Source organism: Onychomys torridus, chromosome 14 (genome assembly GCF_903995425.1).
Source record: "Onychomys torridus chromosome 14, mOncTor1.1, whole genome shotgun sequence".
NCBI classification, from domain to species: domain Eukaryota; kingdom Metazoa; phylum Chordata; class Mammalia; order Rodentia; family Cricetidae; genus Onychomys; species Onychomys torridus.
The window spans coordinates 2,554,321-2,621,881 of NC_050456.1; the positions used below are offsets into that span (position 1 = coordinate 2,554,321).

Here is a 67,561-nt window from a genome sequence, read left to right on the forward strand (position 1 = left end):
TGGACAGTCACCCCAGGCTCCTCTGTAACATTGGGCCTGGGATACTAAACAAGGATTACTTCCAATGCAGGTAAACAGTCCAGGATTACTTTCTATGGTTGAACAATGTGTCCTGATCTCTTCAATTCATGTACAACATATCCAAAACCGCTTCACTCAAGAGTGCTGGGTATCCAGAACTGCTTCCCACATAGCTACACAGTATCCTAAATTTCTTGTATTTTCTTCCTATGGTTGGTTGATGATCTATCGATGACTACGGGGGTCCAGCCTCTTGATAGTCCCCTTCCAGGGTCCGGGAAGAATCTACAGCCAGCTGATAATTAATCTTTGAAGAAAAGAATCTATGTGCATGAAATTCCTTAGTTCATATACTTTATTATTCTGTGATAGTTTTCTTTCTACACAGCTTCTATTCTGCTCTCATGCCTACCTCCTTTCTTGCCTGATTTCTCTCTCTATTTATCTACTGTCCCCTCTAGGTTCTATCTTAATTCCTTCATCTAGTTCTGTCCCTTCTAGGTTCTCATCCATCTAGTTCTTTCCCCTATCAGCTCCTTTCCCATTTCCTTCTCTCTCATCTTGTTCTTCCTCATCCTGTTCTTCCCATCTGGCTCTTCCTCCTCTCCCATCTCGTTCCTCTAGTACTTTCTTCTAGCCCTTCAATCTAGTTCTTCCCCATCTCAGTTAGTTCCTCTCAAGTTCTTACCCATCTAGTTCTTCCATTCTCTTTTCTCTTCTCTGTCCTGTGCCCTGGAAGTCCCAGTATAAAAAAGGGAGGGTCTGAGCTAAATTGTACAAAGCTCTTACTTAATGTCCACCTGACCTAGGTGGTATCACCTTTTGGAATTTATGTTAAGTCAGGAGACTTGTATGTGGGCTGCTATCATTGTTAGTCCTTGAAAGTTGGGCGCCCACCTGGGCGGTGTTTTCTGTAGTCCTTGAAAAGTGGCTAAGGGAGATATCTGATTCCAGAGAAAACCTTTCCTGAGGCTGTTCTCCAAATTCCTGGAATGCGTATGTCCAGAGAGTGATCTGTCTGCACTGTTAGCCCTTCTAGGGGAAAAGTCAATTGGGAAAACTATGAAGGCACACATGATTTTCATAACAGAATACAGCTGATATGTAACAAGCCAAGTAACACCAAAAACTCCTTGGGATTTGGTTTCCTCTGGAGGAATTCCCTGATTCCTCCAGATAGTGACTTTGCCATAACTAGCTGAGTTCTTATGATATATTCCTGTGGCCTGCAGCAATGATCAAAGGTGATTAATTCCTTGTACCCATTCCTATGCTCAATCTCCTGATAGATATAAAAAACTATTGATTGAAGGGTATGCACCCTAAAGATCTAAAGTACAACTGACTGATTTTTTTTTATTATAAAAGTTTAAGTTTGTGATTCCTTTATGACTGTATGGGGTAGATATTAAAATAAACAGCTTTTTTTTGGGTTTGCTTTAGAAGCACTTTGACCTTGAAGAATCCTTGTGGAAAACAGTGATTGTTTTGCTGAAAGGGACTTGCAGCCTTCCCATGACTTTGGTCACAAGATGCCTCAGGCGAGCCGTGTGTATTTGTGTATTGCACAAATACATAATAAAGGACATAATAAAGTCATGGAGGTGTGTAATGCTTTCCTCCAGTAAGACATGCAAATAAAGATTAGAGACCTTGGTATGAGGAAACACTTTGCATAGCAATCAATAAATATGACTTTGTATGGCTGTTTGGGGTCCAGTGCAGTTCAGTTCATCAGAAGAGGCTGGACCTTCCTGCTGTCACATAGGCCTCAAAATTTAATCTTGAAGTGCCTTTTTTCTTCAACTGACAATGAAAGAACAAAGAAAACACATGAAAAAATAAAGAAGGAACCCATCAAGAGAGAGTGTGAGTCTTTTTCCCTAACCCCCTCAGATAGAAAAGTCTAGTATGTGCAACACTGTGGATTCCTTCCAGCCCTGTGCTGCTGGAGGCTGGTCCCCCAAGCAGTGATAATGGTGGGACATGGCTGCATGCAGGAGATATGGTGGGGCATGGCAGCATGCTGGAGAAGGAGCTGAGAGTTCTACAACTTGATCAGCAGTTAGCAGAAGGAGGTTGTGTGCCACATTGAGCATTGCTTGATCATATGTCATACCTCAAAGCCCACCTCCACAGTGACACACTTCCTCCAACAAAGCCACAACTTCTCCAACAAGGCCACACCTCCTAATAGTGCCATTTCCTATGGGTCAAGAACTCAAACACATGAGTCCATGGGGTCCATTCCTATTCAAACTACTACAGGTACCAATATCCAGGACTGCTTCCTATACAGATATGTGGTATACAGGATTTCTTCCTATTAGAGTACATGATAAGCAGGACTTCTTCCCATGACGGTACATAATAAACAGGATATCCAGCATTTTTCACATGGGGGTAAAATCTGTTATTTCTTTCCACTTATGTATTTATATTTAAGACTGCTTCCCATATTAGTAGTACATGACATCAAGGAAATCTTCCCATGTAGGTAAATTGTATGCAGGACTTATTACCATGCTTCTTGGAATGTTTCTCATGTAGATATATGGTATCAAGGACTGCTTCTCATATGGGCATAAGATATCTAGTATTACTTTTCATATGGGTACCAATATCCAGGCCTGCTTTTGATACATGAATGGCATACAGGACTTCTTCCCATGTTATCCAGGATTTATTTTCATTCTGCTACATGATTTTTGGGACTTCATTCAGGACTACATATCCAGGGCTGCTTCTCACATGGGTTTGTGAACTCCAAAACTTCTTCCCTTGCTGGCACATGACACCCAGGACAGCATCCCAAGCTGGTAGATACTCAAGACTTGTCCCATGTGTGTACCACATCAAGGAGTGCTCCCTATTCAGGTACATGATATCTAAAACTAATTCTCATGCTGATACATAATATTCAGGACATCTTCCCATGAAAGTACATAATATCTGGTACTTATTCTGGAACAAGATATACAGGACATTTGTGCATTCAGGTAAATGCCAAGACCAATACTCAGGATTGCTTCCAATTCAAGTACAACATGTAAAGGGTCATTTCTTATGAGAGCATGATATCCAAAATTGCTTTCCATGCTGGTACATGATATCCTATATATCTTCCCATGCAGATACATGATATGAAGGACTTCTGCCCATATGGAAACATGATGTCAAGAATGGATTCTATTTGGATACATCATATCCAGTGTTGCTTCCCATGTGGATACATAATATTCAGGACATCTTCCATTGCCAATATAGAACATACAGGACTTAGTATATGTATGTTATCATGCTTATAAATGATATCCAGGACAATTTCCCATGTGGGTACAAGATATCCAGTTGTTTGTCTTATGCAGTGACATGATATCCAGAAATTCTACCCATGTGAGTACAAGGTACACTAAAGTACTTCCTCAGCTGGAACAAGCTATGCAGGACATTTTGAGATACATGATATCCAGGACATCTTCTCATGAGGTTTATGGTATGCAAGTATATTCCTTCATTGGCATTAGAGCCTACTTCTTCAGGATTTTGGCATATACTGAAGACCAGATGAGACATCCAGGCTCATGGACTGAACAATTACTGGATTTTTGGGCCTTCTGTTCATAGGCAGCCCTTGCTGGATTAGCTGGACACAGCCTGTAAATCATTCTAATAAATGTGTATATAAATATATATACAAGCACATACACACACACATACACACACACACACACACATATACACACACACACGTGTGTGTGTACATTCCATTACTATGTAAGTTCTATTACTCTAGAGAACCCTGAGTAATATTGATTTTGGTATCAGAAGTTGTTCAAGAACACCAAAACTAGAAGGATAAATCTTTTAAGTATCTGAAATAGGTTTTCCATTTGTCAGCATCTACATTTACCAAAGCCTCTCCAATTACTTAGGCCTCTCTTGGGGGTTCAGATAGCATTAAAAGCCCATGGTATAAACTATTTAACAACTTAAGGAGACAAATGTATTTGATAATCCCTATTCACCAATTGTGAGCAGCAACCATTTTGGTGACACTGAATATAATTATTTTTGACAGTTTGTAGAAAAATAAGGAAAATAATAATGCTGGCTGGCTACTAGAATCTCCAGATAAGTTGATAGAGGAATATTTGAGCTCCGTAATGAAATAAACACCACAAGGGAATATGGTGGAGGACAGCAATGAAAGTGAACAATTGATGAGCTCCAGCAGCACATAAACAGTCTTAATTTTTCTAAGTGTGCCCTGGAAGAGAATCTTACAGAGGTCAAGTAGTGGAAAATCAAACCAAAGCAATCATTATAAGTTTTGTTAAACTACAGCAAAACTTCAAGTCCCAGCCTTGGAGGTAAGGGCATTAATTGGTAATGATTGGGATCCTGTAACTTAGAGTGGGAATGTGTGGGAGGACCTTACTGAAGATGACAGCTTCAGATTCACAGGCTTTAGATCCAGAACCCTCAGATCCACAAACATTTCTATCACCAGAGGACATATTCTTTCCACATCAGAAGAAGATGTACTTACACCCTCACCTCTTGAAACACTGCTTTTTCACCTTTGACTGAGGAAAAATCCTTCATTGTCTGCCAAGCCAGCACTGACTTTCTAGGAATAAGATGGCAGGCAATACTTACGTCCCACAGGACTCACCAATAGTTGCATCTAGACCTATAACCAGATTTATGGCAGAGCAGGCTCTAGAGGAGAGGTAGAAACTATAGTCTATGAGGACGTGCACTACACTACCAAAGAGCTTAGTAAGTTTGCTAATTCATTTAAGTGGAAGTCTGTGGAATATGTGTAGGATGGATTTTAAGAGTCTGAGACAATGGTGAAAGGAACATAAACTTGGATCAGGCTGAGTTTATTGATATGGGACACCTGAGTGGTTTAAAATGGAAGCTTACACAATTAAAAAAAAAAGTATCAAAAGTTTGTTTGAATGGTTGGCTGAAGCATTTGTCAAAAGATGGCCTACTGAAAAGAAATCGGAGATGCCTGATAGTGAAGAACCAAAGCACCTCCATTTTAAGCAATCCCCTAACTCCAGTTTGAAACAGGCTTGAGTTTCAAATTCTCAGAACTGCTGATATCAAGTTAACCATCTGGTAGTGACTGTTTAACCATGGAATGTCCCAACCTGAGGGCAACCAATGAGAAATGCTGACAAACAACCACTTACCTGATTAGATGAAGATAAGGTTTCTGGAAAGTCCCTAGAAGCGAGACAATCAGAATTGGATCTGTACTAGCACCCCTAACTGATGTAACCTTGTGGTTTTTTGCCTTTAAAAACTGAGCTTGCAGAAGGGTGGGCACCTACTCCAGCCTCCACTATATTGGATGGCTTGACGGGGTCTCTGCCTAGGCTTGTATTGCTCCTCAATAAAGCCTTGCTTTTGCATTCTGGTAAGCTTGTCTTCCATGGTCTCTCTGGGGGTCACAAACTGGGCACAACACTAGTCTTTGGCCTAGTGTTGATGAAGGGATTTTTAAGGCTCAGGGGAATTGCAATGCTAGAGAGGGTACACCATTTTAACCTAATCCTCAATGAACAGAAAGGCTCAGAAGACTTGCCTTTCACTAATCCAATATGACATAAAATGGTGAGGGGGCACCAGCACATTTGAAGTATTCTGTGGCCACTGTTTTCTTCTGATAGACTTTAGGATTGGAGACACTGCTGTTCAGTTGGATGATTAAATGCAATGGGCTGAATAGGGGCCCAAGGTAGAAGGGGTCAGGTGGCGTCATCAAATCCCCAAAAGCAAGGTAACTGTATTTGTTGTAATGGGCAGCATAGGCAAAACAGTAACCATAACGGACTAACCTGTAATGGTGAGTATAGGCAAGGTGAATTTTATGGTGGATTGATTTATATGGGCCTTTGGTATTGGCTAATTGATCATGGTGTTTCCAGGCATGAAATAGATAAGAAGCCTACTGAATTTTTGTTTAATCTGTATAAGCAGAAATAAATACTCAAAACAATGTTAGAAAGGCTACATTGGGTTGTAAGAAGAGGGAATCTCAGCCCATGTATCAGTTTCCAGACTTGAGCCAGTTTGCATACTTCAAGCCCATGCATGAAGGGAGGCTAGGTTTCCCTGATGAAAGACTTTGATAAAAATACCTAAGAGTTTTACTGTTAGCCTTTCCTCATTCCTTCCCCAGAGGGACCTAGAGCCTTTCACAATAGTAATTGTACACTGGAGGAAAGGAAACTATCAGATTTTCTGGGGTTTATCAAAGACAGGTTCAGAATTGACATTGATTCCAAGAAATGTTGTCACCCTCCAGTTAAATAGGGGCTTATGGACATCATATGATTAATGAAGTTTTGGGTGAAATCTGACTCACAGTAGTTCCAGTGGATCCCTGAACTCACCCAGTCCCAGAATGCATAATTGGGATAGATATACTTAGAAGTTGGCAAAATTCTTGCATTAGTTCCCTGATGTGTGTGTGGAGTGAGGGCTATTACAGTTCAAAAGGCTAAATGGAGGCCTTTAGTGTTAGTTCTGCCAAGGAAAATAGCTAAAACAGTATTGCATCCTTGGAGGAATTATAGAAATTAGTGTCACCATCAAGGATTTGAAAGAGGTCAGGGGTAATTGTTCCCACCACATTTCCCTTTAACTTTCCTATTTTGCCAGTAGAGAAGATGGATGGATCATGGAGAATGACATTGACTATTAAAAATCCAACCAGGTAGTGATTTGGATTGTAGCTGCTGTTACAGACATGATATCCATAGTAGAACATATTAAAACATCTCCTGGCACATGGTATGAAGCTATTGATCTAGCAATGGCCTTTTTCTTGGTACTTGTCCATAAGGACAACCAAAAGCAATTTGGTTTCAATGGCAAGGCCAGCAGTATACCTTTATAGTTTTAACTGAAGGATATATCTAATATCTGACTCTATGTCATAACTTAGAAGGGATAATGATCATCTGTATCTTCCACAAAATGTCACACTGGTACACTATATTGATGACACTATGCTGATTGGACCAAGTGAACAGGAGGTAACAACCACCTTGAACTCATTAGTAACACATATGCACATTGGAGGATGGAAAATAAACCTAACCAAAATTCAAGAGACTTCTACCTTATCAGTGAAATTCTACAGAGTCCAGTGGTGTGGAGAATACAGAGATATTCCTTCTAATGTGAAGGATTGGTTATTACACATTGCCCCCCCCCCCATCAAGAAAGAAGCACAACATTTAGTAGGCTTATTTGGATTCTGGAGATAGCACATTTTTCACTTAGGTGTGTTACTCCAGCCCATATACCAGGTGACTTAAAAAGCTAATAGCTTTGTGTGAGTCCTGGAACAAGAGAAGGCTCTTCAATAGGTTCAAGCTGCTGTCAAGGCTGTTCTACATCTTGGACATATGATCCAGCAGATCTGATGGTACTCAAGATATCAGTGGCAGATAGAAATGCTGTTTGGAGCCTTAGGCATGACCCTGTATGTGAATCATGGAAGAGACCCTTGAGAATTTGGAGCAAGGCTCTACCATCTTCTGCAGACAACTATTCTCCCTTTGAAAGATAGCTCAGCTTGCTATTGAGCCTTAGTGGAAACTGAATGTTTGACAACGGGCCACCAAGTTACCATGTGAACTGAGCTGCTTATTATGAGCTGTGTGTTATCTGACCTATCAAGTCATAAAGTATGACACACACACAGCAGCAATCTGTCATCAAATGGAAGTGATATATATGTGATTGGGCCCAAGCAGGTCCTGCAGGTCCAAGTTACATGAAGATGTTGCCCAAATGCCTATGGTTTCTACTCCTGTTTCAATGTCATCTGCTGTCAAGCATGCACTTGTAGCCTCATGGGGTGTGCCCTATGATCATTTGACTGTGGAAGAGAGACCAGGCCCTGATTTACTGATGGTTCTGCATATTATGCAGAACTACCTGTATTACGCAGGTACTACCTGAAAGTAGACTGTTGTAGCAACACAAAACCATTCTGGAACAACCATGAAAGACACTGGTGAAAGGAAATCTTCACTGTGGGTAGACCTTTGTTCAGTGTACATGTTCACACATATTTTTGGAGGGAGAAATGACCGGTTGTGTGATTGTTAATTCATTTATAGGCTATAGCCAATGAGTTGGCTGGAAGGCTAGAGACTTGGGAAGAACATGATTAGACAATTGGTGAGAGAGACATCTAGGGAAGAACTATGTGGATAGATCTCTCCAAATGGGCAAAGGATGTGAAGATATTTGTGCTCCATGTACATGCTCAATCAAAATGTAACTTCTGCTGAGGAGGAAATCAATAATCAAGTAGATAGGATGACCTGTGGTAGATAGTCAGCCTCTTTCTCCAGCTATTCTTGTCTTCGTCCATTAGCCCCATGAACAAAGTGGCCATGGTGACCGACATGGGTTTATGCATGGGCTCTCACTAAAGCTGGCCTGGCTCCAGCTGCTTCTGAGTGCTAGACTGGCCAACAGCAGAGACCAAAACAGAGCCCCAGAAATGGTACCATTCCCCAAGGTGACCAGCCAGTGATCTGGTCGCAGGTTGACTATATTAGAACACTTTCTCCATGGAAATGACAACTCATTGTCCTTACTGGAGTAGGTACTTATTCTGGTTATGGATTTGCCTTTCCTGCATGTAATACTTCTGCCACATCACCATTCGTTGACTCACAGAATGACTTATCCACTGTCATAGCATTCCACACAGTACTGAAGTTTCCCACCATCCTGAAGCAACTGGTCTGATAGAAAGATGGAATGGCCTTTTGAAGACACATTGCAGTGTCAAGTAGGTGGCAACAGCATGGAGCACTGGGGCAGAGTTTTCCAGAAGGCAGTATAAGCTTTGAATCAGTGTCTAGTTTATGGTATAGTTTCTCCTGTAACCAGGATGCATGTGTTCAGAAGTCAAGTAGTGAAAAATAAATAGTTCTATTCACTGTCACCCTTAGTGAACCACTAAGAAAATCTGTTCTTTCTGTTCCCATGACCATAAGTTCTACCAGCCTGGAGGTTTTGCTTCCAGAGTGGGAAGTGCTCCTGCCAGGAGCCACAATAAACATTCCATTGAACTGGAATCCCAGACTTCCCACTGACCACTTTGGGCTTCTGATGCCCGTAAGCCAACTGGCTAAAGAAGGATTAACTGTGTCAGGAGTGGCAATTGATCCAGATTGTCACAGAGAAATTGGATTTCTTCTATACAATAGGGGTAAGAAAGATTATATCTGGAGTGCAGTAGATCATTTAAGGCATCTCTTAGTGCTAACACGTCCTGTGTTTAAAGTCAACTGGAAACTACAACAGCTTAATCCATGCAAGATGACAGAGGGCACAGACCCATCAATGAAGATGTGGATCCCTGCTCCAGGAAAAGAGCCAAGACCTGATGAAGTGCTTACCAAGGGTAGAGGGAATACAGAATGGGTGGTAGAAGAAGGGAGTTATATCAGCTAAGGCTATATCATCACTTTCAGAAATAAGGATTATGAATGATATGTTTCTGTCATATTTGGTTATGAATATGTTTGTATAGATATTTTTGCTATTTTTCCTCTGTTTCTTTTTCATGTGGTCTAACATCAGTTAAGAGAATATCTATGGTTACTATATTTAAGTTTGAGATACTAAAAGAATGTCCCTGACGGGACATGGCCATCTGTTCTAAATTTATAATTCATTTGCAATTGTATGAGGGGGTAATTATGTCATAATATGTGTAATCATGACCTAGTTAAATATATAATGCTTTATAATTGTAGGTGGGATAGTTATATCATGTTCAGGCATAATTACGACCTGGTAATTATCATGACCTGGTGAATTGAGGGTTTTTTAAAAAATTAATCATAATATAAGGAGATATGATTCTGTGCCAAGTTGATAATGAGTGGACTTATGATGGCTATTCTTGGTTGTCAACTTAACCACATGTGGAATTAACTAAAACCCCAATATGGAGTGGAACAGGTTTGCTTAGTTTGAAATTAGAAGATCAACTTTTTTTTTTTTAGATTTTTTTTAAACTTTTTAAAAATTTATTCTTTGTGTCTTTCATATCATACATCTCAATCCCATTCACTTCTCCATCCATTTGTATCTGCTCTCTGCCCTTGTAACACCCCCACCACTGAAATTAAATAAAATTTAAGGGAAAAAAATAAAAAGAAAAGAAAAGGAAAGGGGAAAAATCCTATCATGGAAGCTTTAGTGTGACAGTGAGCCACGCAGTAAACCCCTTTATCCATACAGTTTTGCACACCGGTTTTGAGGCCTCTGGTTTCCGTTACACTATTGATGCTGGGCCCTCACTGGGACTCCTCTTTGATATCCTGTTGTTGTCCTGTGTTGTGGAGATTCTGCAGATTTGGGTCTGCAGGACTGGCCACTTCATATGATCCCATAGATCATAGATGGGGTGGATGTTGGGGTGGGCCCCAACTCATAACCCTGGTCCTGGGCCTGCATAGCTGCAGAGTTCGTCAGCCTACCAGCTCTCCCCTGTCCTCACCACCAGGTTGAGCTCTCCAGCATTGCCCCAGCTAGTTCACCCCTTGCTGCAATGAGCAAGGAGTGAGGCCAGTTCTCCTGCTTCCACACCCTCAGGGTCTGCTCTCCCATAACTGGACCATCAGGGCCAGCTCTACTGTGTTGCCCAGGTGAGGTGCACTGGTCACTCTCCAAAGTGCTGCAGCTGGTTATGCTCTTAAGACCTCAGGGCCATCTCTCCCACCCACCAAAGGGTGGCAAGAAGTTGGGGGAGGGCATCTCTTCCCTGCCCATACCACCATATGTCAGATGAGGGGTAAAGTGATTATTTTATATATGAATATAAGAGTAAGAGCTAGAAAATGGCAGGCCTGAGCTAATGGCCAAGCAGTTTAAATAATATAAGCGTCTGTGTGCTCATTTTATAAGTGGGCTACCGGACTGCTTGGGCTTAGTGGGACCTGGAGAAAAGCTCTCCAGCTACAGGGCCAGATCTCTCATGCTCATATTTTCAAACCAAGACATGCACCCAGTGGGAATAAGTCCTGCATTTCATGTACCCATATGAGAAGGAGTCCTGGTACCCATGCATGTTATCTCAATGGGTTGGTGTCCTGGATATCATTTACCCATATGGGAAATAGTCCTTTCTATGGCATACCTACATAGTATAAAGTCCTGAATATATTTGTCTTTCTTGGTAATAATTTCTGGATATTATATACATGCATGGGAAGAAGCCCTGTATATCATGTGCCTGCATGGAAGCAGTACCAAATATCATTTGCCTGTATGAGAAGCAGTCCTTCATATATTGCACCTGGATGGGAAACAGTCTTGAATATCATGTACCTGCATTGGAAGCAATCCTGGATATCATGTGTCTGTATGGCAAGTAGTCCTAGGTATTGGTACCCACTTGGGAAGAAGTACTGAATTCCATCTCCCTGGAAGAAGTCCTATATATTATGTTCCAGTGTGAGCTTGCAGTCACATGTATCAACATGGGAAGACATTTTGGATATAATTTTCCTGCATGGAAAAAGTCTTGGATAGTGTGTACCTGCCTGGGAAGCAGTCTTGGATATCATATGCCTGCATGGAAAGAAGTTCTGGATATGTGGTACCCACAAGGAATGAAGTCCTGGATAACATGGGAAGAAGTCCTGCATAACATATTCCTACATGGGAAGAAGTTAGGAATAACATGAAACAGAAAAGTCAGCCGGGTGGTGGTGGTGCACGCCTTTAATCCCAGCACTTGGGAGGCAAAGTCAGGTGGATCTCTGTGAGTTCGAGGCCAGCCTGGGCTACCAAGTGAGTTCCAGGAAAGGCACAAAGCTACACAGAGAAAACCCTGTCTCGAAAAACAAAACAAAACAACAACAACAACAAAAATAGCAGTCCTGTATTTGGGGTACCTAATGGGAGGAAGTCCTGGATATTATTTTCCCACCTGGAAAGGAGTCATATATATTATCTTCATGCATGGGAAATAATCCTGGATATCTTGTAGCCACATTGGGTGAAGTCCCAGATATCATGGGAAGCAGCCCAGTATACCATGTACACACATGAGAAGCCATCCTGCAAATATTGTATCAAATGGAGAGAAACCCTGTATATCATATGTTCACTGAGAAGAAGTCCTGAATAGCATGCATCTGTATGGGAAAAAGTCCTGTATATTGGTACCTGTATGGGAAGAAGTACCAGATATTATGTACCTGCATATGAAGCATCTTTGTGGTGCCCATATAGGACTTGACCTAAGATATTTTATTCCATTTTGAGAAAGATGTTCTGGATATCATATACCGACATGGGAAGATGTTCTGCATACAATGTGCCTACATGGGAAGCAGTTGTAGATAGCATGGGACAAAATCTGTACGTCATTTATTTGCTTTGGAAATAGTGTTGGCTATCATGTACATCCCTGAGAAATAGTTCTCAAGCTCATGCACCCACATAACAAGCATTCCTAGATATCATGTACTTGCTGGAGAAGTAGCCCTAGATACATTGTACCCAATGGGAAGAAGTCTGGGATAACATGTACCCATGTGTGAAGCAATCCTAGATATCATGTCTCTGCCGGGGAAGTAGTCTTGGATATAATGGGAAACAATTTAGGATATCACAGACCTGCATGGAGAGAAGGGCTGGATACTATGTAACCACATGTGATAAATTTCTGTATTTCATATACCAGCATGGGCAGCATTTCTGGATATTGTGGTCCTACATGGGAAGTAGTCCTATACAGGTGGTATGTGCATGTGACAATGTTCTAGATAACATGCTCTGGCATGTGAAGGAGTCCTGTATATCAGATACCCACCAGGGAAACCATCCTAGATATAAAGTACCTGAAAGGCAATAATTGGGATGCAATGTGTTGGCATTGGACACAGTCCGGAATATCTTGTACTCACAGAAGCAGCAACCATGGATTTTCTGTACCTACACTGAAGCAGTCCTTGGTATCTTACACCTGTGTGTGTAAGAGTTCTATCTGTCTTGTGTCCCTTGAACTTGAATGGGACCAGGTCCTGGATGTCATGTGCCCACAGTAGGCAACAGTCCTGTTTATCATGTACAGCATGTGAAGAAGTCTTAGATATCAAAGACCTGCAGGGCTGTGAGTCCTGCATATCATATATTCTTATGAGAAAAAGACTAGGGTGTCATGCACCTGCATTGGAAGCAGTTGGATATCATGTTACCTCATGGGAAGCAATCCTTGGTATCATGAACCAGCATGGGAAACAGTCCTGGAGGTCATTATTTGCATGAGAAGCAGTCCTGGATATGAAGTAACTACATGGGGTAAAGTCCTAGATAAGATGAACCTGCATGGGAAGAAATCCTGTATATCATGTGCCTGCATGGAAACCTGGATATCATAGACCAGCATGAGTATAAGTCCTGAATATCATGGACCCACATGGGACAAGTACCTGGAGTCATGTATTGGCATTGGAAGCAAGCTTGCATATCATGTTTTTTAAGGAAAATAGCCCTGAATATGCTGTACCTGCATGGGAAGGAGTTCTGGATATCATGTACCTAGATCAGACAAAGTCTTGATTGTCTTGTACCCACTTGGGAATAATTCCTATATGTTGTGTACCAATATGTGAAACATTCCTAGACAGCATGTACCCCCTGGAAAAGCCATCCAGGATATAGTGTAACTGCATGGGAAGCAGTCCTTGATAACTTGAATCTGCACAGAAAGAAGTATATCATGAATCACATGGGAAGTTGTCCTGGATGTCACAGACCTTCTTGGGTAGGAGTCCTGTCTACTACGACCCACTCGGGAGAAGTCCAAGGTGATGTAGCAGCATTGGAAGCAGTCCCGGATATCATGCAACCACATGTGAAGCACTTTTAGATATCATGAGCCTGCATAGGAAAGCAGTCTTGGAAATGTTGTACCTTCATGGTGAGAAGTCATGAATACTATGGTTACTACCCTCCACGCCACCCCCATAAAGCAGTCTTGGATATCATGTACCTACACTTGATGATATCCTGTATGTCATGTACTGTCATTGGAAGCAGTTCTGGATATCATGTACCCACCTGGCGAACAGTCCTTGATATCATGTACCTGTTATATAGGAAGATAAAGCCTATGAGGCCAAGAGATGAGCCAACCTAGCAACAGGTGCTGTCAGAGGTCCTGATTGTGCCCAGTCAATGAGGGGCGGCCACACAATGTCACTGGTGGGGATGCAGCCTGGGTGCTGGGAGGAGGGTATATTAGGCTCTCCCCATTGCTGGCTGAATAAAGAATCTGCTGTTTACCTTTCACCTGACTCCCACTGTCTTTGCTGTGCCTTCTCACCCCCTCCCCCAAGGGAGCCCTTAGGACCCAGCAACACTCATATTTCAAGTAGACCTGCTTAATATGTACTTGGCTTATAAGAATTTCTGGATCTCTTGCTCTGGCATGGGAACAAGTAATGGATATCATGTGCTGAGATGGTACAAAGTACATGATTTCATGTATCAGAATTGGAAGCAGTCTGAAAAACATGTACACACATTGAAAGAAGGGAGTGTACCCACATAGAAAAAAGTTATAGTTGTCATGGCAACTGTGCCTGTCAAGTGCTCCTGAAAATCATGTACACACATGGGGAGCAGTCCAGTATCATGTACCTGCAGGTATGAAGTCCTGCACATCATGTACTAATATGGGAAGAAATCCTGGATATCATGTAGTTGTATCATATAATCAGAACTTGATACCAATACTAATTCCCATGTGGGTATATGATTTACAGGATTTCTTCACATGAAGGTATATGTTATCCAGGACTTCTTTCCACATTGTTACATGTTATCCACAACTGCTTCCAGTGTGGGTACATGACATCTACAACCTGGTCCCATACAAGTACACAATATATAGGACTCCTACTCTCTCAGGTAAATGATATCCTGGACTTTTTTCTCTGTGTGTGATAGTATACAGGACTTCTACCAGTGCAGGCACATGATATCCAGGACTCCCTGTAACCCACGCACATGATACCCAGGACTCCCTGTAACCCACGCACATGATATCCAGGACTCCTGTAACCCACGCACATGATATCCAGGGCTGTTTCTCAGGTGGCCACATGATATCAATGACTGTTTCCCATGAGAGTACATAGTATCCATGACTACTTCTCCTGTGAGAACATATTTCCAGGACTTCATCCCATGCTGGTACCATATAGACAATTCTGTTTCCTATGAACATTCAGGATATTCCAGCCTTCATCCCTTGGGGGTATATTATTTCCAGGGTTTATCCCATGAGAGTATAAAATATCCAAAATTGCTGCCCATGCAGTTACATGATATTCAGGACTTCTTCATATGCTAGTACATAATATCTAGTATTTCTTCCCATATGATATCCTGGACTTCTTCCCATGTGGATACCAGATATATTGTCCCATGCCAGTACCACATATCCAGGACTATTTCCTGTGCCTAATCATTATCAAGGGCTGCTTCCTATGAGGGTACAAATATTCATAACTTCTTCTCATGTGGGACTGTATTACACAGGGCTTCATCACATGCTAATTTACAGAATCTTGCCCCAGATCCAGGTCTTCTTCTCATGAAAGTTCAAAATATTCAGGACTCTGCCTTATAGGAGAACAAAATATACAGGACTTCATCCCATACAGCTACCACATATGGAGCTCCCACCCATTGTTGTTATATGATTTCTTCCCATACAAGTAAATAATATGAAGTACTTCTTTCCATATGGGTATATGATATCCAGGGCTGCTTTCCATGTGTATGGGTTATATTCAAGACTGGTTCCTAGGCGGGTGTATGATATTCAGTAATTCATTCTGTACATGCACATACTAGCCTTGGTCCATGAAATGTACTTCTTCCTCCCATAGGGATACATTGTAGCTAGAACTTCTTCCCATGTGGGTAGAAGTGAAGGAGAATTTCCTCTCATGTGGCTACCATACATCCAGGACTGCTTCTCATGCAGGTACAAGGTATTCTAAATTGCTTCCCATCCTGATACATGAAATCCAGGACTTCTTCACATGTGGGTACATGATGTCCTGTATTTATTTCTGTGTGGAACAGATACCCAGTATTTCATCCCATGTGGGTACCACAGATGCAGGTTTTCTTCCCATTTCTTTTCTTTTTCTTCCCATGTGGGGACCACATATTCAGGCTGCTTTTTCTGTGGGTCCATGACAAACAGCACTGCTTCCAATGCCAATAAATGACCTACAGGAATTCATCACACATGGGTACATAATATCCAACTCTATCCATGTGGGTACATGATATCTAGGACTTCTTCCCATGCAGGTACAATTTATCCAGTGCTGCTTACCATGTGTGTACTTACTCTTCAGGACTGCTTCACATGGGGGCATGTCACCTATAGGACTGTTTCCCATGTGACAACAACATATTCAGGACAGTTACCCATGTGTTAACAACATATCTAGGACTGCTTCTCCAAGGGATCATGCAAACAGGACTGCTTCCTATACAGGCACAGTAAATCCAGGAAAGTTTCCCATGTAGGAACATGATATCCAAGACTTTTCATGTGATCCCATGAAAGCCAGGATATCTTTGATGCAGGTACATGATATCTAGGACTTTGCCAATGCAGGTACCACACATCAAGGACTGGGTCCCTTTCAGGTTCATGATATCCAGGACTGCTTCCAATGCAGGTTAAACAGCCCATGGCTGCTTCTCCTGTGGGTGTATGATTAGAACCACTGCATCCAATGTTAAGAGAGGAATCCAAGATAATAACATGTACATGATATCTAGAACATTTACCCATGTTGTTACATGATATAAAATGCTTCTTATCATATGGATACAAGACATTCACACCTTTGTCCCACTCATGTACATGGTATGAAGGACTACTTACCCTCCCTCCATGCACACCATTTCCAGGACTTCTTCTCACATAGGTACAAAAAATATATAGGACTGAATCTCCCACTGGTTCATGATACTGAGTATTTCTTCCATGCAGCTATCAATATCCAAGAGATCCCAGATTTCTTATCATGTGGGCACATTTTATCTAGGACATCTCTCCATGTGGATATAATATATCTAGGATATGCAGCTACCATATATGGAATACAGATTTGCATTTGGGTACACAATATCTGTAACTGCTTATTATGGTGATATATGATGCCTAGGACATTGCTCCATGCCGGTATATGCTATCCATGACTTCACACCATGCAGTTACATGATATCCAGGACAGCTTTAGGATACATGACATCTAGAACTGCTTGCCAGGTGTATAATGTTAGGATTCTGCCACACCTCCAGCTGCATGGCCGTACATGCGCAGTTCAGTAGCCAAGCAAGGAACCTTACATCTTACATCATCCATGTGCAGTGTGGTCACACCATCTGCACATGCATGGCATAGCTCCATAAATCCACATGTGCATGTGCAGGGAAATCCTTAAAAAGCTGGTCACAGACCCTTCCTTTCTCTTCTGCTCTCTCCTCCTCCCCACTCTCTCTCCCCCTACATGTATCTTTCATAGGCCTGGTCACTCTCCTCTGTCTCCTCCCTCCTCCTAATGAAGCTCTGGATTTTGTTGTGCCTCATGCTATTTCTCACATGGTAACAAGGAGTCTTGGCCCTGGAGCAGATGAGAATGGAGGAGAGGGGTTGGAGGAAGGTGGGGGCGGGGACGGGAGGGGGAAGGACAGGGGAACCCATGGCTGATGTGTAAAATTAAAACACAAATATAATAAATAAAAAGGAGAAAAAAAAAAAGAGGGTAACCACACCCAATAAAACAAAAGGGAAAAAAAACAAACCAACATTTGGTGCCATGCAAAGCAGGCTCTTTTAGTGCTCTGCATCTGGGACCCTGTACCAGCGTTTCTTGGATTTACAACTGCCCACTTTTTCCATTTGCCCAGCTGCCAGGACTGCTACGCACAACACACCAGCTGCTCAGATTGGTGAGTTTTCCCTTCTAATTCCTCACCATTTTTCACGACTGTAGCCTAAGGTGTATTTCTTGCTCCAGTCCCCTCCTTCCAGGCTGAGCAAAGTGTCCTTGTGTAAGCCCAAGGTTCCAAACAGCCAGCTCATGCACTAAGGGCAGGTCCTGGTCCCACAGCCTGGATGCCTCCCAAACAGTTCAAGCTATTCAATTGTCTCACTTATCCAGAGGGCCTGATCCAGCTGGGGGCTCCACAGCCTTTGGTTCATAGTTCATGTGCTTCCATTTGTTTGGCTATTTGTCCCTGTACCTTTCCAGTCTTGGTCTTAACAATTCATGCTCTTACAGTCCCTCCTCTTTCTTGACAATTGGACTCCTGGATCTCCACCTGGGGCCTGGCTGAGGATCTCTGCATCCACTTCCATCAGTTACTGGATGAGAGTTCCAGCACAACCTTAGGGTGTTTGGCCATCTGATCACCAGACTAGGTCAGATCAGCCTTTCTCTCGACCATTGCCAGCAGTCTACAGAGGATGTATCATTGTGGATTTCTGGGGACCTCTCCAGCACTCTGCCTATTCCTGTTCTCATGTGGTCTTCATTTATTATGGTCTGTTATTCCTTGTTCTCCCTTTCTGTTCTTGATCCAGCTGGGATCTCCTGCTCCCCTAAGCTTTCTTTCCCTGAAACCTTGCCCTTCATTACTCCCACTGTCGTCCAGGTTGTTCATGTAGATCTCATCCATTTCTCTATTGCCTGTCAGAATGGCTAAGATAAAAAACACAGAAGACAGCTTATGCTGGAGAGGATGTGGAGCAAGGGGAACTCTCCTCCACTGCTGGTGGGAATGCAAGCTTGTGCAGCCACTTTGGAATCAATATGGCGCTTCCTTAGAAAATTGGGAATCCATCTCCCCCAAGACCCAGCTGTATCACTCTTGGGCATATACCCAAGGAAAGCTCAATCATACCACAAGGACATTTGCTCAGCTATGTTCATATCAGCATTGTTTGTAATACCAGAACCTGGAAACAACCTAGATGCCCTTCAACCGACAAATGGATAAAGAAAATATGGTACATATACACAATGGAGTACTACTCAGCAGAGAAAAATGATGACATCATGAGGTGTGCAGGCAAATGGATGGATCTAGAAAAAAATCATCCTGAGTGAGGTAACCCAGACTCAGAAGGACAAACATGGTATGTACTGGATACTAGATGACTAGACTGCTACACAACTCCAGGGAGGCTACCTAGAAAATGGGACCCTAGGAAAGACACAGGGATTGCCCAATGTCAGTTGTGGTATTTAAAGTGCCATGGAAGGGATGAGAAAGCTCATGAACAGAATTGCCAAATGCTGACACACGCTATTCCAGAGGCTGCATAAAGGCCTCCAGATCCCTGTTTTAAATGTGTGCTAGAGAAGGCAACGCAGGCTAGTCCGTGCCCTGCCCCTCAGGCCACCAATTGAGCCTTGCACAAAGTACAACCAAAAGAGGTACTGGTCAGCTGAATGCCCCTATGCACCCCATGGCATGAGGACATCAAATAAAGATCTCCAGCAGATCTCCTAGGCCTGGCCATGGACCACAGGGAACCCAGGATGCAGCATGGGTGATCCGTTTCCTTACTGTTGGACACTGAGCCACTTACTCAGTCCTGAGAGAGTTTTGGGGTCCCACCTCTCCTTGCTTCCCTATTGTCAAGGGAGGGGGACAGCCTTACCCACCTCACCAGACCCCACCACTTAATTGTCCTTTCAGGGATGCCTAATGGGAAGAAAGTTTCCAGCTGAGGTAGGAGCTTTCGTTTCATTTGCCCCCCCCCATGTGCCTCACTCCAGACCGGTCAGCAGTGATTCTCCTCCTCATGCACAGGGACACAGACAGGGCCCTGCTCTCTCTCAAGTTCCAGAGGACATCAGGGGCCACTGCCTTGTCACCAGTTCCAGAAGAATAAGGTCTTACCCCACAAGCTTTTCCTTCCTGGTTCCCTCTCCTACTTAACTACTCAGCTAATTGTTACAGGATCACCATAGAGCTGGAGTCCAAGAACCATCAAATATACCCAGGAATAAGGAACAGTAACAGTCCAGAGGTATTCACACCTCCAGACCCAAAAGGGTCTGGGCTCTGTAAAAACAGACTTTAATATAACCATCTACTACTGTTAAATGCTCTCAATAATTGATCACCTGTGTCTCCTGGATCCTAAACTAATAAAGGAAACAAGTGCCTTAAAATAATCAGTCTCTGATAAGGCTTATCTCAGGTAAAAATTAAAAGCATTTTCCAAATATCTCTTTCTGTCTGTCTGTCTGTCTGTCTGTCTGTCTCTCTCTCTCTCTGACACCAACCAATACAGCAGAGTACTAAAACATTACAATAATATGGTCACCAGCTCAAGATTTTAAATATCCTGTGGCTGCTTCTTAATATGTTTAAAATTTTTTCCAAGCTCCAGAGAATCTACCTAGACGCGTCAGCTTGAATCCACCTGCACAGCACCTTGTCAGATGATTCCCAAAGCAGCAGGTGACCCCAGGATGGCTGGCTACCCCACATGTCCCCTTTCTTACCCCCCAAGAGTTAACCGAAGCTCACCAAGCCAGCTGGAAGCAGTTTTGGGAGACACAGTGCCCCTATTCCTATTCATCCACCTTTTTTATAATCAGCAAAAAGTTTGGGATGTTAGAATTTTGCCACTCCTCCAGCTGCATGACCACACATGTGCAGTTCAGTAGCCAAGCAAAGGGCCTTATGTCTTACATTATCCATGCACAGTGTGGTCACGCTATCTGCACATGCGTGGCATAGCTCTGTAAACCCACATGCGCATGTGCAGGGAAATCCTTACAAAGCTGGTCACAGACTCCTCCCTTCTCTTCTGCTCTCTCTGCCTCCCCCCTCTCTCTGCATGTGTCTTTCACAGGCTTGGTCACTCTCTTTTGCCCCCCCCCCCAATAAAACTCCAATACTGGGTTTTGTCATGCCTCATGACCTTTCTTGCATGGTAACAAGTGCTACATTTAAAACCAACATATACATATGTAGGAATGCTTCTTAAGTGGGTACATGATATTCAAGACAGCATCCCTGTGGGTACATGGTATCCAGGACTGCTTCTCATCCTTTTAAATGATAAAGACTGCTTCCAATACGTATATATTACATCCAGGACCTTCCCCTTGCTGGTACATGATATCCAGGATTCCTTCCTACATATCTATGTGATATCCAGGACTGTTTCCTATGGAGGTGCATGATATCCAGGACTGCAGCCCATGTGGGTATATGATACCCAGAACTTCTTCACATTCGTGTGCCACATTTTCAGGACATCTTCCATCTGGGTACATGGTTTCCAATTCTGTTTCACATGTGGATACACGATATCCAGGACTGCTTCCCATGTGGGTATATGATGTCCACAATTGCTTATGCTGCCGCCACATATCCAGGACTTCTTCTTATGGGCATACAGGATATCAAAGACTACTTCCCCTATGGGTGTAATATATCCAGGTCTGCTTTCAATTCTGGTACATGATATCCAGGCCTGCTTTCTATGGATGCCCATGGTATCCAAGATTACTTCTCATGTGGGTATATGACACCAAGGACTATTTCCCATGCATGTACAGGAAATGTAGTACTGCTTCCCATGTGGGCACAGCATATCCTGTACTGATTCACATGTGGTTAGAGCAAATCCTGGAATGCTACCCATGTGAGTATGGTAAGTCCAGGACTGTTATCCATTTGTGTATAACATAAACAGAACTGCTTCCCACCAATGGACAACATATCCAGGACTGTTTCTCATGTACAGTATATCCAGCAGTTCTTCCTATGCCAGTGTCTAGGTCTGTGTCCCCTAGGGGTTGATGATATCCAAGACCTTTTCCCATGTGGGAACTAATATTTAGGAGTTCTATCCTCATGAAGGAACATGATATCCTGACTTCTCATGCAGGTAAATGATATCCAGGGCTTCTTCCCATGCAGGAACAAGATATTCAGGACTTCAAACAATGTGGGTACGTGATATCCAAGACTTCTTTCCATGCTGGTATATAATATGCAGGCCTTCTCACAATGTGGGTTCATATAATACAGGAATTCTTCCCATTTGACTACAACATTAGCAGGACAGCTTCCCATAGGATATATGTTATGTAGGGTCTCTTCTCATGCAAGTATATGGTATGTTGGACTTCTCATCCTGATAAATGTAAGCCAGGATTTCTTCCCATGTAGGTACAAGAAATTCAGGCCCTAATCTCATGTGGGTACCATACTGCTTACTATGTGAACACACAGTTCGCAAAATTGCTTCCCATGCATGTACAGAAAATCTTCCCATATAGGTACTTGATATCCAGGACACCTTCCCATTTGGAGACATGATATCTAGGACTGCTTTCCATGTTGAAATATGATAATCAGGACTTATTCACATGCTAGAAAATTATACCCAGAAATTCTTCCCATGTGTGTTCATGATATTAAGGATATTTTTCCAATGTATGTACATGATAGAAAGGATGTCTCATGTCAGTTCCATGATATCAAGGAATGCTTCCCATGAGGGTCCAACATATCCAGGGCTTCTTCCAATGCTAGCACATAATGTCTAGGAATGTTTCCAATGATGGTACATAACATCTGGGACTCCATATATTGTGGATATATGATATCCAGGACTTTTACACATGAAGGTACATGATATCCAAGATTTTTTTCAGTTAGGGTTCATAGTATGCAGGTATTCCTCCAAATCTAGTACATGATATCCAGTACTTCCCATGACTTCCATTTGGGTACATGGTATCCAGGAATGTTTCAAAGTAGGTTCATGATATCCGGGACCTTTCCCAGGACTTCTTCCTATGTGGGTACAAGATATACAGTATTTTCTCCTATGCAGCCACCAATATCTATGAGTGCTTCCTCTATAGTTAAAGATACCCATTATTTCTTCCCATGCAGAGGCACAATATTCAGGACTTTCACTCATGTTGGTATATAATATCTAGTACAGTGTATATACTGTTTGACCATATTTCAAGATGCTTCCCATATGGGTAGACGACATCCAGAACTAATTCCAGTGAAGCTACATAACATCCAGGACTTCTTACTATGCCTGGTATCCAGGATGTCTACCCATGTGGGTACATAACAACCAGGACTGTTTTCCTTTCAGGTACATGATACACAGAAATTCTTCACATGGGTACTTGATATCCAGGACTTCTTCCCATTGAGTTTAGGATATACAATACCGTAATGAGTAATTGACTATATCTGCAATGAACTATAATCCAGAAATGGAGGGCATATTTGTGATCTGGATCTTGAGGCTGGAAGACACACACCTTTAATCCAGATCTTGAGGTCAAAAGGCACATATCTTTAATCTAGATCTTGAGGCGGGAAGGCAGACCTTCAATCTGGGCCACACCTTCTGCTGGAAGTCTATATAAGGACAATGGAAGAAGGAAGGGGTTGTTTGTTCTTCACCTGCTTGTCCTCACCTTGTTGGTACATCCATCCCTTCACTGGCATTGGAGCCTACTTCTTCAGGATTCCAGCGTCTACAGAAAACCAGCTGAGACATCCAGCCTCATGGGACTGAGCTGGGTTCTTGGACTTTCGGTTTACAGCTAGCCATTGTTGGACTGCAGCCTATAAGTCATTCCATTAAATTCCATATATATGTGAATATATATACTTAAATATAGTTACATATATATTTATTCCATAAGTTCTGTGACTCTAGACAAGCATGAATAATACAATAATACAAATACCTTGTCCCATAAGGGTACATGGTATACATGACTTCTACCAATGCAGGTACATGATATCTAGGACAGCTTCCCATGTTTTTACATGATTTACAGGACTTCTTCCCATGTGTGCACATGAGATCCTGTACTGCTTTCTCTCTGTGAGTCTGTATCCCAGGACTGTTTCCCAAGTGGGTACATGACATCTAAGGACTGCTGCTCATGCATGTCTATGATATCTAGTACCACTTGCCATAAAACTACAACAAATCTAGGACTTCTTTCCTTGTGTGTAAAACATATCCAGAACTGTTTCCCATGCAGGTACCACATATCTAGGACTGCTTCCTGTGAAGGTACAAGATATTCCAAATTGCTTCCCATGCAGGTATATGATATCCAGGACCACTTCCCATGCTGATATATGAAAGGCAGAACTTCTTCCCATGCAGGAAAATGATATCCCAGATGGCTTCTCATGTGGTTGCATGATATTATGGGGTCCTTAGAGAGCTCCAAATGACCAGAAAATACCAGATAGGCAGTTGCAGAAAGCAGCTTTATTCTTGAGAAAACCCAGCATGCTGGGGCCCACCCAAAATGGCCTTGACCCTGGAGGATAGTAAGGCAGCCCCTTTTAATCCTGCTTAGGGGAATTTCAGCTGTGCTTAAGTGTACTTTGAAGTAATTGGGTATAGACTCTTACTGATAGAGCAATCATTTTATGATTGGCTTGTGACATCTGGTCAGCAACTGTGGTTGTGGTATCAGGGATCTGTCTGACTGAAAATAGCAAGAACAGTTGCTGCTGTGGTCAGGTAGGACCCTGATTAGCTACCATACTGGATGTACTTCCTGAGGGTTTGGTTGAAGCCAGACATGAGTCAACATAGGATGATGGGGTAATATGGGGTAGAGGTCTTAGCAAACTGTCCCCTGGAAAAAAACAACTGGCCATGGTCCCTTCAATATTAAGACTATTTATTTCTAATATGGGAGAATGTCATGAAGGACTTCTTCCTAAGTGGGTACAAAATATCCCTACATGATATATAATACTTATAACTATGCTGGTACAGGATATCCAGGACTGCCATGTATGTGGGCACACATATCCATGGCTGCTACTCATGTGGATACATGGTATTAAGGACATCTTCCAATGCTTATACATGACACCCAGGATATCATATAATGCAGGTGCATGATTCCAGTACCCATGTTATCCCAAACTGATTCCCAAGCTAGTAGTTGAAATGCAGGACTTCTAACATGATGATATACAACATAGAGTACTTCTAGCCATGTGGGTACAAATATCTTGGACACTTTCTTATATGAGTACATGTTATCTAGGACTTCTTCCCATGACAGGACAAGATATGTAGAACTGTGTCCTTTGTGGATATAACACCTGTGTGCTACCTGTGGGAACATGATTTCCAAGAGTGCTTCCCATGCACTCAACATCTTGTAGTGTTTCCCAGGAAGTTACATGCTATCCAGAACCTATCCATACTGGGACATGATATACAGGACTATTCTCATTTTGGTCCATGATATCAATTATTCCTTCTTCTGTAGATATCAATATCCAGGACTGCTTCTCACACAGGTACATGAAAACCAGTGCTTCTTTATTAGTAGTACATGAGATCCAGGATATTTTTCCATGTGAGTACATGATATAGATTACTTCTTTCCACGAGGATATAGGACATCCATCTCACAAGGGCACATAATATCCAGTTTTGCTCTACATGCCATTACATGATATTCAGGATCACTTCAAGCATATGTTCATGATACCCCTTTGGGTCCATGATTTCAAAGATGTCCATTTCTGCCAGTATATATCTCCCATGACAGTACTTGATATGCAGAACATATGAGTAAAAGATATCAAGAATATAGTCCTATAGAAGTACCTATTAAGAGCTACTTTCAGGTGCAGGACTGAATTGATATTGAGGACTGAATATTATGCTGGTACATGAAAAGCAGTACTTTTTTCATGATGGTACATGATATTTAGTACTGTTTCCCATGCCAATACCAATAACCAGGGCTGCTTTTTATATGGGTACATGTTATCTAGAACTTTGTCCCATGTGGGTACTGAATATGTTCAGTAGGATGCTCTCTATGTTCAGTAGGATGTTCTCTATGCTGTGAATGTGTTGCTCTGATTGGTTATAAATAAAGTGCTGATTGGCCAGTAGCCAGGCAGGAAATACAGGTGGGACAAAGAGAGAGGAGAATTCTGGGAAGTGAAATGCTGGGGCAGGGAGAGACATTGCCAACCACCACCATAAGAAACATGATGTAAGATACTGGTAAGCCACGAGCCACGTGGCAAGGTGTATATTTATAGAAATGGGTTAATTTAACATGTAAGAACTAGATAACAAGAAGTCTGCCACGGCCATACAGTTTGTAAGCAATATAAGTCTCTGTGTGTTTGATTGGGTCTGAGTGGCTGCAGGACTAGCAGGGGAGAGAAATTTGTCCTGACCGTGAGCCAGGCAGGACCAGGAAAACTTCAGCTACAGATGTGTAAGACAGGCTTTCATGCATGTACAGCATATGCAGGACTGATTCTCATGTAGGAACACAATATAAAGGACTGCTTCACATTGGGTGCATGATGTACAGGACATCTTCCCATACAGGTGCAAGATATCCAATACTTACGTTTGTGTGGGTACCCAAACCTGGACTGCTTCCTATACAGGTACGTGATACATAGGAATTCTTCTGATGTGGTTTGTATTATTGAAGCAGCATAGGACTATGCTTCCCATGGGACTTCATTACATGCAGGACTGCTTACAATGCAGGTACACAACATACAGCCTCCATCTCATGTGGATACACGATATGTGGGACTTCTTCCATGCAGGGACATGGCATGTAGGAATGTTTCCTGTGCGGGTATCCACATGAACTGTAAGACTTCTTCCCATGCAGGTAAATAATATCCAGGAATGTTTCCCTGGTGTGCTCATTATATACGGTATGTTTAAACACGCATGCATGTGGTATCTAGGACAGTTTCCCATGTGGATACAAGATCTCCTGGACATTATCCCGTATGAGTACCATCCCATAACGAACTGCTTCCAATGCCAGTGTTTGATGTTCTAAATTGCTTCCCTTGCTGGTAGATAAAATGCAGGACTTCTTCACACGAGGGCTCATGATATCCTGTACTACTTCACATGTGGATACTGATTTCCAGGATTACTTCTGAAATTACAGCTTTCTATTGGTGTGAGGAAACACCATGACCATGGCAACTCTTACAAAATAAAACATTTAATTGGGGATCACTTACAGTTCAGAGGTTCATTCCACTATCATCATGGTAGGAAGTATGGCAGTCTGTAAGCAGACATGGTGCTGGAGAAGGAGCTGAGAGTTCTTACATCTTGACACCCAGGCAACAGGAAGTGGTCTGAGAAACTGGGTGTGTTTGAGTATAGGAGACCTCAAAATCTGCCTCCACAATGACCCACTTCCTCCAACAAAGCCACACTTCCCAATAGTGCCACTCCCTCTGAAGGCCATTTTCTTTCAAACCACCACTGCTTCCATACAGGTATGTTATTCAAGACTTCATCCCATGTGAATACATAATATCTAGGACTCCTTCCCTTATATGTACGTGATGTCCATGGCTTCTACTTCCCAAGTGGAAACAACATTTCCAGGATGTGGGTACATGACATTCAGGTCTTTGTCCCATGTGGGTACATCATATCCAGGATGTATTGCCATGTGAATTTTTTGTATCCAGGATTTTTCCTCCATGTAGCTACATCATCCCAGATGAGTTCCACATATCAAAGGCTGCTTCCAATAATGGTACTTGAGATGTTATAAACTGCTTCCCATGTGGTTATATAATATGCAAGACTGCTCCTCATGCTGCCACATGTGGACTTTTAAACATGTGGGTACACAATATTCAATACTTCTTCCCACATGGGTACTAATATCTAGGACTGCTCCCTTATGGGTACATGTTATCTAGGACTTCTTGCTGTGCATACAAGATATGCACATGCTTTCTCTGCAGGTACAACATAACCAAGACTGCTTCTCATGCAGGAACCTGATATTCAGGAATGCTCCCCCATGCGGGTACACAATATTCCTTACTGCTTCCCAGATAGGTACATGATATCCAGGATTGCTTCCCACATGTGTACAAGATATCCAGTACTTCTCTCCATGTGTTTACCAATATCCGAGGATTCTTCTGTCTTGGTGTTCTATTGCTGTTCATAGACACCACGACCATGGCAACTCTTATAAAAGAAAGTGTTTAACTGGGGCTTCCTTACTGTTTCAGGGCTTTAGTCCATTATCATCATAGTGGGCATGGTAGTATGTAGGTTGACATGATGATGGAGAAGCAGCTGAGAATTTTACAACTAGACCTGCCAGCAGTAGGAAGAGAGAGACACTGGACCTGGCTTGGACTTTTGAAAGGTTTTGACAAGTTTACCCACAGTGACACTAACAAGGCTATGCCTCCTAATCCTTCTCAAGTGGTGACACTCCATGATGATTAACATATGAGGGGGGACATTCTTATTCAAATCACTACATTCTGCTCTCTGGCCACATTAAGAATTTGAATATCATAACATAAAAAATGCATTTAGTCCTACTTCAAATGTCCCTATAGCCTCAAAACTATTTAAAAGCCTGAAGTTCAAAGTCTCTTCTGAGACACAAGGTAATCTCTTAGCAATAACCCCTGGTAAAATAAAAATAAAAAAGCAGATCAAAAACTCCCATCATACAATGGCATAGAATATACAGTCCAAAAGGGGGGAAAGTGGGTATAATGGGGAAATACTGAGCCAAAGCAAGACCAAAAACTAGGAGAGAAAACTCCAAAATCTGCATCTCCATGTCAGATGTCAAAGTGCTCTTCAGACCTCAATGTTCCTTCTTTCAGCTTTGTTGATGGCAGCACACTTCTCTCTCTCTCTTTGGACGGTTCCACACAAGACATGCAGCTTTCCTTGGCAGGTACCCCATGACTCTGGCATCTCCAATGGCTTCCCCTTCACACCTTCAAACAAAGGCCTCTCTGGACCTCCCTGACACACGCCTAGCCTCAGCTGTTTTCCTAAGTCTTGGAAGGAGATTGCATAACCCCTTTCTTGTATCCAAAACCACATTGCCAAAGCTGCCAAGTTCTGTTGCTTGATGGGACTGGAATATGGTCCCCTAGTTCAATTATGACTGCATTAGCTTTCTGTTGATGATTTCCTTCAATGCTTAAGCTTTTCTTTAATTCCTTTCAAAAGTTGGAACCTTAGCTGAGTGAAATCTTGTCCTGAAATCATCACTCTCTTTGTTCCATTTAGAATCAGACTTTTCTTTAAACTCAGCTCCATTACACTTCCTGGAGCTCCTTTCCCCTCAACTTGCACATTCTGTATTTCTTGTTGTCTAGCTTTCTCCGTTTCATTGTAGAGATGCATAAGAGTGACCATTAATGACCACAAGACAGAGTCAATATTAGGCTTTCTTAAAATCTCCTTTGGCAATGCCATCCTGATAAATGATATGCTAGACTTCTTCCCATGCAGGTACAGTATATTCATGTCTGCTTTCCATGTGGATATATGATTTACAAGGACTGCTTCCCATTTAAGTATATGATATTCTTCCTGGACTGCTTCCCACAGGGATATTTGACATACTGGACTTCTTTCCAGGCAGTCAAGGCATCCAGGACTTTATTCCAGGAGGGTGCTTGATAGCAAGGAACACTTCTCACAAATGAGTATGGTATGCAGCATTTCCTCACATGCAGGAACACAATATCTGTCACTTTATCCCTGAGAGCATGAGATTCCAGGACTCAGTCCCATGTGGGTACCACAGGTCTAGGACTTCTCTTCATGTGGGTACATGATATCCATAATTTTTTTCCAATCTGGTGCCTAATATGCAGGACTTCTTACTATGCAGGTACACCACATTCAGCATTTCTTCCCTGGTAGGTACCAATATCTAGATTGGTTTGTATAGAGATACATGACTCAGGCAGCTACATGATATCCAGAAATGGTTTCCAAGCAGGCACATGATATCCTGGACTGTTTCCCATGCCTTTATATGATATACAGGACTCTTTCAATGAGGATTCATGATGTCTGGGGCTGCTTCCAATGCTGATTCATGACATGAAGGACTTTGTGCCAGGTGGGTGCAATGTACCCAGGACTGCTGACACTGAAGGTACATAATACTAGGGACTGCTTCCCATCTGGATACCACACATCCAGGACTGTTTCCCATCTGGATACCACACATCCAGGACTGCTTCCCATCTGGATATCACACATCCGGGACTGTTTCCCATCTGGATACCACACATCCGGGACCGCTTCATAACTGATACATAAATGGACACCCGGGACTGCTTGTTCAAGCAGGTAAATGGTATCCAAGTTTGCTTTCAAAGCAGTATATAATACCAGGGACTGCTTCCCATTCAGGCACATTGTATCCAGTACTGTTTTCTGTGAAGGTACAGGGTATCCAAAACTGCTTCTACTGCTTTTATATGATATACATCAGTGCTTCCCATGCAAGGACAACAAGCCCAGGAATTCTTCCCACGCAGGAAAATGGTATCCAGAACTTCTTCCCAAGTGAATCAATGACTTATTCCCATGCAGGTATGTTGTGTACAGGACAGATTTCCATCTGTTTACAATAAAACAAAGACTACTTCCAGTGAGCACCCGACATGTAGAGGACTTCTTGCTAGTGGCCATGTCAGAGGAGCAGCAGGTGACAATTGACTTCAGGGGATCACTGCACCAGGAAACAAAACCCTGGTGGGTGAATCTCAGACGGGCAAGGCCCCGACAGCCTGGGCCCCAGAATGTCTCTTGCTACTGCTGCATCTATGCATCTATGCGTGTTTGGCACTGACATTTTACTAGGATATCTGGCATGGTGTGAATGGGTGTGTGGGGGATCCCCACTGCCCTTATGATTATCTCTTGGAAATATCCCATTCTACTGGGCATTTTTATCTGTGGATTATTGTGGAGATGATTTCCCCCTAAGCTGTACTATTCAACTGAAGCAATGATTTTATACAGTAATAGCCTTAGTTTAAAAAGGGGTTTTGATGATTGAGGGTTTTTAATAAATACAGTAAAGAAGTATGATAGAGGTTAGTTTAGTGGGAAAATTAACATAGGTAAATGTTTCTGGAATTGTGACATTGATCTGTAGTGGATAGCCATCCCAGCATTGGCCTGGAAGTTCCAACCCCCATTGAGGCTTCAAGGCTGGGCAGAGGAGGAAGCGGAAGACCCAGGATAGAGAGGAAGTCTCTTTCTTGGTTCTGGGACGCTGGACGCAGGAGGTAGACCAAGCAGAGTTCTCCAGAGAACACCGCCAGACTGCGCCATACCTTTGCCAGACCCTGCAACCTATCCCTTCATTTGTAAGTTACCCCACAAAATAAACCTCCCTTTTAACTACGTGGAGTGGCCTTAATAATTTCACCAATATTGATCCCTTAGTCAATAGTAAATAGCAGCTTGGCCCAATAGATGTTGGTCTTCTCAGAAGAGAAGTGACCAGATAAGAAGCCATGGATGGGGGCTCGCTCTCTTGGACTGTGGAGGGGCTTCCTGAAGCCATGGAGAATGAGCAGCTTGGTGACCTTCCCCGGACCTTCCCTATCAACCATTGGGAATGAGAGGCAGTGGCAGCTGGATCTGTGGTGGCGTGGCAGTTTCATTCTGTATCATCAGTGCAGTGTACTAATTTTTGTCTGTCAATAAACTCCGAATTGACCCCAGACTTCCTTCCCTCTGTACCTGGTGCCCAACCCAATGGCGGCCTGAACTCACCCAGCCCCACAACTAGCCCACATGGCCACTCGGCCCCAGGAGCCCAATACCGCACGCGGCCTGAGAGCATTCAGCTCTTCCTCCTTCTCCCCCTGAAGAGCACGCTAAGCTGGGGTTCTATGAGCCCTGATTGCACCCTGGTGTGCACAGGTCCACAGTCGCCAGGCAGGTTTTGGTCCCGCTGCCCATCGCATTTTTGCTGTGTGCCGTTAACCTCCCAATTCCAGCGCAGGCAATCGCTAGAGTAGAACCTACTGTGGCGTACAGCTACTCTCTCAAACCAATTTTGTGCAGTGGGTACAACTGCTGGTCTGCTGTGGCTCAGGCATGCAGAGCCTGAGCTGCTTTGGTACCTCACCTGCTCCAACTGCTGGTCAAACAGGGTTACCACACCCGAACACGTTCACTAGGCCCAGCCATCGGGGCACCTGCTCCACCTGCTGGTCAAATGTCAATACTACATCTGCAACAATTATCCAAGGATCTGACCTGCATTAATTTAACAGACAACTTTTAAAAGGTAAACAAACAAACAAAAAAGTAAAATTACAAATAAATAAGTAAACAGATAACTAAATAAACAAATAAAAGAGAGGGTAAAAGAATAAAGGGAAAGGACAATCTGTAGACCTTTCCCAGGTCAATGTCTGCAAATATCACAATGCAGGGAATTACGGCCCTGCTCACTGCTACTATGGACAGGATACTAGAAAAACTTATTGATAAGATAAGCAACCTAGCTGGGGTCAACACAATTTTGGTCATAATTGTTATTAGTCTCACAATTCATGTCTTATCCTTAAAAAATGGTTTAATAACTTTAATAACAGTGCCAAAAATGAGAGATTGGAATATGGTAATGAAAAATTGACTGTAAAGATACAGGCCTTGGAATATGGTAATGAGAAATTGACTGTAAAGATACAGGCCTTGGAAGATAATATTTGAGCCTTACAGTTGTCACTAAGGTGGATTAGATAGCTTTGGCTGATAAGATAAAAGCTCTAGAGGTATTTACAAATGAAAACAAAAAAATGACTGATAATAGGTGAACTTTAGAACAGTTTACTACTCAGGAGATACAAGTCTTGCAAAATTGGCAAATTCCAAGCCTTAGACAAAATTAGTAGAACTGATAACAAGAGTGTTCAGACACAGACAGAAGACTCCAGAGGAGAACCAACCTCACCACTACCTTATGGAATTAGAGAAGAGCAGCCTAAGGTTGTTAAAACATCAACCATGATTTATCCTGTTACCATTTATGAAAGGCCACCAAGTGACAAATATCCTTAAGGATATACAGAACATAAATGGGATGCTATAGAAATGTTAGACTTAAAGAATACTAAGGAAACAATAGTTTCCTGTGGTATGCATTCAGAATATGTGAGGTAGATGTTGAATACATGGTCCTCTCAGAACAAAATTACTCCAAAGGACTAGAAACAATTAGTTACAACAGTATTAGAATATGGTCCTAGTTAGAATGGAGCAGTTGGTTGAGAGAAGTTAAGACCACCGAACAGCAAGGGAAGGCTAGAGGTTTTCAGATTTCCCAAGATCAGATCCCTGGTGAGGGCTGTTATACTGCTATGGATATTCAGGTTACATTTGATGAACAAATCTTGTCCCTATGTCATACAATAGCTTTAAATACTTGGGATAATATTCAAGAATCAGGAAAGAAGGCTGAATCATATACTAAAGTTATACATATCCCAAAAGAACCTTTCACTGAATTTTTACAAAGATTGACTTCTGCTGTAAATAGAATGATATCAGATCCAGAAGTTAGATGAGTACTAATTAAAACTTTGGCTTTTGAAAATGCTAATTTACAATGCAAAAAGATAATTGGGTCTTTTTTTTTTTTTTTTTTTTGGAGCTGAGGACCAAACCTAGGGGCTTGTGCTTGCTAGGCAAGCACTCTACCACTGAGCTAAATCCCCAACCCCAAGATAATCGGGTCTTTAATGATCAGAGCAGCAGCCATAGAAGAATAGATCCAACACATGATCAATATTGAGAAATTGTAGGCAGGGCATTCCTAGAAACAATGTTTCTTCTAGTGATAACCTGAACTGAAGGCCCCAACCTTCTGGATTATGCAGAAGATGCAGCAAAGTCTGACAGTGGATTAAAGGATGCAAATGTAAGGAACAATCAAGGCAACACTTTACCCTCAGGAAATGCCTGGGGGGCCTCTTGCAGACCTCCACATGGAACTGGGTTCAGTCATTCCCTGTCACCATGTGGCTAATATAGTAATTACTTTATGGGGTCATGACTTGTTACAGCAGTGGAATACTCAGATTAACATTCCTCCAATCTCAGAAACAGACCATAAACCAATGTATTTTTTCTGGAAAAATGTTAAGAGGTATTATAAAGCACAGTCACCTACCATTCAGGCGGTACGAAAACAGGGCACGACAGCTGTTGATCTTTCAGAAGTACTAACAGCCCTGCCTTTAAAATGGCTAACTGACAAATGTGTCTGGGTGGAACAATGGCCTTTGACATCAGAAAAATTACAGGCCTTAGAACAGCTGGTAAAGGAGTAGCTAAATGCTCAACATATTGAAGAATATACCAGCCCTTGGAATTCTCCTGTATTTCTTATTGAAAAGAAATCTGGAAAATGGAGAATGCTGACAGATTTGAGAGCCATAAATAAAGTAATTCAGTTGATGGGCTCTCTACAGCGTGGAACTCCCTTGCCTTTTCTGCTATGTAGTTGGAGAGCTTCTCTCCAGGTGCCACCAAACCCCCGCGGTCCCATAACCCACGTATAAAATAATCATACAGACACTTACATTATTTAAACTGCTTGGCCATTAGCTCAGGCCTACCATTGTCTAGCTCTTACTCTTATATTTAGCCCATTTCTATTAATCTATACTTTGTCACGTGGCTCGTGGCTTACCAGTACCTTACATCTTGTCATGGCCAAGGCTGAAAGACTATCCCTTCAGCCTTCCTGTTCCCAGCCTTCTCCTCTTCCTTGTCCCGCCTACCCTATCCTTCCTGCCTGGCTACTGGCCAATCAGCACTTTACTTATTTTAACCAATCAGAGCAACACATTTGACATACAGAACATCCCACAGCACTGTTACTTAAAGGATGATCTGTTATAGTTATTGACTTGAAAGACTATTTCTTCACCATACCTCTACTATAAAAGGATAGGGAAAAATTTGCCTTATGATGTCTATTCATAATAATTCTCAGCCCGTTAAGAGATATCAATGGGAGGTTCTCTCACAAGGGACATTAAACAGCTTCATCTTTGCCAATATTTTGTGTGACATCCATTGGAAATTGTTCGTGTACAGTTTCCTCAATCTATAATTTACCATTATATGGACAATATGTTAGCTGATTCAAATGTTGATACTTTAGAAAAATGTTAGAAGTAAAGAACATTTTGCCTTGCTGGAGTTACAAATTGCTTCTGAAAAAAGTACAAAGAGGCTATTTTATTAATTACTTAAGATATAAAATAGGTTTACAAAAAAATTCAACCTCAAAAGGTACAAAACAGGAGAGATCAGTTGCAGACTCTTAACGACTTTCAAAAATTGCTGGAGACATTACTTATCTACAGATCACTATTGTCAAAGCAACTCAAGAACTGAGTAATTTGTTTCAAACCTTAAAAGGTGACAAGGACTTAAGTACTCCGAAAGAATTATCAGCCCAAGCTGAGAGAGAATTAGCTTTGGTGTAAAAGAAATTATAGGATGCACATGTGGACCACTTGGATCTGGAGCTTGATTGCATTGTGGTTATTTTACCCTCTACATTCCTCTACAAGGATTTCAACGCAGAGGGGAGGTATCATCTCAGAGTGAATATTTTTACCACACAAACAGAGTAGAAAATTAAACACCTGTGTGGAAAAGTTTTCTGAGTTGATTCTAAAAGGAAAATTAAGAATTTGTCAATTGGCAGGAATGGACCCAGCAGAAATTGTAGTGCCTTTGACAAATGCTGAAATTTCCTCTCTATGGGCAGAAAATGAACATTGGCAAAGAGCTTGCAGTAATTTTTTGGGAGAGATTAACAACAGATATCCCCAAAGCAAGAGACTTTAATCATGAAAAGGACCAATTGGGTCCTTCCTCACATTGTACAAGAACATTCTATACTGACGCAAATAAAGTAGAAAAGGCAGGTTGCAAATCAGGAAATTTAAGTAAAGTGGCTCAAAGCAGATCAGGGAAATAGGGAAAACCACAACTAACTGTAGTTAGAGTTTTCCTGCCTGGCCCAGTCAGGACAAATCTCTCTTACCCGCCAGTCCCATAGTCACTCAGACCCAACCAAGAAAGCACACAAAAACTTATATTGCTTACAAACTGTATGGCCGTGGCAGGCTGCTTGTTATCTACCTTTTCTATCTTAAATTAACCCATTTCTGTTAGTCTATACTTTGCCACATGGCTTGTGGCTTACCAGTGTCTTCACATGTTGCTTCTCATGGTGGCGGCTGGCAGTGTCTCTCCCCAGCCTTCTACTTCCCAGAAGTCTCTTCTCTCTTGTCCTGCCTATACTTCCTGCCTGGCCACTGGCCAATCAGAACTTTATTTACACAGAGCGATATCCACAGCACTTCCCCTTTTCTTTTTTTTTTTAAGGAAGGTTTTAACTTTTACATAGTACAATTACATATAACAAAACAATTATCAAACAAGAATTACAGTTACAATATTAAAGAAGATATCCTATCTATCTTATATTTGTGAGTCTAAGGTTTTATATCTAATTTATCTTTTATCATAACTGAGGAAATTATAACTATCTAGCCTTCAACCACATCAAAGACCTCAGAAGGATATAATATTACCTGAGAACCGGGAGAAGGATGCAAGCATTTTTTGGGAGTCTTGCAAGAGTAGACAGAGACAGCTGGCAACCTGGACAGTCACCTAATGTTCCTTTGTAAAGTTGGGGCATTTGTCTTCAGCCCACAGGTCTAGAGTCTCTCAATGTCCTGTAGAATGTCTGGCAGTTTCCTCTGTGAAGCAGGAACCTGAAGGACCATTTTGTCAAGCAAAGTTTAGTGGTCACCTTTCTATGGGTCCTGCATGTCCAGTCGATCAAGAAGTCCAGGCAAGAACAGTTTCTTGCCCAAATGGCTATTTTTGCCAAGGTGAAGATAAACTCCATATGAAGTGTCTTCAGTGCCCATACTCCTCTCTGAAGTAAATCGGTGTTGCCAGGAGCAGACATGTCTCACTGTCCAGAAAGTCTAAATTTTAAAAATATTTTAAATGCCATATTCTGTAGGTCTTTGAAGTATTTGAAGATTACCTATCTATCTGAAATATGTCTATGTATACTATTTTTAATTATCCATTTCAATTTAAAATGAGCTATAGAAACATAATACCTTAAACACGATTAGAAATATACACACAGTATAACAAAATTAACTTTAAGTTTGTATCAATAGACTAAAGTCTATACCAATGTAAAACATTTTAAACAAGTTGTTGCTCTTTAGAAGTAAGTTCCTTAATCTACCCTTTCATCCTATTATATCTATATCATATCCCCTTTTCCTCTGTAGAAAGAGATCGCATTTATAATTAACCTGTTTTAAAGAAAAATGTTTTTTTCTCTGTCCCACACCAGAGGGCTCTTCTGATTTGGGACACAAGAATCTCTTAACCTTTTCTTTTAACAATATGCCTGGGTTTAGAGAAGGAGTGAGCCAATTCCATCTCCAAAGCCAGCTTGATAATTTTGGGAATGTGGGCGTAGTTTCTCTTACTACTTCCTGCTGGAGGGGGGCGCTGTATCTTATGAGGACACAAAAAAAATTTTAGGAGTATGGAGTAGTCCACTAGGGTGAATCTCTGAGCCAGTTGCCTTGAAACCATTTTGGATGTCGGATCATCTGGGCCATGGTGTCATTGGAGACCTTTCAGGGGGTCTTGGCTGATCAAACCTGATGAATCTTAATCTGGAACAAATCCATAGCCTCTGGCTTTCTGTGGAAACAAAAGCAGAGACTCCTTTCCAAAGCAACATATCCCTATATCCAAATTTTGAAGTCAAGGTACCTTTAAAATTTACATATTTGTTTAACTCAACAGCTTTTATGATCAAATCTTTTTCTGCAGTTAAAAATCCCAAAGACAACATAAACCAGATTCTCTGTGTAATATCTATCTTTGTAAGACTGAAACGCTGCTGTGGCTGCTGGCTCCGCCCACCTCTGCTTCCCAACATGGCGGTGGTACAGTTTACTGCCAGCTCTGGGTCTGGAGCCATGTGTACCATCAACTATCAAAAGCAGTTTTATCAAAGCAGTGCACAGCCCAGAAACTTTTTTTTTTTTTTTTAACTCGCAAAGGCTAAATCCACCATGCAGCAGAGTAAAGTGCTGCTTGTAGCCTCCTCATTCCAGCCACACTGCAGGTCAGACGCACACGCCAGGAACCCGCCACAGCAGCTCAAAACGGCAGGCTGTTGCTACCTTGAGAAAAACAACTAGGAAGCTGTTTTTAGCTCCGTTTTAGAATCTTTTTTCTCAGGTTTTAGGTGGAAATTCTTGCCAACACGTTGGGCGCCATTTGTAGTTAGAGTTTTCCTGCCTGGCCCAGTCAGGACAAATCTCTCTTACCCGCCAGTCCCATAGTCACTCAGACCCAACCAAGAAAGCACACAGAAATTTATATTGTTTACAAACTGTATGGCTGTGGCAGGCTTCTTGTTATCTACTTTTTCTATCGTAAATTAACCCATTTCTGTTAGTCTATACTTTGCCACATGGCTTGTGGCTTACCAGTGTCTTCACATGTTGCTTCTCATGGTGGCAGCTGGCAGTCTCTCCCCAGCCTTCTACTTCCCAGAAGTCTCTTCTCTCTTGTCCTGCCTATACTTCCTGCCTGGCCACTGGCCAATCAGAACTTTATTTACACAGAGCGATATCCACAGCAACTAACCTCACCTCATCAACTCCACAGCTTCCAAAGAATGAGCTACTTCCTGTCTACCCACATCTATATGCCTTGCTGCTCTGCCATCTGATTTGCTCTCTGTGTCCAGCTATATCACTTCCTCTTCCTGCCCAGCCCTGTCACTTCCTGTCTGTCTGTACAGGCCTCCAGACTTCCATGGTTAATTAGTGTTGGAATTTAAGGCATGTGCCAGAATGCCTGGCTTTGTTCCCAGTGTGGCCTTTGAACTCACAGAGATCCAGACAGATCCCTGCCTGCCAAGTGATAGGATTAAAGGCATGTGCTACCATTGCCTGACTTCTGGCTGGCTTTTTCCTCTGATCCTCAGGTAAATTTTATTGGGGGACACAGTATATTGAGGGACACAATACATCAACATAAAAGCCCTTAAGATTCTGTCTAAAAGTCAGAATTATATGCTATTCTCATGGTATTAATGGATTTCACAGAAACTCTTAATGTAGTTACTGACTCTCACTATGCAGAAAGAGCTTTTTTTTGTTTGTTTGTTTTTTCTTTACATATTGAAACCACTGAACTGATTCCTGATGAATCAGAATTAACTTAGTTATTTATAAGATTCTGAAAATAGTCAGGAATAGGAATCATCACATATATATGTAGCACATATCAGATACCATGAGTCTGCCAGGACCGCAAGGGAATGATGAAATTGATCAGTTATTAGTAGGAAATGTGCTGGAGGTCTCAGAATTTCATAAAAACCAGCTTGTCAAAAGCAAGGGTTTGAAAAAGAAATTTTCCATCACTTGGCAAAAAAGCCAAGGAAATGTCCTACTTGTTCTTTGTGTACTCAAACTCTGCTACTTTATAGCAGTAATCCAAAGGGTACTCAAAGAAATGAAATTCGGCAAATGGACACGTTTTATTTTGCAGAATTTGGAAAATTAAAATATGTACACCATACCATAGTACATATTCATGATTTCAATGGGCAGCTTCTTTGAGTTCTGAAAAGGCTGATTCTTTAATTGCACATCTATTGGAAGTCATGGCCATCATGGGTATACCTGTACAGATTAAGACAGACAATGCTTCAGCTTATGTGTCTAGTAAAATGAAACAGTTTTTTGCATGTTACAATATAAAGTGTATTACAGGTATACCACACAATCCTACAGGACAAGTAGTTGTAGAAAGATCTAACTGCATCTTAAAAGAAATGCTTAATAAACAGAAATGGGTAATAAAGACCCCCAGAGACACATTACACAATGCCTTGTTAACTTTACATTTTCTAAATGCTAATGAGAAAGAAACACTTCAGAAAGACACTGGACAGTAGAAAAAACACTGAACTAAACTAGTCTGTGTACTTTAAAGATGTGTTGACTTTAGATTGGAAACCAGGATATGTGTTATGCTGGGGAAGGGGTTTCACTTTTGTTTCCATAGGAGAAGAAAAGCTGTGGATACCATCAAAATTAATAAAGAGTCAATTTGAACAAGAGAGACCTCTTGATTAGAAGTGATTGTTCATCAACTGATATGGTGATTTAACTTGCTGAAAGGAAAAAATCACCAAATTAGGGTCTGGGCAGGGTTCTGTTTTTTTATTCTTTACAGGAGAATAAAACATCCATCTTGAAGATTTTAAGGGCCCTTGGACAGACAGACATCTAAAGAAGAAGAGAGAACTGTCCAGAAAAAATTACCAAGGAAAGAAACAATCTGGCATGACAGTATAATTACTTCTACAGGGTAAAATCTCTTTACCTCTCAAAATGTTTGTAATCCCAACTCAATTAAAAACTAAATCTGACTTTGGAGTTGGATGTGGCTCTCTCCTTCTCTAAACCCAAGCATGTTGTTAAAGTAAATTCAGAGTCTCTGTCTCATTCAGAAGAGCCACCTGGTAGGGACAGAAGAAAACCAAAATCCAGGGACTATTGTTGTCATGAGTCTCTTTCCCCTCAAATTTATTTTGACTCTTCAGAACTTTTCTTTGGTTATAACACTGTGTTAAAATTTAAACTTTCCATTTTGATATTAATGATGTTTAAGTTTAAGTGAACAATAAATTTTCCTAACATCGATCTCTGAAGTCTCCAAAAGAGTGATGGGACCTCACAACCATTATTCTACCTGGATTGTATTATTGCCATTGAACCGATAAACACCACCTAAAGATCAACTTTGGACTACAAACTGCTCAGGACAGTTCCAAGGTGGCTAGCTGAGACGGTCCACCCCTTGCCCCACTCTAGCCGGGACTTCAGAAAAGCTTTACCCATCACTCAGAGACTGGCTACAAATGTTGCAGCTAGTTCTACTTAGACTTAACCATTGTTTCAGTTTTTAGATACCATTGCTCCCCAGACCTCAGGACTTTAAGAAGAGGATGTCCACTTTCCCAATAGGTGATGGTTTCTGGTCTTTCTCAGGGTTATTAAATAATTGTTGTCAGGTGGGGGCATTGGTTATAGGTTGTTATAGGTTAAAGGACAGAACAAAAGAGATTAGACTCAGGTATCTCATTTGGACTAAAAAAGGGGAATATATATAATAGGACAAAAAGGTAGATTTTTAAATCTATTTGTAAACCAAATTTACATTCTTGTATATTGATACAAATCCAAAGTTATACTGTATATATATATATATATATATATATATATATATATATATATATATTTCTATTCCTGTTTAAAATATTTTTATATCGATACAAATTTATTCAAAATTATTCAAAATTCAAAATTATTTTTGTTATATTGTATATATGTTCCTACTTCTGGTTAGGATATTTTTTGTAGATTTAAACAAATGCAAAGGTTTTTTTGTTACACTGGATATACGTTTCTACTTCTGTTTAAGTATATTGATACAAATTAAGGTTATTTTGCATTATACACTTCTAACTCTGGCTAAGATATTTTTGTACATTGTCCCAATTTTGAGGTTATTGTCCTTATACTGTACATCTGTTTCTGTTTTTGCATAAGAAATTACCTCTACAGCTTGTTTATTTATATAATGTGAAGCTTTAGTCCTTAAGGTATATAGGTTAATAAGAATTACAGGTTAATAGTCAGCCATGTTTGTCAGACCTATAGTCACGTTAGTTAGGTTTTCTAGGTGGGCAGAGATACATTCCAAGTAACTAGGAAATCTTCAAACACTTCAAAGACCTACAGAATATGGCATTTAAAATGTTTTAATAACTTATAATTCTTTTGATGTGAGACACGTCTGCTCCTGGCAGCACCAATCTACTCCCAAGATGATGGTGGGCACCAAAGACATGCCATATGGAGTTTGTTTTCTTTTTGGCAAAACTGGCCTATTGGGCAAGAAACTATCCTATCCTTCACTGCTGACAGTAAGTATGCTGTCCAGTCTGGACAAGAAGGAGACAAAGAAAATTGACTGCCAAACTTTGCCAAGACAGGGTTGGGCAGCTCTGTAAATTTTTCTGATTCTGAAAAAGGTCCATCAGATATTCTAGGCCTATAGGCCAAACATGCATGCCCTAATGTTGCAGAGAAATCTTGGGTGACTGTCCATGATATCCTGCTGCAAGGCATTTTCTCAATTAGGGATCTATGGGAGAGGGTCCAGCCTACGGTGGGTGGTGCCATTCCTGGGTTGGTGGTCCTGGGTTTATAAGAAAGCAGGCTGAGCAAGCCAGTAAACAGCACTCCTCCATGGCCTCTGCATCAGCTCTGCCTCCAGGATCCTGTCCTGTTTGAGTTCCTGTCCTGACTTCCTTCATTAGAACAGTAATGATGAAGTGTAAGCCAAATAAACCCTTTCCTCTTCAATTTGCTTTCAATAGAAACTTTAACTAAGACAGAAATGCTATTTATCTTATTTAAGTTTTTGAACCACCTATCATCTTTTGATGTTAAGCAGGTGTGCAGGGTACTATTATATCTATTTACAAAGGAAAGAAGGTTTAGAGAGGATTTTCAGGTCTTGAAGAAGGCTAAACTCACGCCATTCTTTCCTGTGCATTTCTCTTGGCGTGAAGCTAGTATAACATATGCTAAATAAATGTTCATGTTTAGATACTATTTCCACTTAGGCCCCTCTGGTGGTTTGAATATGAATGGGGACCGAAGGCTCACAGAGTTGAATGCTTGGTCACCAGGGAATGACACTATTAGGAGGTGTGGCCCTGTTGGAGGAAGTGTGTCACTGATGATGGGCTTTGAGGTTTCAGAAGCTCAAGCTAGATGGTTCTCTATCTTCCTGCTGTCTGGTGATCTGGCTGCAGAACCTCCCAGATACTCTTCAGCACCATGTCTGCTATCTAATGAAAAGCCTAACGCCAGTCATGAAAACCCTCGTTGAGTTAAGAGACTCAGAGAACGCTAGAAGGTACTGCTTCCATCCTTTGTTGTATCCTAGACATAAGTCTATATTGTTGAAAATACCATGCACTTCAGACTCAGAGCCTATAGGGCCTGAGATGGAAGTGACCCAGAAGCCTCCACTCTGAAGACTAGCTTTCATGGTTCAAAATCACCATGCAGGCCCTACACAGCTATGATGCCTATGAACCACAACAATAACCAGAATGGAATAATAAAGAGCCCAATAGTGGCACACATACCTTGGTGGTAATCAACAGCTCTTTATTTGGACATAAGACCTATTCAGCAGAAGGGAAATCATGTTTAGTAATGGAAACCCAGTCAACTATCCGTAGCTTGTGATATCATGGGTCTTGGAAAAGAATCTACAATTACCACTTCACTAAACAGCCAAATCCCTATCTACACTCTAAATATCTGTCTTTATACACACAGATAAGTGTAGTCCTCACCCCTCATCAATGAAACTTCTCTTTGCAACAGATAACGACCATTTCAGAAACTATCAATCATAAGATAGAGTTGTGGATTCTGGTCTAAATTGATACAGCTACATTACAATTCTGCACTTAAGGCTTAGGGATCATTGCTGAAGAAGTTACAATTCTGCACCTGAGGCTTAGGGATCATTGCTGAAGAAGTTACAGTTCTGCACCTGAGGCTTAGGGATCATTGCTGAAGTTACAGTTCTGCACCTGAGGCTTAGGGATCATTGCTGAAGAAGTTACAGTTCTGCACCTGAGGCTTAGGGATCATTGCTGAAGTTACAGTTCTGCACCTGAGGCTTAGGGATCACTGCTGAAGAAGGGAAGGCTGTAAGAGCCAGAGGAACTGTTTAATTTGGACTGTTAGGACAGTGCTGCCCAATGAAGCTTTACTTCCTCTTTGAGCAGTGCAAGTCCTCCTGCTGATTTGATTGATGTCTGGCTATACAGCAAAAAGCCCAAGGCTAGTAGCTGGGCTTAGCCAGGGGAAAAGCATGTCACGACACCCTTCACCGTGATACAGCCGAAGAAGAGGGAAGCCAGATTGGAGAGAGATGGTGGTCCCGGTGCAGCTGTTGCCTGTTGAGAGCCGTGGCCTGCTGTGTAGGACTCGCTGGGTTCACCATAGAAAATATACTTCACTGATGTTTCCGATTCCTTATTGAACAGCTTCAGTTTATACAAATTTGTCAGGCACTCCTATTAACAGTCATGCTAAATCCAATAAAGCAAATATTTAACCAGGCAAAGTGGCACATTTGGGTTATGCCAGCTGTCCGGAGGCAGAGGCTGGCAGAGCTCTAAGAGTTAGAACTAAACCAGCTTATGAGTTTCAAGAGGCTTTAAACACTGTGTGTTTCAAGCCGGTCAAAACTGCATGGAGAGACGCTGTCTAAAAGCAAAACAGCCAAAACACACAAAAAGAAAATACTAATTTACTAGAGCTTGGCCCGGCATTGAAAAAAAAAAATCAGGCCATATTGGGACTCTGCCTTTTTAGGTCTGAGTGCCCAGATCAATAAAATCAAACTTCTCCTCATAACAGCATACTTCTCAGTGAGGGACGAGCTACATCTGCCTCTGGATTTCCATGCTCAATAGGTACCATGGCCTCCGCGTTTTATCTGGTTTTGGGAAAGAGTAGCTGCCCTCTGCTGGTCATACCTGCATAATGCAGCCTTAGAGATAAAAATCCCCGGGCCCTGTCGGTCGCTGGTTGATGATGTAAGCCGGGCGTCGGAGGCGGGGCAGAGGTGTGGCGTCAGCCGTGCGCGCCGCGAAGCGCCGGACAAGCCGCATGGCTGCGGGTTGTGTGGAGTCCCCGCGGCCCAAGGCGGCCTCCGTGGCGGGTCCGGCGGGGGCTCTGCCCTGTCTGGAGCTGCCGAGCTACGCCGCGGCGTGTGAGCTGGTGAGCAGCCGCTATTCCTGCCTGGTGGCCGCCCCGCACCGCAGGCACATCGCTCTGTCGCCTCGCTACCTGAGCAGGAAGCGCACGGGCATCCGCGAGCAGCTGGACGCCGAGCTCCTGCGCTACTCCGAGAGGTATGGTCTCTGCGTCGCCTGCCGCCCTTCTCAGCTCGGGAACGGGCCCTGGCCACGTAACCCCACGGCGCCGCGGAAGTACGGTCGCACGGGCTTCTGAACCTTCGCTCCAGCGTCCACAGTCGCGGTCCGTCCGCACCGGGGCCGCAGTGTGGTGGCTCTGCTCCTGGGGGTGAAACTGACAGCAAGCGTGACCGACCGCGGAGGCCGTGCAGAGAGCAGTCCCAGGGTGGAGACTAGGCGTGCCCGGTGTGTAGGGACTCGATAGGCTGAGCTTTGTACAACATTCATTTAGCCACTTCCGGGTGTGTTCTCATTAATAGTGAAATTTGGCTGTCAGTACTAGATTCTTTCTCCTACCTTGGAACACAGCATATAAACATGAAGTCGTTTCATTGCAAGACATCGGCGGATTTGTTGCACTTAGGATAATTTCTCGAGGTTTTCTTCTCTAGGGTCCAATTGGGGATGCATGATGAATATCACATTTTGCCTAGTTTTGTTTGTAGGAACAGAAAGTTTATTTAGTTCTCTAGACATAAACAAAGTAAAACTAGTATATTTATATTGAGATACTCAAGAGTAACTTGAAAAAATGTCTCAGAATTAAATCTCAGAATTTCAAGGGGAAGTGATAATGCCCCTTGTGATGATGCACAGCTAACCAATTTGGTGCAAAAGGAGGCAAAGCTCTAAGACTGGGGAATATGGGCTCCTCAGACACATAATCAGTGATTCTGTGGAACTTCAGAGTTGCAGGGATTTCTGTGATGACTTCTTAGGCAAATTATCTAAAGCTGTTATTCTATTACTATCAAGCTTGCCTAGAATAATACAGCTCCCACTAAGCACCATAATCTGTATGTCTGTTATATCTTAGGGAGTTGGATAAAAAGACACGTAAAAGTAGGACCCTCCTTTCAAGGAGCTTTGAGCTATTGTGGGGATATAAATGTAAGCCAAATCCAGAGAACTGTTAAATTTGACAGACCTAAATTAAGTTATATATAGAGAAGTGAAATTAGATCTTGTAACTCTTGAGAACAACACAATAGGATGGTAGTTAGATGGTAGCATTCCAGCCAGTGAGTGGCGTATACAGAAGCTAGTGTTCTCGGACCAGAGGACTATAAGTAATGTGTAACTGCGGTGAAGCTTTTGTTGGCGGGAGCGCATTGAATGCTGTTGGATTCCTAAGTAAAGTGTCAAAGACAAGTGACTCAGAAGGTGATTGTTATATTCCTCCCCTCTGTCTTTATCTGTTTGTTTGCTTTTATTGTTGTTTAATTTGGTTATTTTTTCTACTCGATGTATTTGTGTGCACAGTGTTTTGCCTACATGTTTATATATGTACCATGTGCATGCCTGGAGCCCTCAGAGGAAGGCATCAGAAACTATGGATAGTTGCTGGGAATGGAACCTGAGTCCTTTGCAGGAGTAGCAAGTGCGCTTAACTATTGAACCATCTCTACAGTCCCATGTTTTTGATTCTTAAAACATAGTTATTGCTTTATCCACTTATTAGCCTCCAGCTGAGACTTGGCATTCCCTTGAGAGTCCCTGAGACATGGCCAGATCTGCAGTTTAAGAAACAATTTTGAATTAGATGATAGTTTAAATAGGATGAGGCAGGAGACAAAGAGGTCAGTCAGCAATTTTTGTAATTATCTAAGGAGAATGACTAGAGGGTTTGAAAGACTTAAGAATATACAAGGTGATCATTAAATATGAAAACACAGGCAGTTATGTTACATAGTATTCTAACCATTTATTCATCTACTAGAGGAAAATTAATCTAGAAATGTATAATGGAAGTTATTATTCCAGGTGAGAAAGTGATAATTTCTGTAACAGAGTTGGATAATGCCTCCATGTAGGATAGAATATACTCTTAAATTTACCTGGATTACCCCCCCCTTCCTTGTTACTGACAAGGTATGCTAAAAGAAACCCATTTTTTTTTTTCAGTGTGGATTAGGTTCCAGTGTTATTCAAGTATTAGTTAGGAGTATTAATAAAGCAAGGAAGGGACAAAACATTGAAAAATTGGGAATTGCATTATAATATTAATTAGCCATTTATCACGTATAGTTTATGTTTTCCGACTTGTGGGCAGTCCTGTAGCATCAGTTGGTCTGTATCCTCTTTAAATTGAGAGAGAGAGAGAGAGAGAGAGAGAGAGAGAGAGAGAGAGAGAGAAGACACACACCCAGGCTCCCGATGTGCTTACATAATCTCACCAGCACTTCCTCTTTGACGGACTTACCTTTCTTTCTCAGTGGCAGTGGCAGGATTTTTCTAGAAAGGTATCCCATATTAACTTTGGACTATTCTCTTAGAGAAAGTAAGTGGTTTTCTAAATTCACATTATAACTTCTAAGTTGAACCTGTGAGAGGCCATTTGTGGGGAGAATGAAACAAAACAAAGCCCATTCTTTTCCATTTGGCATCCTTGAGTTATTTAAAGACATCAAATGCATTCTCTCGTAGTAGTCCCAAAGAAGTCTTAAATGCTCAAACTACATGTCCCTTCAAGGTGATTGATTTAGTTGTCCCCACATATCCTAGGTGAGATTGCCATGTGGACCTGATAACTAATCGAGATTTTGTTTTGTTTTAATAAAGAGAAAAGCAAAAAAGATACATAGTGTTGGGGTGTCTTTTTTTGAATGTATGACTTTTGGTAAGATATTCTAGGTAGTTCCCAAAGGTTTTATGGGTTTACACAAATTCTTTTAGCCTTTCAATGGTCATAACAATCTTTAGTGTTGTTGAACTCTGTGGGACTTAGCATCCCCTTAGAAGCAATAATTTGTAATTTTTTTTTTACTATTATGAAAATACTGTTCACTATGCTGAAATGAAGTTTAAAGATTAACACAACCTACATAATTAAAATTTTTACATGGTGTTTCAGCCTCATAAACTTTTAATACATGACATCAAGCATAACTTCCTGGGAAGACTGGAGAAGTTAGATGCTTCTGCACTTACACATGTGAATTGCTGGATAAGTGTTGTAATCACAAAGTGAGCATTGATCCAGGCTTTTTGCATTTAGAGCTTGGATAACATGCTATATCTACAGTTATCTGTGCTTTGATGAAAAGACCCTCGTGGCTGGGTGGTGGTGGCGGCGGCGGCGGCGGCGGCGGCGGCGGCGGCGGCGCACGCCTTTAATCCCAGCACTGGGGAGGAAGAGCCAGGTGGATCTCTGTGAGTTCCAGGCCAGCTTGGGCTACAGAGCAAGATCCAGGACAGGCACCAAAACTACACAGAGAGAAACCCTGTCTCCAAAAACAAAAACAAACAAACAAAAAAAGTGGCACAAAACAGTCTTGTTGGATTTAAGTGTTACTCCATTCTCAGCAGTTTTTGTTATGTTAAGAGCATGAAAAGTTGACAGATGACTTTATGTTGATATATTTATTTTTAAATGTAAATTCTGTCCCCAGCAATTTATAAACAGGTTTGTTCCTCATTCAAGAGTCATGCATAAAGGCTGTTTGCAGAAGTACAGAACTATTCTGTACATAGCAAGCTTTCTTTCCTGGCTTTTGAAGTATTTCCCGTAGTCACTCATACAAGTACCTAGATGTTTTCCGCGACTAGTCCCATTATTTCTCCTAGTATGGTTGATTCACTTAGGTAGCATATACAGAAGTGTAGGTTCATTGCCAGTGCATAGTTCTGAAGACCCATGTTGATGGTCACTTTAACTTAACTAAGTCATAAGTATTTTTTTGGTAAAGTGTTATTGCTAAAATCTGCTATTGTTAGCTAGCCTATAACCTATAAGACTTAGGTGATGCATTATGTTTTGGGAATGGCTGGTATTAGGAAGACATAGTAGATCAGCATGATTATCTTTTTTTTTTTTTTTTTTTTTTGAGACAGGGTTTCTTTGTATAACCCTGGCTTGTCCTGGAACTAACTCTATTGACCAGGCTGGCCTTGAACTCAGAGATCCGCCTAACTTTGCTGTGTGTCACCACCGCCCAGCTCCAGTATGATTATCTTTAAAAAGGATTAACAATATCTTTGTTGTTGTTTTAAACAGCCTTTTAGGTGTCCCTGTTGCCTATGATAACATCAGAGTTGTGGGTGAACTGGGAGATATTTATGATGATCAAGGACATATTCATCTTAACATTGAAGCAGATTTTGTTATTTTCTGCCCTGAACCAGGGCAGAAGTTAATGGTATGTACATCATTTTTTCTTACTTTCTTGATATAATTTTCTCTGTATTTCCTGACCTTTCCTACTCCCTGGTAATCACTATTCTTTTTAAAATGAATTTTAGTTTCCACATGGAAGAAAACCTGTACTTGTCTTTGATATCTGATTTATTTCTCTTAGCATGATGCACTCCACTGTCTTCATTGCATCAGTCACTTAACTTCATTCTTCTGTGGTGAGGGGGACCAGCCCCCACCTTTTACAGAGTTCCTATGAGGAGGAGAGAGGAATAACGAACTTGTAGATAGAATGATGGGCCTAGCCCAGAAGAAGAAACACAGGATAGCTTCAGGAGGACTTGGATCAATATCCAACGGCCCAGAACTTTATTCAAAAGGGCTTTTTATAATAATGCCAAGGGGAGGGACAAAGGACCTCCCTCCTTGCTAGATACAGCCAATGTAGACCCTTCCAAACACCTGGTACCTTGGCCCTTGGCCCAATCATCCTCTTATGCAATGCTGCTGGGTAAAGCAAGCTCGGATCTCACCAGGAAACCTCTGTGGGCTCCAGAACTATGGATATGTTTATTTCACAGTATTGTGCTATGTACACAAACTAATTATTCATTTATCCTTGATAGATTTGTGGATTGATTCTGTCTTAGCTATTGTGAATAGTGTCATGTAAATGTGGGTATACAGGCATTTCTGTTCTATGTTGATTTTATTTCTCTTGGATTGTTATGATCATATGGTAGCACTACCTTTTGTTTTTAGGAATTTACATCCTACTTCCCATGTCTGTTAATTTAAATTCATACCAGGAGCTTGTATGAGTTCTTTTCTCTCACATCTTTCCAGCATGTAATTTTTGTTGTTACTTACTGTTGTAGGTGGAGTATTGCGTCATTTTCTTGTTCCTATAACAAAATACTTGACAGAAAGAGCTTGAGGGAGGAAAGATTTTCTTTGGCTCCTACTTTACTTGGCAAGGAGGCACAGAGCACAGAAGTTATCATCCTGCTGGGCCAAGAAGCAGAGAAAAGAGTACTAGTACCTAACTTGATTTCTGCTTTTCCCCTCTTATTCTCTTTGGGCCCTGGGTCTGCTCCTAGTCAAGGCTGTTTTTTGTAGCTTTGTTAAAATTTTTTGGAAGTAGTCTCATAAACACACCCAGTAGTGCCCCACAGTCTACGAGGTTAGTTCTAAATCCTGTCAAGTTTTGCAGATATCTCACTGAAATTGTGATTTGTGTTTCCCTTGTGAGCGTTTCCCCCATGTGTTTATTGGCAGTCTCTGCTTCTTTTGGAGCATGGCTAATCAACCATTTGCCTATTTTCAATTGACTTACTTTTCAGTTCTTTGTTCTTTATGTTCTGGATATTAACTCTCTGTCACATGAACAACTGGCAAACGTTTCTATCTTGCATGCTGTCGCTTTAACTCCTGGCTGTTTCCTTTGCTGTGCAGAAGTATTTTAGTTTTATATAATATATAATCTCACTTCAATTACAGTTATTTTAAGTGTTTTTTGATTTGCTTTTTTTTTTTTTTTTGTATGTTGCTTGTCCTATTCAGAACAGTCATTGTCTTTATTTCTGTCTGACACATTTCTGCTGTTTTCTTGGAAAGTTAAAGTTTTGTATATGGCATTAAGGTCTTTCTTCACCCATGTTGAGTTGGTTTTTGTGCAGTTGTTGATCCAGTTTTGCCAGAACCATTTGGAAAGGCTATTTTTGCACCTTGGTAAAACCAGCTAGCTGCAGTGCCTGAGTTTGTTTTATGGTTCTGTTTTCCATAAGACTGTGTATCTGTTTTTATGACACTATCATACTATAGTTTCTTATGTTCTGAAACGTGACTAGAATATTGTTTTATTACCTTTGTTCCTCCTTTCTAAGGATTGCTTTAGCTGTTCTTTGTCTTTTGTGTGTCTGTATGAATTAAGGATTTGTTTTCTAATCCTATGCAGAACATTATTAGTCATTTGGATATCAGACTGTAGATTGCTTCTAGCAGTATGGTCATTGTAACAGTGTCGGGTCTTCCAGGGTGCCTTTTTGTTGTTGTCTTTGCTTTCTTACAGTGAGTTTTACTTTACACCTCCTTAGTGATGTTTATCACTGAGTAGTTTATTTTTGTGTGGGGCTATTGTGAGTAGGGTTAATTTTATTTTATTTTTCAGCAAGTTTATTATACTATATAGAAAAGCTACTGATTTTTGTGTTTCTTTTTATATGTGCTTCTTAACTGAATTCAATTGTCAGTTCTAAAATTTTGTGGAGGCCTTAGGTTTTTCTATGTATTGAATTATCCCCTGCCTACACATGGGGATAATTGAGACTTTCCTATAGGTGTGCTGCTGTGGAATAATCTTGTACACTGTAAAGATTTGACACTTGATTTGGTTTAATAAAACACTGATTGACTAGTAGCCAGGCAGGAAGTATAGATAGGGCGACCAAACTAAGGATGATGGGAAGGAGGATGGAGTCAGAGGAGTCATCAGCTGGATGCAGAGGGAGCAGGAGATGAATGTGTCATTCTAATAAAGGTACCTCCATGTGCGAGAGCGTAAATAAGGAATATTTAACTTAAATATTAACTTAAAAATGTAAGAGCTGGTTAATAATAAGCCTGAGCTATTGGCTGAGCATTTATAATTAATATAAGCCTCTGTGTGGTAATTTAGGAAGCAGCTGCTGGGTATTTGGGAACAGTGTATTTGGGAACAGGTGGAAGTGTCTGTTTACAGTGTGCCTTCTGTTTTATTGTAGCGCCTACTTGCTCTGGCTAGTTTCTACTATTGTATTGAAGGAGGGCAGTGAGAATTGATAACCTTGTATTATTTCAATATTTTAATAGGAAGTGCTGTTTCCCCTTCCAGTGTGTTGTTGGCTGTGAATTGATATGCATAGGTCTTTATTTTGTCTTTCTAACTTCTTAAGGGCTTTTTATCATGAAGGAATGTTGAAAATTATCAAATGCTGTTTTCTTCATCTGTTAATGATTTTATCCTTCATTCTATTTGTGTAATTATATTTGACTGGTTTATGTATATCATATAATTCTTAAGTCCCTGTAATGAAACTGGTTAACTTGACCATGTTACATGAATTTTTGATAACACTGTTACCTTCAATTACAGTTATTCTAAGGGATTTTTCAGCCTGTGTTTATCAGGAAAATGAATTACTAGATTTTATTTTGTATCATTTTCAAGTTTTGGTAATAAGGTAGTACACACAGAATGAGTACCTACCTTTTCATTTATGCAGCAAAGCTTGAGAAGCACTGGTGGTAGTTTTTACTCAGAAGTTAGGTAAAATTAAGTGATAAAGCTGTATGATTATAGTCTTTTCTTTATAGAGGACTTTTTTTTTTTTTTATTACCAGTTTAGTGTCATTATTATGGGTCTATTCCAGTGGACTTTTGGTTCAACTTTACTAGGTCATACGTGTCCAGAAATTTGTTCATTTCTTTTAGATTTTCCAATATGTTAACATACACTATTGATTTAGAAGTAATCTCTAACAGTCTTTCCATTTCTGTAATAACAGTTGGAATGTAATTTTGTTTTTCACTTTTATTTGCCTCTGCCCCCATTCCCAGTTACAGTTTTACCAATCTTGTTTACCTTTTCTAAGAACCAGTTCTACTCTGGTCTTTATCATCATTTTCCTTCTGATTTCGATTTGATTTGTTCTATTTTGTAAGATTCTGAGGTGTATTATTAGCATGCAAGTTCCTCTCTAGGACCTATGACCTCCCAAGCCATAGGCTTTTGACCAGGTTTACAATACAGACATTAATTCCTTCCTGTGGAGCAGGTCTCAAGTTCTAGAAGATAAAAGGTGGTTACTCCCACAGCACTCATGCCACTATTGGATGTGCCTGGTAGGTCAGAATTGTAGCATGCAAAGTCCACTAACTGGGTAAGACTATTGATGCTCCCCACATCAGCTCTGGCACCATGAACTCTAGCCAATAAAGAAGTTTCGAGATCAGTTCCAGTTTGATTTCTCTGTATCCTATAACCAAAGTCTGTTGCATCTTAAGCGATAGGGTCTTACCATCTAGCTCTGGTGGGCAGAAAACAGCAGTGGCAGTGTTCTCTGTTGTTTTGGGGTATCACTGGGTCCTCCCTGACCACTGACTCAGGGAAATGTCTCATACCTCGCTCTGAGATTTCCCTTTAATAACCCTTCATCTTCTGGGGGAAGCATTTCCTGCCCCTATTCAGAGTACTTCTATTATGACTCTTCAAAGAAAAAGAATATGCATACACTTAATTGGCTTACAGAGCAATAGGTTTCCATATGGTTCTTTTTATTTGCTTCTACATTCAGTTCTAAATACTCTTAGTTGATTCCTTTTATTTATCTCTACAGATTGATAGAATACTATATTGGTCCCTTTTGATCCTGTTATTTCTCTTTTGTGTCTAATGTTGTAATTACAGTTGCTCTTTGACACACTACCTTTTACTTGTCTGTGTGTATGTCTGTGCACCTTGTGCATGTAGTGTCTGCAGAGGTCAGAAGAGGGCCTCAGATACCCCGAGACTGGAGTTACAGATGGTTGTCAGCTGCTGTGTGAGTGCTGGGAATCAAACTCAGGTGCCTGGAAGAGTAGCCAGTGCTCTTAACCACTGAGCCCTCCCTCCAGCCTCTCTTTACTGAAACACAGAACATAAAATAATGTGGTCATGCATACAATACATACTAACAAAGAAATAATAAAAATAAGATAAAGATTTTTAAAAAGAAGAAAAAATAATAAATAATAAATAAAAAATACAAATAAGAATGTCAATTTCAATGAAAACAATCCAACAACAACAACAACAAAACCAACAAACAAGCAAAGAAAATAAATCAACAAAGCAAAACTAAAAACAACAACAAAAAACTCCACTTTGCTCCTCCATCTTTGCCTCTTCGCTCTCCAGTGGCACTGGGAGCTGCTGTGTATCATGCGGCACACCCTTTTGTCCACACAGCTTTTCTTGGGTGTGTTCACTATGTAATGTGCTGTAGTCATTCCACTCCCCAACTCCTCCTAGCTCCTCTTCAGCTCCCCCACCCGACTTCATGTTTTTCTCTTTGTTTAAATTCAATTTGTTTGTGTTGGCTGACCCCCCTGGACATGGGACCTGCCTTTGAGTGCAGTTGGTATACTAGGTATTTCACCTTTAGAGAAAACCGACTTTCCCTCTCCAGGAGCAATCAAATGCCAATATCTCCTAGCTGGAGTGGGACCTTGAGCCCATCACCTCTCCTCCGAGCTGGGATTTTGTCTGGCTTGGGTTTTTTTATGCAGGTTTTGTTCATGCTGTTATATGACAAGAATTTTCTTAGGGAGATGCAACACACATGTCTACTCACTCCAGATAGGAAACTGATAGACCAAAGTATGGATATCACTCAAGTCCAACTTGGTGAACTGCCGTGGACTGGATCTCAGCTAGACCATCAGACAGAGGGAGAACGGGGTGAAGGTACTCAGGATAAGTGGGATGAGGCGAATGACAGACAGCCATAGACACGAGAGTATGTTGTGAAGCTGCTGCAATTTTACTCAGACCAAGCAGTGAATTTTATACAGTCATTTGAGGAAACATGGCAATCGGCCAGTAGGGTCATAGCCATAGAATCAACAATGTAGTTATATTTTTTTTAGAATGATTAACAGATCTCATGAGTATAGCCTTTACTTTTTCTTTTGTGGTTCCTCATCCGGACAGAGAACATTATGGCCCTAGCTGTAGTTTTCCTTTTATATTTTTGTTCTGTATCAAAATTAAACCCTTTCCATCATTGTTCTAACCATGGTTTCATTTGTGTGAAAATATTTTAACCTTTACCTGTGGGTGAGAAGGCACCAGGGGGGTCGGTACCTAGCTAATCTTTCCATGAACTGTAACTTATGCCATTTTGTTTTCATACCATTATGATTCATATATCGGTTCCCATGTACGTCATAAGCTCCCGTAAAAGGTAATGGCTCTAAATACTTATTATATCTAAGATTAAAGTTAGGGGGTTGCCACCATCGACCCTTGATGAGAAACTTTATTTGTCTCTGAATAATTCTTGTAGGAATGGCTAATTCCTGTAACTGCTTCCTCGCAGCTGCTGTCGGCTACGCGTGTGAATTGCCTATGAGTGCCTGAACCTTTACTTTCATTCTCTCCTGGCTAGAATCTTCGTCCTTCTGAATCATAAGTTCTTTTTGCTCTAAATCATTCATGAATTCCTCCAAACTTTAGGGACCCTCTTGAACTGTTGGCCTAAAAGCTTGAATCATAGGTGGGGGTATTGAAGCCACTTTTGAGGAATCATTACTCTCTTTATGGGGCACATCAGGAACATTAAGAGTTAACTTCTTGGAATTAATACACAAGGAAACAACAATAATTACAGCTGCAAAGAGAAGAAGGCAGAGTGCCAGCCAGCCTCTGCAAGCAGATCTGCGTGGTTCTGTGTAGCCTGGCACCTTGATTCGGGCAAATTGATGAGGGGTCGCCGGGGGCATAGACCCAAGGGCCGCGAGCCCCCCTTTCCCACGTAACTACCTTATCCAAGGCATTTGTCACGCAGGCGACACCGCCATGGGCGTGGCAGTGAACCAATGAGTACTATTGGGGTTACTTACAGGAACATGGGTGAGGAGTTACAGGAGCAGAAATGACTCATTCAACTGTGTCACCAAAGTCTACTACAGCACAGATAACAGCTCACAGCCTGGGAGCCTGGAGCACACTGCATAGACTGCAAGGAGCTCAAGAGTTGGAGAGTGTCCTTCCTTCCCAAGCAACTTAATTGGTCTTAATGTCTTCCAGGCAGCTCAGCTGCTTTCTGCTTCTTCCAGATCTTAGTCTTCATTGCAGTTTGCCTTGTCTTTGCAGCTTAGCATGTTTGGGAATGATTCTCAGCAACCTTTATGTTTACTCTTAGGAGGGAGTGACCCAGTGAATCTGGTCAAGTTTCAGGGACTTCCTGAGGTTATTTTAGGTTGTTGTCTTCTTGCTTGTGGAGCTTCCCTATAAAATGAAATGTTTCAGTCTTGTAGGTTTTCACAAACATACTGTGCTATCTGTTCAACATTATACAGAGTACTTGGGTTGCCCTGAAGTTTCCCTGTGCAGTGCCTCCTAATTCTCACTGTTCCCATCAGTTCTTGACAGCCATTGATCTTTTTCCTGTCCCAGAGTTTTGCCTTTTCTAAGATGCTAGATACTTACATTACTCCCATTTGTTGTGTGTGCTTGCACGTGCTTCAGTGTGCAAGTACCATAGCATGTACATGGAAGTCAGAGTATAACACGCAGAATGAGTTATCTCCTTTGACCACCTGGGTCCTGGGGATCAAATTCACGTCGTCAGGCTGGGGAGCAAGGACCTGTACTGACTAAGCTGTCTTAGCAGCTATATCAGGTGTTTGCTCCATGAAGCAAGTATTCTTTTCAGATTGGCCTCCTCATTTAGCAGAGTGCATTAAAGATTCTTTTCTTCGAGTCTAAAACTTGATACCTTTCTCTCTCTCTCTTTCTCTCTCCCCCTCCCTCCCTCCCTGCCTCCCTCCCTCCTTCCCTCTCTCAATGCTGAAAAATAAATATCTCAGTTTGCATTTTGTGGCTGTATCATAGTTTATTTTGTTTAGAGACCATCAGAAGTTAAGGGTGGGACCATCAGACACCTAGTCACGACAGATAAGGAAGCTTCATATTTGGTCACATTTTGTAACAGTTTGTATTGTATGCATGGCCACATTATTTTATGTTCTGTGTTTCAGAAAATGCATCTTTTAGAAAATATTTTAAGTTTTTCATTCTTATACTTTAATGTGTGTTGATTTCTAAAGGAGAGTAAAAACTAAATTTCATGGAAAGCTTCATTTTTAAGTCTTAAAATCACATAATACTTAGCCAAGAATCGGTTTTCCAGATGGATAAAGAATAAACTGTCTCCTAATAGAACTGTTTATATCATATTAATTTGAATTAGTAGAATATGTAATTGTGAGCTTTGGAATTCAGTCTTTCTATAGAAATACTAATCTGTACCCAGTTGCATATGCTTCTTGCCTTTTTGTGCTTTTCACATATTACATAGCACATCATAGTGCATTCTTTCTTGACTTCAGTGTAGTTAGAGTTATCTACTCCCGGAGGACCCTGCAGTGGGAACTCAGGCTTCTTTGTCGTGTGTCCCCCCCGCTTCCATGCCATATATTAAGGCAGAACTGGCTTAGTTGTTGCTTATCCATTTATAGTAGACAATGTAATTATTTAATACAGTTTAAAGTTTCTAAGTTTTCTAAAATTATGCTTTGCTATGACATGATAAGTTAGATTTTTTTTTTTTTGGTAAACTTTTTTGATATAAAAACATGACATTAATTTGATACTTTCTCTTTTGATGGTGAGTTTCAGGATTATAAAGTTGACTCTCTTCTTGATGGTGTTTCTTTTCTTTCCTTTACAGGGTACAGTTAATAAAGTATCTTCTAGTCATATTGGCTGCTTAGTACATGGGTGTTTTAATGCCTCTATCCCTAAGCCTGAGCAGATGTCGTATGAGGAATGGCAGACCTTGGAGATAAATGTAGGTGATGAACTAGAATTTGATGTATTTCGCTTAGATTCAGATTCTGCTGGAGTATTCTGCATTCGAGGAAAACTGAATACCACAAGGTTAGTGTATGATGATTGAAATAGTAAATAGGAGACTATTGCTTTTGTATATACCAGAAGTAAATACTTTTTCTTCCTCAAATGTCCCTGGTTTAGTTAATTAGCCTGGATTTAATGTTAATATTTAGGGTTTTCTTAATCAACCCCTATGTTTGAAGCTGTGTTTGAGCTTCTGTAAAAGTATAATAAAAGAAAAAAAAATATATATATTTTGTTGTTGTTAAATTTGGGCCAGGTATAGTAGCATGTGCCAGAATTCCCAACATTCTGAAGGCTTGGGCAGGAGAATCCTGAGTTGGAGGCCAGCCTGCTGTCAGGAGAAAACACAAAGATCAAAAACTAGCTAGATAATTTTACCGTTGAGCTTGACATTGACAATTCTTAGATATTTCAGCGGCCTGAGTAATAAGATTGAACATGTAGAATCAGAGCCACGCTAACTACCTTATATACCTTTGTTGTGCAAAAAACAGGTCTATTGAATTGTCTTGACTTCATTTTTCCTGTCATTTTGCTTATTTGCTGTTAATATTTTTAAAATTTGCTTGTTTGCAGTTTGCAACTTAAGAGCTCTGTAGTTTCTGAAGATATAGCAGAAGTTGGCATTGAAGAGGTTGATGAAAAAACTTCAAAGAAGAAAAAGAAGAAGAAGAAGAAGAAGAAGAAGAAAGACACAGAAGTATATGCAGCCGTTGATGGTGTCATAGAGCTATCAAATGGTGCAGATGTCACTCCAGAGGAAGGAACAGACCTACTATATGGTGATTCTGTGAGTGACCTCTGTGAAGAAGAGCCTAAGAAGAAGAAAAAGAAGAAGAAAAGGGACCAGGAGGATCAGGACCCTATTTTCCAAGCCAGTGACTCCAGTGGCTACCAAAGTGACCATAAGAAGAAAAAAAAGAAAAGGAAACACACTGAAGACATTGACGTTGCGTCACCTAAGAAGAGGCAGTGACTGTCTTTTCTGTTGTTGACATACTTACATATAGATGAATAGATGTTGTGACAGGCAGGAAATGCTGAGATGTATGGGAAGTGCACAAACACTTGATTAGTTTAGTAATTGGAGGGTTTTGTACTAAAATCATACAAGTGACTATGTAAATTTTAGATAAACCAGGATTATCAAGTATCATTTTATTATATACAGTATAAAATGTTAACAACTGTTTTCACTCCTGTGTCAGATGTTAACGTTCTGCATAAAGGTTTACATTCGCAATATTTGCCAAAGAACTTATAATACTTTCAATTTTTTTCTGGTATTGAAAATATGCCTTTTAGTCAGAACATGATTTTTTATTTTTAAAAGTTTAATTCATTTACCAGTTTTAAATTTCCCTTAAACAGTCTTTCTGTTTTATTGAATATGTATAGCTAAAGAATATCTAGAGCTCTTCTGTACCCTGTGCCTGTTAGTGTTGAATGTCTGGTAGGTGGGAAACTCATTTTCTCCTCGCAGGGGAGAGAGAGAGAGAGAGAGAGAGAGAGAGAGAGAGAGAGAGAGAGTTTTCTTTAACCCTGAGACTGTAATGGGAAGGGCTGTTAACTTTTACCTCATGTTTCTACAGTTTTCCTTTTGTTATGTATGGATCATGAGCAAGATGAAGATAGGATAATGTGGTTCTTACTAATTGAAAATTTCCAGTAAGTTTTTAATGATTAGGGTTAGGCTACTAGAATTGCTTTGAGGAAGAGACAACCATTATTGCTTTTATTGATAAAAGTGTGGAATACGTTGTGACTACTGAGAAGATGGTTATGAGAGGGTTAGCTGATTGAGGCTCATAATCAATCCATAGCTATGCATCTACAGACATTTAATGTCTATAATGTATTTTATTGAAGAACAAGGATATAAAGTCAATCAAGAGATGTAATTCTTCCTCCATTAAGCAACATGGGAGAAACATTTGTATGCACACAGCATAATTAAGGAACTATTAAAAGGCTAGTAATTGTAGTAAATACCATGAAGAAAACGTTGACCACTCTTTACTTTAGCATCTGTACATACACAGGGGTAGGTTTCCATGTCAATCACTGCTCTTGTCCCCGACTGAGTGGCAGACATAGTGTGAGCATTAATGTTTGATAAAGAGTGAATTTTGCCAACTGTGTTTCTTGATTTAATCTGTGGTACAGAGTCTAAGGAATGGGAGCTGAAGTGTGCAGATAGAACTGGAGGGGAGGTCCAAACAGTCTCTCCGAACTATGACTTCCAAATTGACACAGGTTGTCAATCAGTATGAAAGAGGAGATTCTAAAGAAGTACAAAAACACAAAGATTGTAAAGTGTCTTGGTATTTATATTGGTGAAATTTTAACATTTTTGCTACTTTTTTGCTTAACATTTTTGCTATGGTGATTTAAGTAAAATAATAATTTTGCCTGTTTCGAAATAAAAATTATACATGAGGCTCACGTTAACCTTTTTTTGGACAGTGCTATTTAGATGAATATTTAAGTTGAAAAGGGATTGAAATAAGTTTTAATTTGATGTAACATATCCAGAAAATGTTCAGTAAATGTCTCCTTCATATTTTAGGGGCTGTGTGTATAATTATAATTATGTTTGATACAGATAATTAATTTTAAGTCACATAATTCAAGCCTTCGCATATACCAAGAAAACATGTCAAAGTTTATGCTATTGATGAACAAAGTATGTTACAGATTAGCAAAATAACTACATTCCCACATTATTATTATTATTATTTTTGGTTTTTCGAGACAGGGTTTCTCTGTGTAGCTTTGTGCCTTTCCTGGGACTCATTCTGTAGCCCAGGCTGGCCTCAAACTCACAGAGATCCACTTGGCTCTGCCTCCCTAGTGCTGGGATTAAAGGCGTGTGTCACCACCGCCCGGCTCCCACATTATTTTGCCTCAAATGATACTCTTGAAAAGAATTTGCTTGTTGGAAGAAGTAGTGACCCCTAGTACTTACCATGCTCATTCTCATGAGTGAAGTTTTTCTCTGCATGATGGTTATATTACACCAGGGATCTAAGTGGGTATAGCCTAATCACAGTAGTCCTTTAAAATCAAAATTTTTCATATCTAGTGGCAAAAGAGGAATTGAGAGAAATACAGGCATAATAAAAAACTTGATGAGAGAATCTCCCTGACTGTAGATGAAGGGATTCCTATAACCCAAGAGTAGGAGCTAAGAGCCAACAGATAGCAGGAAAATGGTCCTACATCCACAGAGAACCTAATTCTGACAGGGACAAGAATGACTCACAAAGCAGAACACCTTTTTCCAGGTTCTGGAGTTAAATACTCAGCTAGACCTTGATGTGTGTGAGCAAAGAACCTACCTGTACCTTGTAGACGTCTTTGTGCTTTGTGTGTTCCTGTATGCGTATGCATGCTGAAACCAGGGGTTAACATTGGGTATCTTTCTCAGTCTCTTTCCCGCTTAGGGTTTGAGATGATCTCACTGAACTTTGAGCTCACAGATCCAGCTAGGCAGGCTGGCCAGTGAGAATCTTCCTGTCCCTATATTCCCAGTTGCTGGGATTATGGGTATGTGCAGCTGCCAGCCTTTTTTTTCTGTGAGTGCTGGTGATCAAGCTGAGGTTCTTGTGTTGCATAGCGGTTACTTAGCTGTTACTTAGAGGACTAGTTGTCAGTCTACTGACAATACAATTCTATAATATGATCGGGTTTCCTAATCATTTTAACTTGCTTTGTGCAGTGGCATTACATTTTTGTCTGTTATGGCCATCCATATGTCTTATTTTATGGAGTTTGTTTCTTGTTTTGCTCTCATTAAATATGATTTTTTTAAGTGTTCTAATTGTTCTTGTTTCTGATTTCCTGTATTAACACATCTGACCAGCTATGCCAAAACATCTGTATATTCCTTTGCCTCAAAGCGCTGTTGACTCTATTGCCATGTGTTTGTTTTTGTTCTGTAGTTTATTCTTCTTTACTAAATCTTAGAATCCCCTCGCCCCTTTATCTTCCCTGGGCTTCATAAATTAAATACTCTTTTTTTAATTTCTAGCATTAGTAATTGAAATATTTGACCCTAAAATGTTCCAGTTTTTCTCGTGTGTATCTAAGTTTCCACAAGGAAACTTATTACTGAAATTCTACCTTTGAACTCTTTACTCAAGGCTCATTTTAGAAGTGTACATTATGCTGTATGATAGTCTATTGGATTTATTTGTTTGTTTTATGTGTCTCACAATGATCTGGATCTCAAGTGAGCCCAGATTTGCCTTTAATTTGAGGCCTCCCAAGTGGCTCACAGACTACTTTTTTTTTTCTCTCTTGAGACAGGGTTTCTCTGTGTAGCTTTGGAGCCTTTCCTGGGACTCACTCTGTAGCCCAGGCTGTTCTCAAATTCACAGAGATCCACCTGGCTCTGCCTCCCGAGTGCTGGGATTAAAGGCGTGTGCCACCACTGCCCGGCTCAGACTGCTAACTTTTAATTGCCCACCTTCATTTGTATCATGCATTGTATTCTACTATGATAAGATCTGATTTCTACTTTTAGAAATTGAGATAATTGTTGTGGCCAGTACACAGTCCTTATTTAAAGAGATTTTTTAAATATATATTTGTAAAGAATCTTTTTAAAACTAGATGAGGCTCTGCTAGAAAAAGCAGATTTTCCCTAAAAAAAGATGATTCAACAGTTGAGAGGATTTACTGCTCTTTAGAAGGCTCTGAGTTCAGTTCCCAGCATCTATGTCAGGTGACGTACAAGTGCCTGTGACTCCACCTCTAGGGTGTCTAACATGACCTTCTGGTCTCCTTGGGGACTGCACATACATGTACATACCCAAACACCAAAATACACACAATTAAACAAAATAAATCTTACTAAAATTATCTTTTTACAGCAACCTGTGTGTTCCTTTCTGAAGCCCTCCACATCAACCCAGAGCGCTGTGGCTGCTTGCCAGGAACTGCCATCTCTCCCCAGCTCCACTTCTCCCTTTGAGATGTGCCAGATCCCAGCCTGCTACCCACCAGTGACTCCAGCCATCACACAGCTTGGAGACCTGGGTGGGTTACTTGCACCTACCTTTCCAGTCCTCCATTCTGGTTGTCCCAAAGCTTCACAGCTATTTCCAGAGACCACAGCCGCCTCCTGGCATTTTTTTTCTTCCAGGGTTCCCTGCCAGCTGCCTGACTGGGACCCTCCATTTTGCCCTATCTGGCCAAGAGATCTAAAACCAAGCCATACTGCCAGGGAAAATTTGTTGCAAGCTCAGCCAAGCCACTGAAGTCACCATAATATTGTTGATAAGCAACTGACCTGGAACAGAGGATGGTTCCCTGAATGCAGATAGAAAATCAACATCCCAACCCTGCTATAAATTAGTTTACTTCTGAATGTTGTAAATACCTTTCCTAAAAGAGGTTTCTTGAACAAAGTAACTCAACTACCAAATGCAGATTCCAGATGCAGATTACAACATAAAATAAAAACATGAAAAGCCAAAATAGCATGTCTCAAAAAAAAAAAATATATATATATATCTCATAGCAAGAATTCCTAATGAGAATGACATGGCGGAACTTCCATATGAACAATCCAAATAATGATCATAACTATTAAAATAGACAAAGAGGAACTGAATAAAGTCAACCCAAGATATGAAAACAGAGTTTGGTATCATCTTTTTCCTATCCTCCACCAGAAATCATGCCACTTGCCCTCATTCTTAAATAATACACCAGTGTCCTGGGTCTCCAGCTTGCAGAGAGATTATAAGACTTGGACTTCTCAGTCTCCATAATGGAGTGAACCTGTTTCCTAGTCTCAGTATCCATCTCTGTATCTGTGTCTTCCTTTTGCCTTCTCTCTGTGAATGGTTTCTGTCTCTTTGGGCAATGATTAATTTTTGTGCTGTATGGCATGACACAAAATATAATCACAATGCTGGGGGATTCTACTAGGACATTTCAAAAAAGCCATTCATTTCAAAGCCTGTTTACCACACTGGTAGTATGTTGTTGTAAGTTTCAGAATTGTGACTGGAAAGTTGCAGGATTTAGGAAATAGGGATGGTAGTAGGAAGAGGAGCCCAGGACATATGGTAGGTCAGTTTTGTGGATTGAAGGAATGTTTTAGATTAGCTGGAAGCACAGGCAGCAAGGGATCCTATGGTAGAAGTCTGATCTCCAGAGAATCGACTGCTGTTGTTAAAACCCTTTGCATTCACCTTCTACCTAGTTCCAGGCAAAGGATTTTTAAAATATTTGTGCTGATAAGAACCCTTAGAGATATCTGGCCTAACCTCTTGTCTCTATTCTGTGATAGCCCCCACTCTACCTTAAGACAAGTGGCTAGATTACCATGCAAGGAATTTGGGGGGACACTGTCAATAACATTTAGATTTTAAAGATTTCAGTGATGGCTAGGATTAAAGGGTCATAATTTTTATCAAGCAGAAAAAAATTTATGTATGGTGTTTATTTCCAAAGACTTGTGAAATGTGAATGTTAATGAGAAGATGTAAGATTTACATGGGAATTAATGTATCTACTAAATAAATATATCTATGAAAATGCATAAGAAAAGAAAGAAAATAGAGTTTGAATTGCTGGAGAAAATCCAAACTGAAAAAATGTTTGAAATGAAAGTAAGCCAAATAAAAATCTCAATAGCATGGATCACATTGAAAACAGAATCAGGGATGGAAGATAAAGTAGTGGAATTGGACCATTCTAAAGATTAATGAGATAAAAATAAAATACAAAAAGGATAGTATTGAGATTCCATGAATTGACCTAACCTTTACAATATGGGCCCAGAAGGAGAGCAATTGCACAGGGAATATCTTCAGTACAATCATGAAAATCTCCCAAACCTAGAGAAAGAGATGCCCATCCAGATACAAGAGGACTACAGAATACCAAATAAAAGCAGAAGTTCTTCACACCATATTCTAATTGGAAATTGTATAAAGGTATTGAAAGCTAAGGAGAAAGAAGGTTAAATTGTGCCCAGGTTGCAAGACCACCACAGAGCCAATATCCGATGCAAGCACACGGAGGTTTCTTAATAATAGACCAAGCCCCAGGGCTTGGTCCTTATTCCAAACACTCGACATAGTGGGTGGGGGAGGATGCCCCAGCACTCACTTGAAGGGGTTTATATAGGAAAGGTTTACATCCAGAGAGTTACATATCTTGGGATTGGACGAGGTGGGTAGGGGTGAGGTAGTTCTTTGAAGTTACTAGCTGAACTATAAGCATGAGGTTACTGATGGCTAACAGGATTCAGGGTATCTACAGAGACATAAATTTTTTACTCCTTATGTTCTGCTTTTGCTGAACCCAGGATACACACACACACACACACACACACACACACACACACACACACACATTCAGATTTATTGTCCCAGTCTTATCTTATTTTTTCCATAAGTTCAATTTCTGGTCAGTTGAGTCCATTACTCCCCATATCCTGTTTTACCAAATCCAGGATTTATAGATTTATTGTTTCAGCCTTATCTTCCCGTGAGTTCAACTTCTGGTCAGTTCTAAAACTGCTGGTCAGCAAATACCTTTAGAGGATGGGGGCAGGGGAAGCATCTCTCTAGATGGCTACTGATTTTTCCCTTTCAAAGTCATTTACAAAGGTAACACTTGGTTATTTGATAGCATCTTTTAAAGGCAGAAAGGCTTGGAAAAATTTATTCTGAGTTCTGAAAGTCCACAGCTGTCATCCAGACTAGTATACAGAACAACTTTGTTAAAACTTAAGGGAAAATTAAAACTTCATAGTTAAAAAGACAGATAGGGGGTTTCAAGGACTTTTTGACTGCTAAGCTAGTTCTAAACTAGAAAGAATGTGTCAATCTGAAGAAAAAAGATAAACACCCTCAAGAGATCACAGGGAAGAAATAATGCTTGGAGAGGTGATTAAAAGAAAGAGATCTGAGGTCAGGTAGTAGTGGTGCACACCTTTGATCCCAGCCCAAGGGAGGATCTCTGTGAGTTCAAGTCCAGCCTGGTCTACAGAGCGAGATCCAGGACAGGAGAACTACACAGAGAAATCCCTGTCTCAAAAAATGAAAAACAAAAGAAAAAGAATTATAATATATATCCTTCAATAATAACTGAATATTAATTATCTCAATTCCACAATAAAGACACAGACTAACAGAGGAACAGGATCAATCTTTTTGTTGCTTCCAAGAAAGACAACTCATCAATAATGGACACACTTTAGTATCAAAGGGTGAGAAAAAGGTATTCCATTCAAGGCAAGTTAGTTACTCTACTCTCTGAAAAATAGACTTCCAACCAAAACTAATCATAAGAAATAAACAGGAACACTTCACACTCTTCAAAGGAGAAATCTACAATGAGGATATTTTAATCCTAAACAAATATGTACAAAATATAGGAGCATCCAGTTTACAAAAGAATACTCTGAGATCCCAAACCACAAATTAAGCACAATACAATGATAATAGATGGTTTCACTATTCCACTCCTACCAAAAGATAGGCTATCTGAGAAAAAATTAACAGAGAAACTGGAGTTAAATGACATCATAAGTCAAACCTAACAGATAGCTATGAATATTCCACACAAACACTGTAGAGTAGACCTTTGTCCCAATTCTCCACATATTAGAACACAACACAATTATCAAATGTAGGAAAATTGAAAAACCATTGTGTATTCTTTCTGACCACAGTGGAAACAAAATGATATCGAGAGCAATGGGAATGTCAGAGAGTGCACAGACGTGTGGAAACTAAACATGTTACTGGAGTGAAAAGTGGGTGAAGGGAGAAATAAAGAATTTTTTTGTTAATTCCTAGAATCAAATGACAGTGAAAGGACAATGAACTAGTATTGATGGAACAAAATGAAGGCAGTGCTAAGGGGAAAATTCATGGGTCTAGGTGCTCACATCAAGAGATCTTAAGTTAATAGCTTATCACTCACTTAAAGGCTTTGGGAAAACAAAACAAACTATCCAAAAAGAAAGATGGGAAGAGATAATCAAAATCAAGGCTGAAATGAACAACAACAACAAAAAAAAAAAACAAAAGTACAAATAATGAATGAAATAAAGCTGGTTCTTTTGATATTTTAGCAAAGTTAGCAAACCTTTAGCCAAATAAACCAAAGTAAAGAGCATTCAAATAAAAAAGGGGAGGCATTACGAGAGACACCAAGGACATTGTAAGAAGCACTAACTAAAAACTTCCCAATTTAAAAAAAAAGAACGAGGGCCAAATGAATTCAGTAAGTAGCTCTACCAAACCTTTGGCGGTGGGAATAACATATAGTAAGGATGATGAACTTGCTGTGTGCTGAGCCCACAGCTTGCTAAAAGCAGACCAAAAGCATTTTCAGTAATGTCAGAAACAAGTTAAGGATCTCCACTTTACCCCTTCTGTTCAACATAGTGCTTGAAGTCTTGGCTAGAACTATCAGACAAATGAAGAAGTTCAAGAATCCTTATTTACAGGTGATGATTCTATGCACTGAAGACCTTAAGCTAAAGACAACCAAAAAACTACAGCTGTCAAATACATTCAGCAAAGTAACAGGTCACAAAATTAACACAGAAGAA

General features: G+C 40.8%; 1 protein-coding gene across 1 annotated transcript; it reads left to right on the forward strand.

Moving 5' to 3' along the window:
- Positions 1–44,826: 44,826 nt before the first annotated feature.
- Polr1f (RNA polymerase I subunit F) lies at positions 44,827–60,538 on the forward strand. Its single transcript, XM_036205998.1, has 4 exons — positions 44,827–45,114; positions 49,175–49,316; positions 57,788–57,996; positions 58,552–60,538. The coding sequence occupies exons 1-4, from the start codon at positions 44,870–44,872 to the stop codon at positions 58,949–58,951; spliced, it is 996 nt and encodes a 331-aa protein (XP_036061891.1). The 5' UTR covers positions 44,827–44,869; the 3' UTR covers positions 58,952–60,538.
- Positions 60,539–67,561: the final 7,023 nt, after the last annotated feature.

What these genes read in the sequence shown, in the direction of transcription:
- Polr1f (XM_036205998.1), top strand. Translation starts at nt 44,870, where the DNA reads ATGGCTGCGGGTTGTGTGGAGTCCCCGCGGCCCAAGGCGGCCTCCGTG. An exon ending in AACCAGGGCAGAAGTTAATG is followed by an intron (nt 49,317 to 57,787) that starts GTATGTACATCA and finishes TTTCCTTTACAG; the next exon opens with GGTACAGTTAATAAAGTATC. An exon ending in GGAAAACTGAATACCACAAG is followed by an intron (nt 57,997 to 58,551) that starts GTTAGTGTATGA and finishes GCTTGTTTGCAG; the next exon opens with TTTGCAACTTAAGAGCTCTG.